The 72,089-nt window shown below is 43.9% G+C and overlaps 1 protein-coding gene and 2 non-coding genes across 3 annotated transcripts; 2 read left to right on the top strand and 1 right to left on the bottom strand.

Moving 5' to 3' along the window:
* Positions 1 to 1,668: 1,668 nt before the first annotated feature.
* USP22 (ubiquitin specific peptidase 22) lies at positions 1,669 to 55,138 on the bottom strand. The gene is made up of 13 exons (XM_049776876.1): positions 54,790 to 55,138; positions 37,424 to 37,559; positions 29,990 to 30,103; positions 26,765 to 26,866; positions 25,981 to 26,150; positions 19,778 to 19,925; positions 16,764 to 16,869; positions 13,526 to 13,684; positions 7,154 to 7,280; positions 6,740 to 6,831; positions 4,961 to 5,023; positions 4,144 to 4,293; positions 1,669 to 3,008 (listed from the first exon to the last, which is right to left on the bottom strand). The coding sequence occupies exons 1-13, from the start codon at positions 54,961 to 54,963 to the stop codon at positions 2,966 to 2,968; spliced, it is 1,584 nt and encodes a 527-aa protein (XP_049632833.1). The 5' UTR covers positions 54,964 to 55,138; the 3' UTR covers positions 1,669 to 2,965.
* On the top strand, positions 35,617 to 35,723 carry LOC126015228 (U6 spliceosomal RNA). Its single transcript, XR_007498115.1, has one exon. It is a non-coding gene; the product is annotated as a U6 spliceosomal RNA (small nuclear RNA).
* A 4,216-nt stretch (positions 55,139 to 59,354) lies between the features above and the next one.
* Positions 59,355 to 59,458, top strand: LOC126015244 (U6 spliceosomal RNA). The gene has a single exon (XR_007498131.1). It is a non-coding gene; the product is annotated as a U6 spliceosomal RNA (small nuclear RNA).
* Positions 59,459 to 72,089: the final 12,631 nt, after the last annotated feature.

Consider the following 72,089-nt stretch of genomic DNA (forward strand, 5'->3'; position numbering starts at 1 on the left):
CCTGAGAAAGACTGCTACCCTTGGGAGACCTCACAGACAGACTCAAAAGGGCCTGCAGGCAGGAGCTCCCAGAGGAGGGTTGCTCAGCTGCTGCATGCTTTGGCTGCAGTTAGTAAGGGAAGAGCAGGCCAACTCTCTGAATAAAATGTAGCTTTATTAGGAGATAGTAAACACTACCATTGAGAAAGAGAAGCAAACAGTTTTGCCAAAGACAGGTAAAGAGAGGTGTAAACATCTGAGTAATAAATCACCAGCACAATCATTGGCATCTTTATTCCTACATTTTTTTTTGTTTTCAAAGTTACAGTGAACAAAACAATCACTTGAATTGTCAAAAGAATGGCAATTTCACACAAAAGCAAATACACCAAGCCAGAGTACAACAGCACAGTTCCACAGTGCAGAGTGACTACTGGAGGGGGAGTCCATGTGCCAACAGGCAAGCCACAGGCCAATTCTAGACATGGAGGGTTGTTCTGGATGCAGCACCCAGCAGCTCTGGAGACCTTGCCCTGCACTGATTCTCCAGCTCTTTCCACTGCTCAGAGTTCACTTCATGTGTCCGAGAGGGCCACTCCACCGCATCACTAATAAATGCTGAAATGACAGCCAACATCTCAGGAATACAGATGGTGTGAATGAGGTGGGCTGGAGGGTGTTATCTGATTCCTTAAGGGTTTAGTCCAATTTTGTGATGATTTTAACACCTACATCTGCTCGGGATGGTCAACAGGAAACAAACTGTCTTCCTGAATTTAAGATCTGGATCCCGAGTTAAATCCCCAAGCCTACTTGTACCTTCTGCTTCTGTGCTCTTTCAGTAACAGGCGAATTGCTCCACAACACATCAGAAATGAAGTGCCAAAATACTAATACCAAAAGGAAATGGTCCTGATCTGAAGCCCAAAGTTCTACTAAAGCTTTGCTGTTTCTATTAGGACTCAAGACTGGATGCACTACAGAGGAGAAGAACATGGAAGTTCGGGGCTGGCCACACCTCCAGGCAATGTGCCAGGAAACCCAAGGCCAATAGCTCTGTTCTGTCTCCACTCTACCTTAGAGTTCCCAGGAATCGAGGTAGCCTCAAGTGGTCAATTTCATGACCCTGAACTCTGCAGGTGAGGGTCTTCCAGTTCCATTCCTGAGGTACTTTTATGAGCAAGCAACACCTCTCGCTGAAGTCCTCTGCTGTCACACAGGCAAACGAGGGGCCAGTTCAGAACATCTGCACCCATGCTGACTTCTCTGAAGATATTTACTATCTTACAGCTTTTCAAAACTTACCTTCCTTAAATGCAGAGATATACTTGGGAATGATCTCACCAGAGACTTACTGCAGTATTCTGCCAATGGTTTTTGTTTCATGTGCTCTAAAATTTTCCAGTGAGCAGTAGCTACTCAACTCATGCTGCTATTACCCTTTGCCCAACTTAGCTCAAGAATCAGATACTACCCACCAGCTGCTGTTTTTGTATAGCTCTATCAATTGAGAATCACTTACACAATTTACACAGTGGTAGTGGTGGTGGAGATGTCCTAAAAATTCAGCGACATGTGAAATTAAACTTTACCCAAAATTTTTCAGCAGGTTTTCTAGAGCAGAGACCATAATGGTTTTCAAAGGCTATTTGGTTTTCGGCTGTTTACCAAAAAAAAAAAAAAAAAAAAAAAAAAAACACAAAAATTAAAAAACATAAACCCCATTCAAATGCAGATGGGACTCCTAGGACAAATCAAGCTTAATAGTGGGAATTTCCCAACTACAACTAACACGACTTTCCCTTCTGTATGCTTGGGTTGCAGTTTTTCATAAACATACAATGTTTGAATTTGAACAGAGGCATGCAAAGCTATCTTACAAGGAATACTCTATACTGTTCCATCTTCCCTATGAGCAAAGCCACAAGCCCAAAATGAAATACTGATAAACACTTAGCAGGTATTCTCAGCACCGTCCCACAGGCTCATGTCCAGCAGACACACCAGATACCAAGCAGTGAAGTGGCCAGTGGTACATGGGGCCAGGAAGTAAATATGAAGGTGGAAAACAAAGAAACTTCCTAAAAATGCTTTCCTTTACTCAAAAGACTAATATTATAGACACTGCTAGCTGCAGCCACCAGCTGAATCAGACACTAACAGGAAGGGAAGTGGGAGGCAAGCACCCAGCACCAATTAGAAAGCAAGATTCATCCCCCCGAATTCTGGAAGAACCATCTAAATTTCCATATAAACACGATAATTCTTTCACATTACTGGCATTACATTTATAAAATTCACCACTGTGGGAGAGGAGAGGAAAGCTAGGAAAATACCAAGTTCTAAAACAGGGAGAGCACACGAGAGTAATGCTTTCACATGCAGTGAGTGAGGCTAAGGAATCTGCAGGACAAATGCTTGGAGACCCCAGTGTCAGCAGAGCCACAGGCTCTGGTGTGCTCTCTGTATCCGTTGATAGAACTAAGCTAAGAGTTCCAGATTATATATGCTGAAAATTTAACTCACAAAAAAAGAATTGCAGTATCGCTATCCTTGGACACTGACTCTGCCACCTGAGTCCCTGGTTTAATGTACCCTTAATGCTGAAATGAGCTGGCTCCTTTGGAAGCTACACTGTTGTGCAGCTGACCTGAAGCACCAGGTCATTAGCCAGACTGCTAATGCAAGACACCCCCGCTAATTTTCTAGAGGAGCACAGGAGAGGCTCCTTCATCCCCTTGCAGTCTCCATTCAATGTGCTCTTCTCTGCAGCTCTGGAGTCCTCCCTGGCACTATGCTTGTCCATCATGATCCTGGAAACCAAGTACGTCAACTTCTCAGGGGCTGCAGAGAGCCTTGATGCTTTCGGGGCACTTGTGTGGGGGTGGTGAACTCGGGATGCCGGAGAGGAGAGGGATCACTTTGATGCCAACATTTGTTTGCCAACTCATCACCTTCATTTGTGGGGTAAGAGCTGCAGATAAGGCTATTCATATTCCAGGAACTGTTTGTGATAGAACAATAAGTATCTGTGGAAACAAAAAGAAAACACATTTATGTCCCATTTTCTCTGAGAGTGAGTTCCACTCCTCCCTAACCACCAAAACTCGTACCACGGCCTTGCCTCAGCTGTGGTGTATGATTTCATGGTAGAATGGGTTTGGGGTTTTGTTCCCAAGGAGAAGACTTCCTGATTGGATGTTGGCACTAATCAAGCAAGCCCAGACCATCCTTCTCTGTTGGTCCTATCTCTTGCCCAGTCTAAGTCTGGCATCTCCTGTTTATGGATCTTGTGTGTGGGTGTGTCAGGAGAAGGGGCAAAGGGAGTTACAAGGGCTCACTTTGGTGATAAGACTCCTACAGTGGAGTAGTTGAATCTAGGCTCTTCACTGCCATGGTTGCTCTCTCAAACACAATTCCAAAGGGGGGACTAGGAGGAAAGTAATCCCCATTGCAGTGAATAAAAAGTCCAGAAGTCTGGATCCTTCACAGAAATAGGAGAAGTCACCCCTGAGGCTCAAGAATATACTTCTTGGGCCAGAATGATAGTATATTTGCCTTGCACAAGACCAACCCATATTCAATTCCTAGCACCCCATAAGGTCACCTCAGTATGCCAGAGCAATTCCTGAGTGCAGAGGCAGGAGTAACTACTGAGCACCACAGGGTATGGCCCCCAAAGATTACATGTATTAGGGCTATTAATACAGTAGGGGTAGGGTGCTTGCCTTGAATGCAGCAAATTTGGGTTTGATCCCAATATTCCATGTACTCCCAAACACCTCCAGGAGTAATTCCTGAGTGCAGAGCCAGGAGTAACTCCTGGGCACTGCTGGATGTTGCCTCAAAAGTGAAAAACACTTCTTTTTCCTCTCAACATGGTGATTGTTTAGGGGTGAGGAAAGGTCTTAGTACATCTAAAAGGTCGTGATGTGGTGCTAGGAAAGACTTAAAGCATCAACAGAAGGAAAAGAATGATGCCAGATGCAAAACATCTAACACCAGGCCTGCATGATCTCTGAATGAAGCATCTACCATGAGCACAGGCTGGCATGTTCTCCCCTCCAGACTATTCTGTTATTCTGAATAAACTTCAACACTCCAGCTAAGGGAAACATTTGAATGACAGTGAACCAGTGCAAAGCCAATAGCACCTGGACTTACCCCTCACTGTCCAGCACATCTTCAATGCTGGCCTTGGTGATGATCGCATCATCACACTTGAACCACTGGTCCTTGTGCTGCCGGATAAAGCTGGTGTAGTGGCCGCTCTCCAGGGTTCCCTGGTGGTTGACAACTGCAAACAAGGAGTACCTAGTTTGAGAGAATGAGGTGGGGGAGAGAATAATGAACTTGACCATACTGACATCAGGACAGGCAGGGGTGGCCAACTCACTCAAATGAGGAAGCCCAGGATTTGAAGCTGACCCTCAGAAGGAAAGAAGATACACCAACAGGAAGGAGGACAGAGAGAATGAGTAAGAGGCCAAAGGGCCCAGAATTCCAGTGCTGAGCTTTTGCTCCCCAAATGTACAGGCCAGAACAGAGTGTCCAGCTCCCTCTTAAGATCCATTCATGACATAGGTAGAAAAATCCCTTCCTAATCAATAGAGAGTTAAGAACTTTCAATATGGGGCCGGAAAGATAGCATGGAGGTAAGGTGTTTGCCTTGCATGCAGAAGGATGGTGTTTTGAATCCTGGCATCCCATATGGTTCCCCAAGCCTGCCAGGAGCGATTTCTGAGAGCAGAGCCAGAAGGAACCCCTGAGCGTTGCCATGTGTGACCCAAAAACCAAGGAAAAAAAAAAGAAGAAGAACTTTCAATATAGGCCAACAAATACAGGTCAACAACTTTCAATACAGGCCAATAAAGATACAAAAAAGTAAAACCTTGAGAAATCCAGACAGGTCTCCCCCAAAGTCCTGCTCTCCCTGTCCACATGTAAGCTACCCAGGATATGTCCCAAAGACACCACTTACTTGTTATCATTATTGAGACTATCCATAGGCTGCTGATATTGCCCATTCATCCTGCTCTCCTTGCTGTTTAAAAAAAAAAAAAAAAGAGCAGATTCAACATTCAAAATAGTTATTTATGACCCAGGACTCAAATGCTACCACCACTGTCATTGGGGACCTACATCAGATCTTTTATACTCGCCATATCTTAATTCTTTCTAGAAATCTTCCTGTTATGGCAGATTAACCCTGAGTTAAGGTGAGAAAACCAAGATTCAGGTTGGCTAAGTGAACCAGAAGAGCAAGCAGCCTGGCTAACCAGCCTTGAAATGAGATGAAGCCAAAGTGATAGTACAGCAGGCAGGCAGTGTTTGCCTTGCATGTAGCTGACATTGGTTCAATCCCTAGCATCCTATATGGCCCCCCAAGCAATGTCAGGAGTAACTTTACCGCACCCCACCCCACTTCACTCCTCCCATCCCATCCTTTCCCCTCTCCTCCCCTCCCCTCTTCTCTTTTCTATTTCTCTCCCCTCCTCCCTACTTCCCTCTTTCTCTTTCTCTCCCTCCCCACCCCAAGGAGTCCAAGGGCTTAATAGTATGAGATATCCCCTGGACATCCAGCAACAGCGAGAAGGTTCCAGACATGAACAGACCCAAGGAATCCTCTAACTTTGGAGCTTGAATGGCTCCTAAAGCTCTCTTCCTGAGGTTCCAAATGATAATGATTAGAATATGGACCCCTCAGCCTGCTGACCCAGCACATGTCTCAGTGATCTGACCCAATGGCTACCTCCCATAAATTGTTGATGCCCTGCCCTAAAGTCTCACAGAAAAGCTGCCTGGCTCTAGGCTGGTCACACAGCTGTGAACACTCCTGTGGCCCAGCCACGCCACCAAACACAAGTCCTCTCGGGTCCCTGGTCCACCCAGCATGTCATCCAGGCCTGTTCCCATACTGGGGATACCACAGTTGTGGCCATGCACACTTCTGGTATTATAACCAGAATTCCTTGTCTATGAAAGCCCCCTTCCCCACCAAGAAAAGGAGAAGTTTGCTGGCACAAGAGATAGTACAAGGCTAAGGTGCTTCTATACATGTGGCCAATCCAGGGTAATGCCAAGCAACGCATACAGTCCCTGGAGCATCATCATGAGTGATCCCTGCACAGACGTAGGAGCAAGCTTTAAAAACCCACTGCTGATGTGACCCAAAACCAGACAAAGAAGCTTTGCTAGACCCCTCCAAGGAAGCTAGACTCTAACAGTACCCTGACTTCAAGTCTTAATCTATATAGGTCAACAAGTTTATGTATGTTATAGCAGCCCAAGTAAGAATTAGCTCTAATATATGAGTGTCACCATTTTGGGAGAGTATATGACAAGTGGTCTATAATCCAAAAATTTAAAAACAAGATAAAATCTACAGCTACAAAGTAAATTAAGTTTATATGTGTTCTCCACCCAGCTCCCCATGTTGGGAGGCTGGAGTGTGACCTTTTGTAATGTTGATTAAATGCTATATAATGATTACATGCTATACAATTCTAAAAAAAAAAAAGTTTACCTGTGTTCTAAAACTGGTTTCATCAGCCAAAGTGTTGATTTCTCAGTGGGATCCCATTTCAACAACTTTTAAGTTTGATGGAAAACAATTCCCTAAACGTGAGTGAGCCTCATTCTGAAGATAAGAACCCAGCTTCATAGCAAGTACTCCTCTCTCTTCACTACCATCACCACAGTCAGGCCCGAAGAGTCCAGAAACCTGGCCCAAGAGCCAGCTGAAAGAACCAGATCTTACCTGGACGCCATAAATGGGGTCATGTCCAGCTCCAGGGGAAAGGAAACGTATGTGGTGATCTTCCGCCTCAGTTTGGCCGAGTGTTCAAAACGCTACAGAAATGGAAGAGGCAACGGAGAGAAGTTGCAAGGGGTTTCCCATTCCTGCTGTGCTCCTTTCTAAGCTAAGAGTTATTACACAACTTGATTTTAAAGACTTTGGGTTGTTTTTTTTTTTTTTAAGTTAAACAGAAAATTTGGGGTTGAGGAAATGGGGGGGGCGGCGGGGGATAGTCAACAAGACCCTTGCTTCATAGTCCTGTTCTATAGTACTTTTTGTTTACCACAAAAAACTCTCACAGCAACCGGCAGTCTAGGCTCCAAGTTGTATCAGACAGTGAAAGCAGAGCCTGGGGTTTGTTTCTGGAAAACTTACTTTGAGATGGAAACAGGCTACGATGGGCAGCTTCTTCATGGTGAGCTGTTTGGTGGACTCCTGATAGCTATGGCAGCCACTACATTTGATCTTAGCACTACTTCCTAAGTGCTCTGGTCTGGTAAATCTATAAGACATTAAAAAAATATTTTAGCCGGAGTAAAAGCACAACTGAAAGGGCATTTGTCTTGCTCCTAGCAAACCCTGGTTCGATCCCCAGCATCCAGGAGAGGAAAAAAAAAATGTTCTTTTATTTATTTCTTTTTTTTGCATGTGTGGCTTTTTTAAAAATAACTTTCAATGGGTTAATTTACCAGTAATATAGTTAAAGAAGTTTATAATTCAAAATGGAAAAAGTCTATTTTTCATCTCTGTCCCTATCATTTTAAATCACATCTAATTTTTTTTGGGGGGGGTCACATCCAGTGCCGCTCAGGGGTTACATAACTCCTGGCTTGAGAAACCATATGGGACACTAGGGGATTGAACTGTGGTCTGTCCTAGGTCAGCCGCGTGCAAGGCAAAGGCCCTACGTGGTGCCACCACTCTGGCCCCTCATCTGATTTTTTTTTTGGGGGTGGTCACACTCGGTGACATTTAGGGGTTACTCCTGGCTCTGCATTCAAAAATCGCTCCTGGCTTGGGAGACCATATGGGAAGCCAGGGGGTCAAACCGTGGTCCATCCTAGGTCAGCATATGCAAGGCAAATAAATGCCTTACCACTGCGCCACCGTTTCAGCCCCTCATCTAATATTTTTAATAGAAATTTAATATACTTTAGTTTATTAGTCCTTTCCCTTGCTCCTAGTTGCTATGATGGTCAGAAGCCCCCACACTCGGCTATGGTGCTTGAACATGTTTGGGTTGCACTGGTCATACTACTGGTTTTGTGCATACTTTGCACATATGTTGCCTGGGTCACAAACTTAAATTGTAGCTCCCTCTGACTCCTTTTGGGGAATCCCAAATGGCACTGATGCTAGAGTTATGTTCAGGGAATGTAGGCTGGTGCCTTGTTTCAAACTCACAACCTCACACTTCAAGACAGGCTCTTTGCCATAGAGCTAATATGCCACTGTGAATTACTTGGTGCCTCAAAAACAATGACTTTTTTGAGTGGAAAATCTGAAAAAATATTAACGATCTCCAAATTATCCTCTGACCCATCAATTGTATCTGTCCTAGAAAAATGAAAAAGAATGTTCACATACAGAGTATACAAAAATGTTTATAGTAACTTTACCTGGAATAGTCAAAAGTTGTAAACAACATGGATGGCCTTCAATAGGTAAATGGTTAAAGAAACTGTGGGTACATGGGACACCGTGAAATACTGTTCAGTATTAAGAAGGGAGAAATTACTGATATGCACAACCTGATTAAGTCTCAATAGAAAGTATGAGTAAAGGGGCCGGCAAGGTGGTGCTAGAGGTAAGCTGTCTGCCTTGCAAGTGCTAGCCAAGGAAGGACCACAGTTCGATCCCCCGGCGTCCCATATGGTTCCCCCAAGCCAGGGGTAATTTCTGAGTGCTTAGCCAGGAGTAACCCCTGAGCATCTAACGGGTGTAGCCTGAAAAAACAAAACAAAACAAAACAAAAAAAACAGAAAAGAAAGTATGAGTAAAAAAATAATAAGCCCAAAGCTACATTTCGTATGATTCCAGATCAATAACATTTTAAAATGTGCCACTTGCAGAGATATCACCAGACTTTGGGTTAGGAAAGCAGAGGAAGAGAGAAAAAAATGAAAATGGTATAAGGGACCCTATGGAAACAGTCCCTGAATCTTTCCTGCATGGATCATAACATCCTTGTGATGAAATGATTCTGAACTAAGATTTTTTTTTGGGGGGTGGGGGGTCCCATCCGGCAGTGCTCAGGGGTTACTTCTGCCTCTATGCTCAGAAATTGCTCCTGGCAGGCTCAGGGGACCATATGGGATGCCAGGATTCGAACCACCGACCTTCTGCATGTAAGGCAAACTCCTTTCCTCCGTGCTATCTCTCCGGCCCCCAGAACTAAGATTTTACTTTACAGAAATGACAACTGAGTATACTCAGCCAATAGTACATTGGTGTCATTTTTTACAACTGCAGGAGAAACCACAATTGTCTCAAAATTAAAAGCTTAGTTTTAAAAAACATTTTTTGCCTTTTTTTTTTTTTTTTTTTGGTTTTTGGTTTTTGGGCCACACCCAGCCGTCCTCAGGGGTTACTCCTGGCTGTCTGCTCAGAAGTAGCTCCTGGCAGGCACAAGGGACCATATGGGACACCGGGATTCGAACCAACCACCTTTGGTCCTGGATTGGTTGCTTGCAAGGCAAACGCCACTGTGCTATCTCTCCGGGCCCATTTCTTGCTTTCTTAAGGCTCCATAATTTACAAAGTTACTCATAGTTGAGTTCCAGAATATAACATTCCAACACCAATCCCACCAACAATGTCAATTTCCTTCCACCAGTGTTCCCACATTTCTCTCATTCCCCCAACTCTACCTCTTTGACAGGCACATTTTAAAGTCTGGTTGTTGTGGGTTGATCTCATGCTTATAGTAGTACTGTCCAGAAGCTTAATTTAAAAAGGGAGAAATGCTAATTTTTGTAATGGTGAAGCTAAATCACAAATTTAAGTTAAGGGGGCCGGAGAGTGGCATGGAGGTAAGGCATTTGCTTTTCATGCAAAAGAACGGTGGTTCGAATCCCAGCATCCCATATGGTCCCCTGTGCCTGCTGGGGTGATTTCTGAGCATGGAACCAGGAGTGGCCCGAGTGCTGCCAGGTGTGACCCAAAAAGAAAACAACAACAAAAATTTAAGTTAAGCCAGTAAGCATTTCTGGCACAAGGGTTAACAATTAAACATAAAAACTCATAAAACAGCTGGAAAGATAGAATGGAGGTAAGGCATTTGCCTTTCATGCAGAAGGACAGTGGCTGGAATCCCAGAATCCCATATGGTGCCCGAGCCTGCCAGGAGCAATTTCTGAGCGTAAAGTCAAGAGTAATTAATCCTTGAGCGCTGCTGGGTGTGACCCAAAAACCAAAAAAAAAAAAAAAAAAAAAAAAACTCATAAAACAGGGGCTGGGAAAAAAAAAACAGGAGCTGGAGAGATAGCACAGCGGTACTGAGTTTATAGAAATGACAACTGAGTATATTCAGCCAATAGTACATTGGTGCCACACAGCTGGCCCAGGACAGATGGTGGCTCATCCCCCAAGCCTGCCAGGAGCGACTTCTGAGTGCAAAGCCAGGAATAACCCTGAGCACCACCAGGTGTGACCCAAAAACAAAAAACAAACAAAAAATCCCATAAAATAAATAAATCACTTTACTATAAGTCAAAGTCTAAAGTTAACAACTGAAAAATATTCAATCTATTCGAAAGCAGGTCTTGGGAAATCTGCAAGATTTCATTTGATCAAAGTGGACCATGTGGACCATTTCTGATTGTGAGATGCCAGAATGGAAATGCAGTACTAACATGGTAAAGAATATTTCCCCCCACAATTCTTCATTTCTGCCAAACTGACAAATTCCTGCCATTCAATCCATCCATCAAACCTGATTCAACATCAGAAATAAATGTTCTAAGCAAGGCCCAGATGGCTTCAATATGATTTATAAAAAATTTGGGGAGAAACAAGGAAGTCAAGTGACTATCTTTCTTCTTTTCCATGCTCAGTAAGTTTTTAAGTGGGGCAGTACAATGTAGAAATATCCAATAAAAGCTACTGTTAACACTTATGAGTAATGAGGGAATCTATGTCAGCAAGCAAGAAGCTCACTGATAGGGGCCGGAGCATGGTAGGGTGTTTGCCTTGCACACACTAACCTAGGATGGACAGAGGTTTGATCCCCCTAGCATCCCATATGGTCCCCCAAGCCAGGAGCAATTTCTGACTGCATAGCCAGGAGTAACCCCTGAGCGTTACCAGGTGTGGCCCAAAAAAAAAAGCTCACTGTAAGAGTGACTGTATTCATTCACATGGATTAATCATTCTTTTCTTTTCTCTTCTCCTTGGGCCACGCTACGCTGAAGTGCATGGGGAACCATGCATGGTGTCCAAGAACCAAAACAGGAACAGCCACATGCAAGGCAAATAATGTCTTAACCTCTACACTCTCTCTCCAGCCCTGCAGTTATGAATCTAAAGAAAACTAAGCTTGAAGCTGTGGTCTGACTGCACAGGAGAGGATGGTCGGTCAGGTGCTGTTTTCAGGTTTGACCTGGTCTCTCAGTCTCTTTCAGTTGTTGGTAAGTTTTCTGACCAAATTAAAGTTAATTTGGTTACAAAGTTCTGATCTAGTGAATACAGATGAATCCCAACTCACTACATCCATCAGCAGTCAATCACTGTAAGAACCGTGAGGGATTATTACAAAGGTGAACTGAAGAAATCTCTGCCCCTAAAGAGACTACAAAAAGAGGTAAAACAGAAAAATACGGAACAAAGAGCTAGGGCATCGGCTGAGACTGACAGGAAATGAAGGAGCTCTGCCCAGAAAACAGCCCATTACGAGGACTTGGTCCCCCTCAGTGGCAACCAGCCTCCCTATGGAGGCCTCCAGGGGGAGTGTATATGAGTAACAGTGCCACGGAGCAACAGCACCCGGCAGTATTCTGAACTTAGACTCAGGAGACTCTCAAACCTGGCTGCTACAGAATACACAAAAATGGCAAAATCTTAAGTGCTTTCTGCCAGTTTTGTAACCAATTTTCAATATAACTTGGAAAAGCATCCTTCATGACCATCAAAAGTCACAAGGAACATAGCCCACCTTTCCTCATAGCTACCTTGGCAGGTACTGCCACAACTCGACCTCACTCCTTGGCACTCCAGTTTGAAAAGACTGTTGCCGCTTTTGACAATTAAATTGCAATTTACAACTAAGTTTAATTTAGTTGAAAAGACTGCTGAAACCTATTTTTGGCTTTGTTCACTTACAAATATGGTTCTGTCACAAATTTGGTGCACTTAAAATTTGTTCATGGACCACACAAGGGTGTGGCAATACAGAACCAAACTTGGGTCAGCCACAGGCCTAGCAAGCACATTAACTATTATAGTATATTTTTCTGGCCCTGTTCAGACATTTAATATGAGCAGAAGAAAATTAAGAGTGTAAAACATGTTAGTTGTTAGTGTAGTTATTTCCCTAATAGAGTTCACTACTCTTTGTGGTGAGCTTCAAATTGTGAGCCGATCCTTCCAGCCCTTCCAGTCCTTAACTCTGTCGTCTCTGGGCCGTATTACAGTAATGTCTTTAATTTTTCTTTTTTTTTTTTTAACATAATTTTTATTTTGATCATAGTGGCTTACATATTGTTGACAATAATATTTTAGGTACATATTTACATAAAATCAGGGGGGATTCCTATCACCGGTTTGTCTTCCCTACTCCTCCGTTTTTGTCCTACCTTCTATATCCTCTTCCCTCACCCCTAACTACACTAACAACTAACATGACAATGCTAAAGAATGAGAGCAGTAGAATGCCTATTGAGAATACAGAGAGGGGTGGGGAAGAAAGGGGGGCATTGGTGGTGGGAATGTTGCACTGGTGATGGGGGGGGGGTGTTCTGTTTATAACTGAAACCCAACTATAAGCATGCTTGTAATCATGGTGCTTAAATAAATATTTGTATTAAAAAATTAAAAAAAAAAAAGTGTAAAACATGGGGCCGGGCGGTGGCGCTAAAGGTAAGGTGCCTGCCTTGCCTGCGCTAGCCTTGGACGGACCGAGGTTCGATCCCCCGGTGTCCCATATGGTCCCCCAAGCCAGGAGCAACTTCTGAGCACATAGCCAGGAGTAACCCCTGAGCGTTACCGGGTGTGGCCCAAAAACCAAAAAAAAAAAAGAGTGTAAAACACTAAACTTAATTAAAATAGAGTTAAGGAAGGGTCTCTGATCTTTCCGCAACAGGCTGTGACTCCTCACAACCACCATACCCAACTCTCTTCCGTGGTCTGACCTATACTGCAGCGAGTGCATGGCTAGATGCCGGCGCGCAAGCCCAGATACACCACAACCTGCAGAAAGTCCTCATGCTGCCAGTCAGGAGGAGGCAGCTATCTCAATAGTACTCTCATGCAGGTTATATTTACAAAGGCAGTGAGTTCAACTTTCACTCCTTCACATTCTGTTAACTTACATGGTCTCTGGATAGACTAAGAATTGTGATACAAATATTCTACCAAGCAAAGCTAAGAAGACAAAAACATCCATCTTGCAAAAATTACTTATAGGGGCCACAAGGCATCGACTATAGCTACCTGCATCTATGGGTCATTTTAGCATATTATGCTGCTCTGAGCCTCAAGGCAAGATGAACAGAGAGTCTGTAAAGAGACCATCCTTTGCCTCAGACTTACCTTCTCAAGCAGTCGGTGAGTGTGGTGGTTCCTGCTAGGTGGCTTTCCCCATTCACCACGCTGCCTTCACTCCCGGGGCTCAGGGGCCAGAATGGGGTGGAAGAGCCAGGCAGATCTAGACTAATGTCCCAGAAAGGGTCTATTGTGGTAGAGACGCCACTAGAAACAAAAAGAGATAAAAACATATGGCACACATTTTTTTAACCTTCTAAAATTATTGTTTTAAAATTTTTTGAAATTTTAAAATTGAGATTCTGTGGTTCACAATGCCATTGATTAATCATGGTTTCTCATGCACATAATTTTAACACCATACCTGTCACAAGTATACTACCTCCCTCTCCCAAGAACCTCATGACCTCTTCCTCCCAACCCCATGCATCCTCTCTAACTCAGTTGTGTGGATCAGTTCTCCTATTATGTTGCCTGTAAACCTTTGTACTACCTTAATGAAAAACCACACAGGACAATTAACAGCCACAGAGTCAGAGGCACCACCAGTGCTGCCAGCTATCCAACTACCCTTCCTCAAGAGTAGCAGCTAGCTTGCACCCTGAAAGGGCTCAGGGAGGACAGACGTGGGCCACAAGCCACTACTAAAGCAATGGTACCTAAACTGAAGGGTATCCCAACTACTTTGAGGTTACAGTCCAAGGTGATCACTGTGGTAACTATGGGTCTACTCCAGCATCACAGAGCTCCTTCCAGGGATGCAGGAACACATTGGAATACCCGAGTATTAAGTACACTACGTGTTGAGTCTGCACTGCCCAGGAAGAGTAGAGGAAGATGCACGGCGGACTTCTTGCCACTCACAAAAATCAACTCCTCCTAAGGATTTATTTTTAAATATACAGAGAAATATTTACTACAGATACTAACCTAGATAGAAAACCTACTACTGACAGATTCTAGTTCCTAATTAACTTCCAGAAGTATTCTTAAACATCACCCCAAAACAAAAATTTTATTTTGGGGTTGTTGGCTACTGTGACTTGGCGGTGGCCACTTTTGCTAACCTCTCTGCCATTTTCCAGCCCTATGTACTGTTTGCTACAAACCCTTGGACCAGCAGGAAACAAGTAATAAAATTTTTCTTAGCCCAGGGGAAAGAGAAACCCAGCCTGGAATGAAGTCAGAATTCCCCAGTCCACATTTTTGAGTTAATGAGGCACCTTTTATTGCCTTGTGCAAAATTGGGTTTTTACAAAATTATCCCTTAAGAACTTTGCCCCACCATACATCTGTTAAGAATCTAGGAATGTCCAAAAAAAAAAAAAAAAAAAAAAAGGCAAAGGGGCCGGGCGGTGGCGCTGGAGGTAAGGTGCCTGCCTTACCTGCGCTAGCCTAGGACGGACCGCGGTTCGATCCCCCGGCGTCCCATATGGTCCCCCAAGAAGCCAGGAGCAACTTCTGAGCACATAGCCAGGAGTAACCCCTGAGCGTCACAGGGTGTGGCCCAAAAACCAAAAAAAAAAAAAAAAAAAAAAAAAGAATCTAGGAATGTGGGGCCGGGAAGGTGGCGCTAGAGGTAAGGTGTCTGCCTTACAAGCGCTAGTGTAGGACGGACCGCGGTTCGATCCCCCGGCGTCCCATATGGTCTCCCCAAGCCAGGGGCGATTTCTGAGCTCATAGCCAGGAGTAACCCCTGAGCGTCAAACGGGTGTGGCCCAAAAACCAAAAAAAAAAAAAAAAAAGAATCTAGGAATGTGGCAAAACCAACTTCCCAGGATCTGGCATAACCGCCCCCTGCCCACATTTTTAGAGAATGGTGTTATGTTCCTGTTCCAACCTACCTGTCCTGTGTTTATACCTTATTTGGAATGAGATAAATCTGTGCACTGAAAAGAGTGATTGACACTGCCTTTTGCCTGCCCCCTGTACCTTCTCTATTTAAGGAGATGCTGAACCCCATTAAACGCCTTTGAACAAAGTTTCCTGTCTTGGGCCTTATTAATATTAACCTCTCAGATTTATTACAGGTGTGGTTGCGATTTGAGCCCCGCAAAATAAAGGTGCGGCCGTCCGTGAGCCTCTCGACTGATCCCCGCTGGCCGGGCCCCTCCGGGGGGCTTGCAGGACCCCGCATGGGGTCATACCCAGAGGTACTCAAAGGATAGTCCTGGCTCTGCACTCAGAAATTACTCCTACCAGACTCAGGGGACCATATGGATGCCAGGGTTTGAACCTGGTTTGACCACCATATGCAAGACAAAAGCCCTAGCTACTGTACTACTACTCCAGTCCCTCCCAATTTTTTTTATATATAAAAAAATAAAACTTGAGTCTCAACTTTACAGAATGATACTGTAAGATGGTCTCCGCTACTGAACAGAGCTGCTGTTCCAATACTCATAGGCAAAGTGACCCTTCTCCCATATCTTGCCAGTGTAATCCACCAAAGATGCTACACCAATTTTTTTTTTTTTTTTTTTTTTTTGCTAAACCAACTTTAGCGGTTTCTGACCAGGACTGAAAATCAATTTACAATGAGCCAGGAGATAGCACTGAGGCCACAGGGTGGCAACCTGGGCTTCATCCACACTGGGCACTAACGATTTTCATGGTATCACTGGCTACAGCCTTGGTGGCTCCAAGCAACTAAAAATAATTAAACAATAAAAGCCATCAGAGTGCCTCTGGCTGGACTGTTTCTTCTATCTTCAGCAGTCCGGGCCTCCTCCCTGGCTTAAGAGACTTTGAGCTTCATTTCAGAGAAATGAAAAAAAGGAAAGTAAGGCATAGGTAAAATAAAAGTACTTTGGGGACACATGTACCAAAAATCTGCCTCCTAAGGACCAGTCTTTTCCTAAAAGGGGTTCTTTAACTAGATGGCAGAGCATGCTGGGTGCAAGAGTGGGCAGTAACAGACACCCCCCACTCAAAGGCACATCTTGAAGGCCTCAGCCTATGGGGATCTGAGGTTCTCAGACCTTTTCTATTGCTGTGTTTCATCATGACCCTGAGTGGGGGTGGAGACTGCTAAAGCCACACTGTGCTCTCTTCACCAGGCTGCACAGAGGCTCCACTGCAGAACCAAACATCCTACTAACACATTATAAGGGCTCCACACTCCAAGAATCTAAAGCATTCAAGACTTCACAGAATACAATAGTTCTGTGGGTAGAAACAAATGTGCTGTTCCTAACCGACACACCAGGTGAGTGATGTCCTACTGATTCACAGTGGGGTCAGCATGAGCCCCAAATGCTCAGGGTCACGAGCACCTGATACATACTGGCAGACTTGGCATGTGACATCAGACTGCAGCCCACCGGTGAAGATCTGGTCTATAATGCAGTTGCAGTGGTTGGGGTTGTTGGCTTTCTTGCCGTTATCATCACCTGCAGAAAGAGCACAGGACTGTGACTCGAACCTGCTGCCCAACTTAGCAGGTTTCCAAAGCAGAGACAAAAGTGGGAGGCGAGATACAGCCAGTAGTGCTTGCACCTTCAGAAGGAAATGTGAAGAGGGCCAGAGAGATAGCATGGAGGTAAGGCATTTGCTTTGCATGCATAAGGATGGTGGTTCAAATCCCGGCATCCCATATAGTCCCCCGAGCCTGCCAAGAGCGACTTCTGAGCATAGAGCCAGGAGTAACCCCTGAGCGCTGCCAGGTGTGACCCAAAGACAAAAACAAAAACAAAAAAAAAATGGAAATGTGAAAAGATAATTATTCAAACAGGCTTGGGAAAAGGAGACAGTTCGGCTAAGATCTCCTTAGCTTCTTCCTTGGTATCAAAATATATCTGAAGTCCAGTTACTGAAGGAAAGTAACTGATTTCTTTTATCAGATACAGAAAAACTGAATGATTACAACTTTCCTGATAAGGTTTTATCTCCAGCAAAAGGAAGGTCCCCAATCTTCCTGGATTCACCTATAGGTCTCCACTCGAAGGAAAGGTGCCTCCTACAGAAATCATTGGCCCAGGGATCCCCTTCAAACCCTTGCTCTAAATCAGCATCTGAGGTTGGGCTCTAGACCAAATTTTCAAGCCAGCTGCAGCCAAAGTAATACTGCTGTACCCTTGTCTTGTTTAATACTGATTCCATGGCAGGGAAACATTAAGTCTGTGCAGGACAACTACTACCCTACAGACAGCCTCCAAAACTGTCCCTCAATTAGTTCATATTGTCACAAAGGAACAAAGGGTGGCCATGGTTCTTCTGAAGGCAATTGCCCAGAGACACAAAAGAGAAAATCCTTTAACTTACAGTCTGGTAAGGCCAAAAGAATTCTGAGGACCATGTGCCTGTTAAGACCTGTACATTTCTCCTCACCCATCTCAAGTAGATCATGTTTGAGAAGCAGATCACAATAGTTTCCTCATTTCTAGTAAGATAAACATGTTTAAGTTGTGCCAAATGGTTACAGAAGACTCTTGGTTAGAGCTAGGTGCTTGGATGAGCCTTCCAGTCATCCTCTACAGTCTTTCTTCCTCTATCTGTATGTCATACTTTAAACCAGGAAACCACACCTCACCTAAGTGACTAAGATGAAATATTCCAGTATAGGTCCGGGGGTGGGAAACACCTATGGTGGAGGAAAGTATTCAACCAGTAGGAGGTCGTAGTCCAAGGTGGCAAGATGCATGTATAAAACCCTACCAGCAACAGTAATGTAAACCATAGTGTAAAAACCTCTATGTATTAAATAAGTGCCTCATGTAAAAGCAGACTGGTGGGAGGCAAATGGGGGAGAGGTTGAGGGCATCAGTGGTGGGAAATGAGACACTGGTAAAGGCATCGGCATTGAAACACTGTATGTCTAAAACCCAATTGTGAGTAACTTTGTAATTTCACAGTAACTATATAAAAATTAAAATTAATATAAAGTATATATGGGAAAAAAGAAAAGGAATCCAGTATATGTATATCCTTGGCTTGAATGAGGAGGCCCTGGATCCACCACTGGCACATAAGGGGATAAAAGACCAGGACTACCAGTCATGAGAGCTGATGAGAAGCTGCTGAATTTCCAGCTTGGCTTGTCCCTTAAATAAACACAAATGTTGCAGAGGGAGCACTGTGAGAGTGGCGCAAGCACAGTGATAGAAACATAGTGGTATGACAGGAGCTGACAAAACAGAACTTTTTTTTTTTTTTTGGTTTGTGAGCCATATCCACTCAGAGATTACTCCTGGCTCTGTGCTCTGGGATTATTCCTGGGTGTGCTCAGGGACCATATGGGATGCCAGAGATGGAACCCAGATTGGCTGCATGCAAGGCAAACACCTTACCCATTGAGCTATTGCTCCAACTCCAATAGAACTGATTCTTTAGAGGACATCATGGGTAGGCTACCTCATACCTAACCAGATGCTGTAGCATAGTTGTCACACAGCCCAGTTACTTAGCACCTATCAACAATACCTGAGGGAGTGTTACCTCAGCCAGGAAAAGTAGCACTGCAGGACTCCACAGGAAAAATTCTCTCGCCTCAGCCCAGCCTCCTCACAGAAGATACATACCACAGGACACCCCAGGGGCCTGAGACACTCAAGTCTGAGGTAAATCTACACTGACTGGGTTACTTCAAACTGGGTACTCCACAGTAGGGTAGCATAGGAAGAAGCCATCAAAACCTGTCCTTTGGTCCCAATCCTCACCACCAGTCCTAACAGCTTCTGCCCACTGCCTCTCCAGCCCCTATATATCATATTCCATACAAACCTGAGAACCATAGAGGGACTATGGACTATACTATAGCTAAAGCCAAGTTTCAGGCAGATCCTTGGACTTTAAAAGGAAAGTGGCACCAGAAATGAACTGAGTGAGTGAAAGGGAAGCACTGGCCAGTGCATAAATTGAGTTCTGACTGCCCAGTTTTCTTGAGTTGTTTCAGAGCCTAGGTCTTTTGGGAATCCAACAGGGAAGGGAGATAGTTTGATGGTTGTTCGTTTGAAGATGTCAGAAAAGCCTGCACTACCTCAGACCCTGATGCAAAAACCACAGAGATAGTATCCCAATCATACCAGAGGGAAATGGAAATACAGATTCCAGTCTGTCTGCAGCCAAGAACTCACTATTATTGCTTGGGCTGGAATTGCTCTCTATTGCTCCCTTCCTGAGAAGTGAGCCACACATTGGCAGTTCTTAGTCTACATCCACACGTGCTTGGGCTACTAAAACCTGGAAAGAACCCCTCCAAAGTGACCACAGTGATTCTGGAATCAAGGGAGAAATGCAATACTACACAAACAAGACACAGGTTCAGCCCTGGCCCCCGAGGTACAAGACATGAGACCCGACCTTTGCAATGGCGGTGCAGCACATCCAGGGCGGCAATGAGGAACTCATGGGCATCCTGCTGCTCATACCCCGCCAGGTGTCGGGCATGTGTCCACACCAAGTGCAGCAGCTTGTAGGGAATGTGGGGAGAACGGTGGCCCGAGTAAAACTGCCAGAAAGGAGAAAAAGAAAATCAGCTATCCTCCGGACACAACTACACACACACTCAACAACTATCAAACATTGTATGGTGAGAGGGACCATAATGAATACATCTAACATTCTGAGGCCAAGCTGTATTTTCACTCTCACTGGACTTTGTAGGACTTCTATCATTTTCTTACTTTCAGTTTTGCAAAGTTGGAGGAAGTGGGCTGTCTAAATGAGAGAAGCAGCAACCTCCTCTGAAATGAGTCAGGTGGTAAATAATCCAGGCTTTGTGGTCCCTGTCACAGCTACACCAAAACAAGCTTTTCAGAAACAGCCTCGGCAGGATCTGCTGGTTCCTGCAGGCACATGAATAAGATGAAGTTCCTCTCAGTAACCTAAAAACAAACATGAATCCAACAGCTGGCAGTGTTCACGGGCTACTCCTGACAGGCTCAGGGGACCACATGAGATGCCGGGGATCAAACTTGGGTCCATCTCAGGTCAGCTGTGTGCAAAGCAAATACCCTACTGCTGAGCCATCACTTGGGACCCAGAGTCCAAGCTTTTTAATTGAGGTAGCCAAGTATGTTCAGCTGGAAGCTTTTTTTAAAATAATAACTTTATTTAAGCACCATGATTACAAACCTGATTGTAGTTGGTTTCAGTCATAAAAGAAACACCCCTTCACCAGTGCAACATTCCCACCACCAATGCAACATTTCTCCCCACCCCACCCCACCCCCGCTTGTATTCAAACAGGCATTCTACTTCTCACTCATTAATATTTTCATGTGGGGCCGGAACAGTGGTGCAGTGGTAGGGCATTTGCCTTGCACGCGGCTGACCTAGGACGGACAGCAGTTCAATACCCTGGCATTCCATATGGTCCCCCAAACAAGGAGCAATTTCTGAGAGCATAGCCAGGAGTAACCCCTGAGCCAGGAGTAACCCCTGAGCATCACGAGTCTGGCTCCCCCACCAAAAAAAAACACTGTGGGCCGGAGTGGTGGCACAGGGCATAAGGTGTCTGCCTTGTGCACGCTAGCCTAGGATGGACCACAGATCGATCCCCAGCATCCCATGTGGTCCCCCAAGCCAGGGGCAATCTCTGAGCACAAAGCCAGGAGTAACCCCTGAGCTGGGTCACCGAGTGTGGCCCAAAAAAAAAAAAAATTGTCATGATAGTTGTTAGTGTAGTTATTTCTCTAAATGCATTCACCACTCTTTGTGGAAGCTTCCTATCATGAGCCAGTCCTTGTGGTCCTCATCTCTATTGTCTCTGGTCATTATTACAATAATGTCTTTTATTTTTCTTAAAAACCCATTGAAGGGCCAGGCGGTGGCGCTAGAGGTAAGGTGCCTGCCTTGCCTGTACTAGCCTTGGACGGACCGCGGTTCGATCCCCCGGCGTCCATATGGTCCCCCAAGCCAGGAGCAACTTCTGAGCGCATAGCCAGGAGTAACCCCTGAGTGTTACCAGGTGTGGCCCAAAAACAAAAAAAAAAAACAAAAAACAAAAAAAAAAAAACAACCATTGACTTATTTCACTCAGCAAAATAGATTCCATGTATATACATGTATAGGAAAATTTCATGACTTTATCTCTTCTGATAGCTGCATAATATTCCATTGTGTATATGTACCAGTTTCTTTAGCCATTTATCTATTGAAGGGCATCTTGGTTGTTTCCAGAGTCTGATTATTGCAATGAACATAGATATGCAGAGGACATTTTTGTATTGTGTTTTTGTTTTCCTAGGGCAGTGATGGCTAACCTTTTAGAGCCCAAGTGCCCAAACTGTCATACAATGCCCGGTCCTCCCAATGGCCAGTCCAGCCCTGTTGCCAGGTGAGTTGCAAAGCAGACACGGGCACACTCGTCTCCCACTGCACCGCATATCTTAATTTTGGACCTTCCCGCGTTCAGCTGCAAAGCCTTTGTGTGCCACAGGTTTGCCATCAAGGTCCTAGGGTACATCCCTAGGAGTGGTATAACTGGACCATATGGGAGCTCTATTTCCAGTTTTTTGAGGAATCTCCATATTGTTTTTCATAAAGGCTGAACTAGAAGACATTCCCACCATCAGTGAGTGAGAGTTCCTTTCTCCCCACATCACCACCAGCACTGATTGTTCTTGTTCTTTGTGATGTGTGCCAGTCACTGTGGCGTGAGGTGGTACCTCATTACTGTTTTGATTTGCATCACCCTGATGACTAGTGATGTGGAGCATTTTTTCATGTGCTTTTTGGTCATTGGTATTTCTTCTTTGAGAAAGTGTTTATTCATTTCTTCTCCCCATTTTTTGATAGGATTAGATTTTTTTTTTTCTTGTTAAATTTTGTCAGTACCTTGTATACTTTTGATATTAGCCCCTTATCTGGTGAGTATTGGGTGAATAGTTTCTCCCATTCTGTGGGTGGCTTTTGTATCCTAGGCACTATTTCCTTTGTGGTGCAAAAGCTTAATATAGTCTCATCTGTTTTTCTCTGCTTCCACTAGTTTGTAGAGTGCAGTTCCTCCTTGAAGATGCCTTTAGTCTCAATGTCATGGAGTGTTTTACCTATGTGTTGTTCTATGTAGCTCATGGTTTTGGGTCTGATATCAAGGTCTTTAATCCACTTGGATTTGACCTTTGTGCATGGTATTAGATAAAAGTCTGAGTTCGTTTTTTTGCAAGTGGCTGACCAGTTGTCCCAACACCACTTGTGGAAGAGGCTTTCCTTGCTTCATTCTGCATTTTTGCCCCTTTATCCAAGATTGATTGTATATCTGGGGCACATTCTCTGAATACTCAAGTCTATTATACTGATCTGAGGGTCTGTCTTTATTCTAATACCATGCTGTTTTAATGACTATTGCTTTGTAATACAATTTTAAGTTGGGGAAAATGAAACCTTTTCCCAAGGGTTGCTCTAGCTATTCAGGGGTGTTTATTGTTCCAAATGAATTTCAGGAGTATTTGATCCACTTCTTTGAAGAATGTCATGGGTATCCTTAGAGGGATTGCATTAAATCTGTACAATGTTTTGAGGAGTATTGCCATTTTAATGATATTAATCCTGCCAATCCATGAGCAGGGTATGTGTCTCTATTTCCTTTGTCCTCTCTTATTTCTTGAAGCAGGGTTTTGTACTTTTCCTTTTATAGGTCCTTCACCTCTTTAGTTGACTCCAAGATATTTGAGTTTGTGTGACACTAATGTGAATGGGATTTTTTTAATGTCGATTTCTTCTCTATCATTATTGATGTATAAAAAGGCCATTGATTTTTGCGTATTAATTTTGTAGTCTGCCACTTTGCTATATGAATCTATTGTTTTTAGAAGCCTTTTGGTTGAGTCTTTAGGGTTTTCTAAATATACTATCATGCCATCTGCAATTTTTATTTATCGCCATTGAGAATATCTGCCACCAACTTGTGGTAGATGGTCTTGACTATATTGAGAAAAGTTCCTTCCATTCCCATTTTGCTGAGTTTTTATCAAGAATGGGTGTTGGCTGCTTTGGCATTGACTTACTCCAAAGAGTGCTCCCAACACCCAGACGACTCAGCAACAGTCTGTATGCAGGGCAGATCGCTCCGCATTTAATGGTATGCTGAAACTAGAGGATGCTCCCCATCAGCCTGACATCGATGAAAGAAATGCACAGAATCCAGAGTCTTTAAATATAAGAATCTGATACCAACAATAGCTTAAGTGTGAAAAAGTTTCACCGGGACCTTGAGAATGACTGGAGTTGGAAGGACTGGTATGCCTGGAACCCAGAGTCAGTCTTATGCCAATAAACTTCTGTGGTGAGGCCTTTTTGTAATCAGGTCAAGGATTTTTTCCATTTTCCCCATTTTTCTGGACCTATGCAAACAACAGCGATTGCCACTATCACACCTTTACTATATTTTTTTTACTCTTATCCTTTAAGGAAAAAAAATACAACTTACTGAACTTAAAAACAAATAACTGTAGTAGAATGCCTGTCTCGAATACAGGAAGGGGATGGGAAGGGGATAATGTTACACTGGTGAAGGTGGGGGGGTGTTCTGGTTATGACTGTAACCCAACTATGATCATGCTACTTAAATAAAAAATATATTTAAAAAAAAAAAAAAAAGAATGGGTGTTGGAAGAAAAAAAACAATGGGTGTTGGACCTTATCGAATGCTTTCTCTACATCTATTGATATGATCATATAGTTTTTATTTTTCTTTTTGTTGATATGGCATATTATGTTGATTGATTTGTGTATATTAAACCATCCTTGCATTACTGGGCTGAAACCTACTTGGTTGAGATGTATGACCTTCAAATAGACCTTGGATCCTATTTGCCAGGGTTTTGTTGAGGATCTTTGCATCTTTATTCATCAGGGATATTGGTCTGTAGTTTTCTTTTTTTGCGGAACCTCTTCTGAGTTCACTAAGCTGAGCACTGCAGGTCTAAGCCTGAGTTCTGGTGAAGGACAGACTCAGACAGGCCCAATTCAAGCGAAGCCTAAGACTTCAGCTGAAGTCAAAGAAGGCAAAGAGTCACAAAGACAATTTAAAGAACACTTGAGGGGCCGGGCGGTGGCGCTAGAGGTAAGATGCCTGCCTTGCCTGCGGACCGAGGTTCGATCCCCCGGCGTCCCATATGGTCCCCCAAACCAGGAGCGACTTCTGAGCGCATAGCCAGGAGTAACCCCTGAGCGTCACTGGGTGTGGCCCAAAAACCAAAAAAAAAAAAAAAAAAAAAAAAGAACACTTGAATCACACAGCACTCAGAAGAAACTAATCTCCTTAAGAACAGGACAGCACAGGAGAGATGAAGTCATGAAATTTTCCTATACATGGATGTACACGGAATCTATTATGCTGAGTGAAATAAGTCAGAGAGAGAGAAAAACGCAGAATGGTCTCACTCATTGATGGGCTTTAAGAAAAATGAAAGACATTCTTGCAATAATAATTTTCAGACACAAAAGAGAAAAGAGCTGGGAGTTCCAGCTCACCTCAGGAAGCTCACCACAAAGAGTGATGAGTTCAGTTAGAGAAATAACTACATTTTGAACTGTCCTAATAATGAGAATGTATGAGGGAAATGGAGAGCCTGTCTAGAGTACAGGCGGGGGTCAGGTGGGGAGGAGGGTGACTTGGGACATTGGTGATAAGAATGTTGCACTGGTGATGGGTGGTGTTCTTTACATGACCGAAACCCAAACACAATCATGTATGTAATCAAGGTGTTTAAATAAAATTAAAAAAAAAAAAAAAAAAAAAGAACAGGACAGCAGAGACCAAGAGGTAGTACAGTAGGAAAGGTAATTGCAATGCACTTGGCCAACCCAAGTTTGATCCCTGGCACCACAGATGGTGCCCCCACCCCAACCCTCACCAGGAGTGATACCCAAGCACAAGCCAGGAGTGACCCAAATCCAAAAATAGAACATGACAGTGGCAAGTGGAAACCCATAACCCTAGGAATCCAGATGCAGAGAAGGAAGGTGATCCAACCACAGTATGTTCAAAAAATGAATGCCATCCACCCTTACTCCCTTCCAAAGTATTCATTCTCATCCTCTAAAAATGGGGCCAGACCAATGGCACAGCAGAAAGGATGCTTTCCTTGCATGTGGCTGACCCAGGTTTGATTCCCCATATCCCACATCCCCTAAGTCCACGAGGAGTGATTCCTGAATGCAGAGCCAGGAGTTACCCCCTAAGCACCACTGGGTGTCCCCCCCCCCCCGAAAATGATGCCAGCACCCTGTGTATTTAGTTTGGGGGCCATACCTGGCGGTGCTCAAGGAATACATGTGACCTGGTACTCAGGGAACATGGGGTACCAGGATGGGACCCAGGTCTCCTCACACATGGGTTCCAGCTCTGGCTGCACTGCCTGCTCTAAAGATGGTCTCTGGGGAGAAGGGGGTAAAGGGATCTTCCATGCAACATACACATACTAAAAACTGAGTCACACAGGGTTTCAAAAACGTACCTCCCTTTATAACAGTTGACTGTATATCTTTCTTAAAGCAGGGAGCAGGGAGGAAGGAGAATCATTACAGGAAGGTTCCAGTATGAAAGTTGACTGCCCTACCTCCTGGAACAACGAGGACATCTCACAGACCAGGCAAGAGCTGGGGCTCTGCATTTCACACCTGTGCCTGTCGGACAGGAAGAAGTCCCGCAGCAAGGGTGTGTGGGTGAGAGCCTGCACAATGCAATTCATAAAGCACGTGTTTCCCAGGTTGATCAGCCCACGCAGACCTAGGCAGGAAGCAGACAAGAGCTCTTAGCGGGAACAGCCATGACACAGACACATGACACATACCAAAGCCTGAAGGCATGGCAGCAGCTACATCTGTGCGTGCATTTTCTTTCATTCATTCCTCCAGAAAGCAAGAGATGTGTGAGAAGATATGTAATCACCATATCACTTCTTTACAAACTTTATTGATCTTTATGCCACTTGGATACTGAAAACTGTTCATCATCACACATTATGTCATAAGCTTTGATGAACCACCCAAAGGAACTTTATGATGTTCAGTAACAATCTCTCAAATGAGAATGCGGCTTCCCAAACAAACAAAAAAAGGTTTTTAAAAATAGTTCTGAATAGATTTGTTCTCTCCTTCAAACTCATTTTTCTCCCCTGAACTTGACTACACAGCCTCAACCTGATACGGGCCGAGGGCCATCTATCATCACTATCCTCACACCTGCCCAGAGAACAAGTGTTCAAACAGTGGCTGGTGAGTGAACTCTTAGAGGGAGTCCTTGCTTACCAACTATTTTTACATTTTCACATCTTTTATACCCTGAGAAGCAACTTCAGTCGAAGGCAAATAGACCTCACTTGGATCATTGTCCCCACTTACCAATGGTGCAGTTAGAAGTGATCTTTCGCCTTTTTGGGTTGTGCTTCAGCAGCTCAAGTTCCCTTTTGGTTGGTTCCCAAGTTGAAAACTTTTCTCCAACACCTAAGTAGATGAAAGCCAGTAACAGAAGTGATTATCTAAATTTTTATCAGGTGGTGTATAAATAAATAAACTGGTGACACATGTTTGATCAGTTTGAATTTCAAAGAGAAACATCTGTAACATGTCTTCCTACAAGTCCCATTACACTGTGGTGGGTACACATCGAACAGGACAAGGAGTTTAGTTTCTTTTAAAGACTGTGCAGTGTGTAAGCTGAGTTTCCAGCTAGAAGGTAAGCAATACTGCTCACTAATCTCTCTTGAGTAGAAAGAGATTAGTCTCAGCTCCAGAAAATTCTCGGATGAAAGATTTCCCTATAAACAAATGACAGAAAATAAAAAATGTCCACATATTTTGAGGATCTGAGATAACAAGTAATTATGGGGAATGCCCTAACTGGGTTTGATTCCCAAAACCACAAGATACCTTGAGCATCACCTGGTTCAGCCCTGGAGACCCCCAGCATGGCCAGGGTGGCCCAGGAATCCTACCAGCACAGGGCCTGAAGATCATGGCAATCTTGGGCCCTTGCACTGAACCACTACCCTGGTTGAGAATTGCCAATGGGGCTCCAGGGCTTCCTGGGTACTGCTCTGGGACCCCATCTCCCAAAATAAGGTTAAAAAAAAGATAATATACTCTTTTGTTTTGGTTTTGATTTTTGGGCCACACCTGGCAGCATTAAGCGGTTACTTCTGGCTCTTCTGGCAGGCTTGGGGGAACCCTATGGGATGGCAGAGAGTAAACCCAGGTCATCTGCATGTAAGGCAAACACCCTACCCATTATCACTCCAGTCCCTAATATGTATTTTAAAATACATCTTGTATAACAGATAAATCCAAAATTGGGGGGAAAGTGTTGTTTGAAAGCTACAGTTGGCAATGCTGAGGGCTTACTCCTGGCCTGGCCTATCTGAGCACTATATGTAGTACTGTCAGCATGCAAGGGAAGAGCCTCAGTACAATCTCTTTGCCCCCCACTCTCAAAATCTTCCCATTTTATCCCAGCACACACTTTATTCACCCAGAAACACTTGGCTCCACATCACCTAAAATTTCTGCATAATTCATATCACAAGAAGGCATTCTTGTGAAAAGAAGGCATTTCATCAGTAGAACTGTAGAGTAATTTTAGAATTCTATTCCATGACATGTATATCTTAGCACTGTGATATGAATCAGTAACATTTAAATTCACTATAAGCTTTTCTTCTTTCTTCCTAGATGTCTGTTTTAAATTTTTTATTTATTTATTTATTTTTTTGGTTTTTGGGCCACACCCGGTAACGCTCAGGGGTTACTCCTGGCTATGCGCTCAGAAGTCGCTCCTGGCTTGGGGGACCATATGGGACACCGGGGGATCGAACCGCGGTCCGTCCTAGGCTAACGCTGGCAAGGCAGACACCTTACCTTTAGCGCCACCGCCCGGCCCCTGTTTTAAATTTTTATTGTCTAAATATTTAAAATTTATATCATGTTATATATTATAGCCTTTGAGGGTGGAAATAATAGGAAGTTGAGGTTCAAAACTTCTCTTTTTTTTTTTTTTTTGGTTTTTGGACCACACCCAGTGACGCTCAGGGGTTACTCCTGGCTATGCGCTCAGAAGTCACTTCTGGCTTGGGGGACCATATGGGAAGCCGGGGGATCGAACCTCGGTCCGTCCAAGGCTATTGCAGGCAAGATAGGCACCTTACCTCTAGCGGCACCGCCCGGCCCCGAGGTTCAAAACTTCTATCAAGTTCTGGTCATTCTGATCAGAGAGCACTTATTTATTTCACCTTTTCTCAAACAGTAGCGTGATTTAAAAAAAAAAAAAAATGTTTAGGTCATACCCAGTGGCGCTCAGAGGTTACTCCTGGCTCTGTGCTCAGTAATCGCTTGTGGCAGGCTCTGGGAACCATATAAGCTACTGGGGATTGAACCTAGGACAGCACATACAAGTGAAATGACCTACCCACTGTGCTACTGCTCCAGCTCCTAGGGTGTTGTGTTATTTTTTAAAGCACAATAATTAGGATAAGACTTTCTAGATCAGAGCCTAGGGATCATAAGTTTTCTTTGTAAGTAGTTCTGTTAAGAGATGCTCCCTGTCAACTTGTAGAAAGTCTACCTGTCACTGCTACTATTAGGTGGAAACTAAATTACAATAAAAGGGAAACTTAGGGAAACAACAGAGGAGAGCAGTTACATACTATTCATGCATATCACTGACTTTTTGATAAAGAGCATATTTGCAGACAGAAGAATTATAACAGGTGAGACTCCCTTATTGGTGACACAGTACAAACACACACAGGACCATCAAATCCTCAACAAGGATACGTACATGGTACAGTAAGACATTTTCCATCAGGCAGTCTTGATTCCTGCTTGATACAGATTTAACAATCCAGAAAAACAAGAGTTTTCATGGGACTGCACTTCCCATCCATCTACCCCAAAAAAGAACTTGCACTGTAATTTAATCAGAAATACTGTACCCTTAGGAAAGATACCAGAAGTATCCATTCTAGCATGATCAAGAGGTGACTTTCTGGAGCCAATGGAGCTGAACAAAAAGTCCTCCTCAGGGAAATCTCGACATGGAATCATTTCTCCACTAGATGGAGCTGTGGTCCTGCCAATCTACATAGGAAACTTTACGCTTAGAAAAAGAAAACATGGGCCCGGAGAGATAGCACAGCGGTGTTTGCCTTGCAAGCAACCGATCCAGGACCTAAGGTGGTTGGTTCGAATCCCGGTGTCCCATATGGTCCCCCGTGAGTGCCTGCCAGGAGCTATTTCTGAGCAGACAGCCAGGAGGAACCCCTGAGCACCGCCGGGTGTGACCCAAAAACCAGAAAAGAAAAAAAAAAACATAAGAGGCAAGCTTTCTTATGCCCTAGAATCCTTCCAAAAGACCAGTCTTTGACCTCCCAGGGCTCCACTCCAGCTACAGGTAGAAAGGAGGAAGGGAGGGAATGGTGGGAAGGGCCCCACACAAGAGAATTCATCCCACCAAGTGAAAACAAAATACAGTCTCCCAACATTTACTTTCTTCCTCTACCCCCACCCTTCTTTCCATAGCTCAGCATTTGTCAGATAGAAACAAATAAGACAGAGAAACCTAGAAAACCACACCTTGCAATTTCCAAGCTTTCCGTTGTTCCTCTTTGGCAATTATTTCTATGTCTTTATCATATATGTAGTCCTGACACAAAAAGCAGTAGATTCCTCCATACATAAGCTCTATGGCTGAAAACAGAAAGGAAAGCACATTAAAAACTGTTAACATGATATACAGGACACACTAAATATAGTTTTTGAGAAAATGAGTAGACTGTTTACTTTCAAATCACAGAACCATGTTGTTAAACAAATCTTCCTCCCATGCCAACCAGTTTATCTTAAATAGAAGAAGGGCATTATTTTCTTTGAAAGCTCTTCCCAAGGACCAAAGAATCTGAGAGCTGTCACATAGTTTTATAAGGGACCTAAAGTTATTAATTGGGACCTTCTCTTAAAGAGTGGTATTTAAAACAAGAGGAAAAGTTTACTGATTCCTAGATTCATAAGGTTTCTTGGCTTTCTAACACAGAGTAACTGTGCCTTACTAAACTAAAATTCTCAATATTGTTACAAAAAAAAAGTGCAACAGCTACTGGCCTCTTTTTCAGGAAAGCGGTAAAATATGCTCAGCAGATACCCTTGGCTTCCTGACACAGAGTTGCCCATATCCACCCGTGAATGAGTGGAACTTGAGCATTCTCTCCAGTGCATAAAGAAAACTTAGCAGTCAGTAATGTCTTGATAAATCAGATTCCATTATATTTCACAATAAAGTTACCAGGACACAGCTCACTAATACTGTGGTATAGCTTTACAGTCTTCTAAAGCAGATTCTACTGAAACATGAAATAGCAATATCAATCTCCCATGTCTACTCCTTAAGCCTCCCCCCAAAAGAGATTTCTCTAAGAGCCTACATCAAAGTTGCTGCCTGTTGGCACTAAAGATTTCTTTATGGCAGTGTTCTTGGAATGGGAGTAATAAAGAGGCATCTGCACAGAGACACGTTTACAAAGAGTTTGATGGAAATTTTCAGGAAAGCAGAGGCATTCAATCAAAGATATGCCAATCAGGGCCCGGAGAGATAGCACAGCGGCGTTTGCCTTGCAAGCAGCCGATCCAGGACCAAAGGTGGTTGGTTCGAATCCCGGTGGCCCATATGGTCCCCCGTGCCTGCCAGGAGCTATTTCTGAGCAGCAGACAGCCAGGAGTAACTTCTGAGCACCGCTGGGTGTGGCCCAAAAACCAAAAAAAAAAAAAAAAAAAATGCCAATCATAGAGTTGACAGAAAAAACTTTTTTTTTTTTTTTTTGGTTTTTGGGCCACACCCGTTTGACGCTCAGGGGTTACTCCTGGCTATGCACTCAGAAATTGCCCCTGGCTTGGGGGGACCATATGGGACGCCGGGGGATCAAACCGCGGTCCGTCCTACGCTAGCGCTTGCAAGGTAGACACCTTACCTCTAGCGCCACCTTCCCGGCCCCAGAAAAAACTTTTATCCTGAGGAAGGCATATACATATACTTCTTTCTTTTTTAAGGGGGAGGGTTATTTTGGGGACACACCCAGAGATGCTCAGGGTTTACTCTTGCTCGTACTCAGCACTATACTTGCTATACTATCACTCCAACCCCACTATTTCAAAGCAATGAAAAAAGGCCACCTTTTCATGGGGCCAGAACAGGGGTAGGGGTAGGGCGTTTGCCTTGCACGTGCTAACCTAGGATGAACAAGGTTCGATCCCCCAGAATCCCATATGGTCCCCCAAGCCAGGAGAGATTTCTGAGCACATAGCCAGGAGTAACCCCTGAGCATCATTGGATGTGACCCAAAAACCAAAAAAGAAAAAGAAAGGAAAAAAAAGGTCATCTTTTCAACAAATAATGCTAGGAGAACTACATATCAAGATACAAAGAAATAAAAATCAACTCTTATCACCCACCCCACCATGCACAAAAATTAAAAAGAAATGGAACAAAAAAAAGAAAGAAAAGAAAAGAAAAGAAAAGAAAGAAAGAAAGAAAGAAAGAAAGAAAGAAAGAAAGAAAGAAAGAAAGAAAGAAAGAAAGAAAGAAAGAAAGAAAGAAAGAAAGAAAGAAAGAAAGAAAGAAAGAAAGAAAGAAATGAACAAATGGGGCTGGAGAGATAGCACATTGGTAGGGCATTTATTTGCCTTACATGCAGTCAAGCCAGGATGGACCCAGTTCGATTCCTGGCATCCCATATGGTTAGTCCCCTGTGCCTGCCAGGAGCAATTTCTGAGCACAGAGCCAGGAATAATAAAACCAATCAATCAATAAATAAAATTAAAAAAAGAAATGGAACAAATTAAGAGCAAAATGTGTATGGGGGTGGAGGATGGAGAGACAGCACTGCAACTAGAGTGTTTACCCTGCACATAGCCAACCCAGGTTTGATTCCTAGCATCCCATATGGTCACCAAAGCAACAGCAGGAGTAATTCCTGAGTGCACAGCCAGGAGTAACCTCCGAGCTTGTTTAGTGTGGCCCCCAAACAAAAAATACAACAAAAAAGTATAATGAGGGGGAAGGGAGATAACACAGAGGTAGGGCATTTGCCTTACATGTGGCTGACCCAGGAGGGACCAGGTTCAATTCCAGGCATTCTATACAAGGGCGATTTCTGAGTACAGAGCCAGGAGTAACCCCTGAGCGCCACTAGGTGTGGTCCAGAAACTAATCAGGCGCTCAATCAATAAATAAAGTTTAAAAAATATATATATACTGGGGCAGAAAGAAAGAACAAGGACTAAGATCCTTGTCTTGCAAGCAACCAGTATGGGTTTGATCCCTGGCATCATATATGGCCCTCAGAAATGATCAGAAATGATCTCCAGCGACCGAAGAGATAGCATGGAGGTAAGGTGTTTGCCTTTCATGCAGGAGGTCATCGGTTCAAATCCCGGCGTCCCATATGGTCCCCCGTGCCTGCCAGGAGAGATTTCTGAGCCTGGAGCCAGGAATAACCCCTGAGCATTCTGGGTGTTACCCAAAAACCACACCAAAAAAAAAAAAAAAAAGAAAAAGAAAAAGAAATGATCTCTGAGCGCAAAGCCATAAGTAAACCCTTAGCAGAGTCAGATATTGTTCCTCCCACCAATAAAGAACTAATAATATAAAACTCTTAAAAGAAAAAATATGGATAAGTCAGTCTTCATGATCTTAAAATTACTCATATTTGATGCCAGAGACCAAAATAGACATTTCTCAAAGAAAATACACAAATAGCCAATAAAAATATCAAAAACCTCAATATAATCAACTATTAAGGAAACATAAATCAAAGCCATAGCTAAGATACAACCACATCCCCATTATAATGATTAAGGTTGTAAAACAACAAGGAAGCATTGATGAGACTAGAGAAATTGGAAACCTCATCCAATGTTGATGGAACCAAAAGTACTGTGGAAAAGTTTGGCAGTTCCACAAAATAATTAACCTAAATTATAATGCAGGCTCTTTCACTTCTAAGCATGTATCACAAAGAAATGACAACATATATACACAGAAATGTAACTATAAATGTTTATAGATCATTACTCCTAAATGTAAAGTGTGAAAGCCACTCAAATGTCCACTAACAAAGGAATTAAAAAAATGCAATAAACCACACAATAAAACATTCTTCAACTATACAAGGAAACAAATTACTACCTAGAAATGCTATGACAAGATGAACCTTAGCAAAAAGCAGATTAGTGTCTGCCAGGATCTGGGGGAGGAAAGAATGTAGTGATGTAGTTAATGGGATGAGCATTCTGAGATAATGAAAAAGTTAAGACTGAGATCAAATATCATAAATGACTAAATGTGGAGGTCAGAGTGATAGCAGCAGGTTGAGCCATTTGCCTTCTACACAGCTCACTTGGGGTCAATTTCTGGTATCCCTGAGCCAGCCAGGAGTAGTTTCTGAGCACAGAGTAACCTCTGAGAGCTGCTGGGTATGGTTCAAAAACCAAACCAAACTAAACAAATAACTGAATGCTACTAAATTGTATGCTTTAAAATAAGAAACTGTATACTCTGTAAACTTCACCTCAATATAAAAGCCCAAAGCAATTTTTCTTTTTTTTTTTTTGGTTTTTGGGCCACATCTGGCGGTGTTCAGGTTACTTCCAACTCTGTGCTCAGAAATCACTCCTGGCAGGCTCAGGGGACCATATGGGATGCCAGGGATCAAACCCAGGTCCGTCCCAGGTCAGCCACATGCAAGGCAAATGTCCTACCTCAGTGCTATCACTCTGACCCCCTACAAGCAATTTTAAAGCCCAAAGCAACTACCATTAAGGTAGTTATACTACCATAAGGTAGTTATACTAGAAAATTATTCATGATCAAAATAACTGTTTTAAGGGGTTAAAGTAATACTATACTAGGTAAGGTGTTTGTCTTGCATGAAGCCTGGCCTCCCACAGGGTTCAACAAGCCTGCAAAAGTAATTCATGGAGAGTAAAGCAAGGAATAAAACCTGAGCACTGGGCCCGGAGAGAGAGCACAGCGGTGCTTGCCTTGCAAGCAGCCGATCCAGGACCAAAGGTGGTTGGTTCGAATCCCGGTGTCTCATATGGTCCCCCGTGCCTGCCAGGAGTTATTTCTGAGCAGACAGCCAGGAGTAACCCCTGATCACCGCAGGGTGTGGCCCAAAAAAAAAAAAAAAAAAAAAAAAAAAACCTGAGTACTGTCTAACATGGCCCCAAAAACAACAGAAAAAACAACTGTTTTGTGATTGAATTCTGATTGCAGCAGGCCAAAATGTTGGGAGCACAAAGAAAGCAACTGTATGTGAATTATGAGTGAATTAATGTAGAGATAGGCCCTTGTGCTATGAAAGCTGCCAGTTCAAGGAGTTTGTGAAGTGCACTGAAGACTAGGTTTGTTTTCACAGAATGCCTTCCTTGGAAATTCTCAAGGAATCTAATGACACAGATATCATATATAAATAATAATAATAATAATAACCATAGCCCCTCTGGTTACTGGATGGCCTTGAGAATGGAGGATAACTATCAAGAGCCCAGATAACATACAACTTTTGGGTAACCACTAGTACCTAGTAATGCAAAGACATTACTTTTACAGCTTTTCTATCTAATTCAGGCAACATCCAAGCATTTTTTTTTGATTCGGGATTCATAAAATCCTGTATGAAAAGCTCCAACTTTACTGCACATGCCTCACACATTTATCTGAGATTACAACATTCAGTTTAGCACACCTATTGGGAAACAGGGATTTATACTAGCAAACTGTACCAGCTACATCAAATTAGAGCAGTGCTTCTCAATTATTTTCTCTCATGCCCCCTAGAAAGAAAACATTTTTCACGCCCCCCCCCTCGCGCAACTGTAAATAGTATCTTTATTTTAAAAAAAACTTTAACCTGCAAAACAAAAATATATAAAATAATTTAAGCTGATTTTTCATCAGAGGTGATATCTGGATTAACAGCTACAATGAGCATGTTTTGTAATGCATAGCTTTTTGAAGTGGGGTTTGAAGCAGGACACAGCAACTTTGAGCTCCAGAGACATACAAAGACATAAGCACGGGCTTAGCTTGTTATGACAGTGTTTGCCGAGGTCAAACAAGCCCCCCTTTAAGGAGCCTCGCGCCCCCCCCCTGGGGGGTATGCCCCACTATCTGAGAAGCACTAAGTTAGAGTAAGATCTTTTTACGAGTGCTCACTTTGGCAGCACATGTACTAAAATTGGAATCATAAAGAGAGGATTAGCATGGCCCCTGCATAAGGATGACAAACAAATTCATGTAGCTTTCCATATTTTTAAAAAGATAAGAAAAAAATCTTTTCTGAACTATACATTTCATCATATATAATTAGACAAATTATATATGGAACAAATCACCAAACACCCTCCATACAATGCTAACGAAAGTCACAAGTCTTTTAAATTGCTCTGGATTAGAGGGGAGAAGCAGCAGAGTCAGTCACACAGGGAGAAAATGAATGTGGTTTCAGCAAGCTGGGAAAAGACAAAACAAAAAACCATTCCATACACTGGGCTACCACCACCCCCATTTCTAACTTTGATTTTTTTGCTTTTCTTCCTGCCCTCCTATCTCCCTAGACACTATTTAAGCAGAAGCAGAAAATAAGATGGAGAAAAAAACTTCATCTAATTTCTCAAATGTCCATGAACAAGTTTGATTTTGTTTGTTTGTTTTGTTATTGTTGTTTTGGAACCACAAAAGGCAGTACTCCTGGCTTTGCACTCAGAGATCAGAAATCATGCCCGCTTTAGGGGAATCATACGTAGTGCCAATCTACAAACCTGGGTCAGCATATGCAAAGCAAGTACCCTCCCTGCTGTACTATCTCTCTAGGACCAGCTTTGAATTCTGATATATAAAAGAACATTTTATCTTAGTGCAATTATTGTTAACTTTCTTCTTTTGTTTAGTTTTGTTTTGGTTTTGTTTTGAACAATACCCAGCGCTGCTCAGGGGTTACTCCTGGCTCTGCACTCAGAAATCACTCCTGGCAGGCTCAGTGGACCATATGGCATGTTAGAAATCAAACCCAGGTCCGATCTGGATTGACTGCATGCAAGGCAAATGTCTTACTGCTATGCTATCTTTCTGGCCCCAATATTGTTAACTTTTCTTTTCTTTTTCTTTTCTTTTTTTTTTTTTTTTTTTTTTTTGTTTTTGATTTTTGATCCATACCCAGTGACACTCAGGGGTTATTCCTGGCTCTGTGCTCAGATAGTGCTCCTGGCTTGGGGGACCATATGGGACACTGGGGGTCGAACCCAGGCCCCGTCATGGGTCAGCTGCGTGCAAGGCAAGCACTCTACCGCTGTGCTATTGCTCCAGCCCCTTGTTAACTTTCTTTTATTTTTTTTCCTTGTGAACTTTCTTATAAAACTGACTTATCTCTAAGAAATCTATTACTGAAAACATTATAAAATAAAAAAGCAAAAACGACTGGGGGCTGGAAAAATAGCATGGTTATAGGGTGTTTGCCTTTCATGCAGAAGGACAATGGTTCGAATCCCAGCATCCCATATGGTCCCCCAAACCTGCTAGGAGCAATTTCTGAATGTAAAGCTAGGAGTGACCCCTGAGCGTCACCGGGTGTGGCCCAAAAAGAAGAAAAAGAAAAAAAGCAAGCAAGTTGATTATAACAAATAGTAATCCACCTTAACTTATTAAGGTTCCATATAATATTAACACCACACCAGGGATGGAGTTCAGTGGTAAAATGCATGCCTCACACACGAGAATCTGAGTCTGATCCCCAGGATCCCTTCCCTGCACAAAATAACTTATCAGCAACCTAATATTTAAGGGCTAGCTGGGTACAAGGTACATTTGATCTTAGTATTACTCTGTTGTATTTTCCCTGTGGAATTCCACAAAGAAGGCCATAAATTAAGCTACAAGCAGACTTCTGGAAGAAGGAAATTGCACAGCAAAATTACTAAGGAAATATCCGAGTGCCAACAGTTCAGAGGGGCGCTTACCTAGGTTGTGCCGCTTTGACTTCGCGTGTTCATGAATGTGCTTCTTTGTGAAGCAGCCAAAGAAGACACAGTGAAGGCAAGAGTGAAGCCTGTTGAGGTGGACACCACCACAAACATGGCAGACACATGACTTGGCCTAAAAGATAAAGAGAAGTAAAGATCATTAAAGTATGTGAAAAAAATAGGGCCCGGAGAGATAGCACAGCGGCGTTTGCCTTGCAAGCAGCCGATCCAGGACCAAAGGTGGTTGGTTCAAATCCCGGTGTCCCATATGGTCCCCCGTGCCTGCCAGGAGCTATTTCTGAGGAGACAGCCAGGAGTAACCCCTGAGCATTGCTGGGTGTGACCCAAAAACCAAAAAAAAAAAAAAAAAGTATGTGAAAAAAATAAAAGAATACATTAAAGTACATGGTATGCCCATCCTCAGACAGACATCACGGTTCCAGAAGTGCTCCACAACAGGTACTGCTATGGGAAAAGAGGAAAAGCCAAGTATTTCGATTTTATATACAAGCATACATACACACACGCATATATTTTTTTTCTAAAGTCTTTATATATTAAGATGATCGCTTTTGTTATTTGTCAATCTTTTCAGTAGTCCCAAGAGGTAAATTCTAACGATTAGCTCAAAACTAGTTTCACATAAGAAACCCCCCACCTATTATCTCAAGTATCAATATCCATAAGTCTTGGGATATTTTGGGGGGAGAAGGAATGAAGCCACGTCCAGCAGTGCTCACCCCTAGCTCTGTGCTCAGCAGAAACACCTGTTGATTCTATGGGGACCACGTGTGGTGCCCAGGTTGTCCAAGCCAGCAACTCACAACTTAGTGACCCTTAATCTGGATATCATTTTAAACTTGACACCTTAGGTTTTAAGCCCACACAAATTTAAAAGCAATATGTTAGTTACATTAGTGAACATTAATCAAAGATGCAAGAAAAAAACATATTATTGCCAAGAACAAGATCACAAACATGGGGCCGAAGAGATAACATGGAGGGGGAGCATTTGTCTTGCATGAAGAAGGACGGTGGTTGGAATTCCGACATCCCATATGGTCCCCCGAGCCTGCCAGGAGTGATTTCTGAATGTAGGGCCAGGAGTAACCCCTGAGCGCTGCTGGTTTTGACCCAAAAAAAAAAAGATTAACAAACATAGGGGCCGGAGAGATAGCATGGAGGTAAGGCATTTGCCTTGAATGCAGAAGGACAGTGGTTTGAATCCCGGCATCCCAGGACAGTGGTTTGAATCCCGTGCCTTCCAGGAGCTATTTCTGACCAGATAGCCAGGAGTAGCCCCTGAGCACTGCCGGGTGTTGCCCCCCCCCAAAAAAAAATGGCAATACTCCCCAAAGCATTATACAGATTTAATGCGATCCCTCTAAAGATACCCATGATATTCTTCAAAGAAGTGGATCAAACACTTATGAAGTTCATCTGGAACAATAAACACCCTCGAATAGCTAAAGCTCTCCTAGGGAAAAGGAAAATGGGAAGCATTACTTTCCCCAACTTTAAACTGTACTACAAAACAATAGTTATCAAAACAGCATGGTATTGGAATAAAGACAGACCCTCATATCAGTGCAATAGGCTTGAGTTCTCAGACAATGTTCCCCAGACTTACAATCACCTAATTTTTGACAAAGGAGCAAGAAATCTTAAGTGGAGCAGGGAAAACCTCTTCAACAAGTGGTGCTGGCAAAACTGATTAGCCACTTGCAAAAAAGCGAACATAGACCCCCAGTTAACATCATGTACAAAGGTCAAATCCAAATGGATTAAAGACCTTGATATCACAGCTGATACCATAAGGTATATAGAACAACACGTAGGTAAAACACTCTATGACATTGAGACTAAAAGCATCTTCAAGGAGGAAACTGCACTTTCCAAACAAGTGAAAGCAGAGATCAACAGATGGGACTATATTAAGCTGAGAAGCTTCTGCACCTCAAAAGAAATAGTGCCCAGGATACAAGAGCCACCTACCGTGTGGGAGAAACTATTCACCCAATACCTGTCAGATAAGGGGCTAATATCCAAAATATACAGGGCACTGACAGAACTTTACAAGAAAAAAAAAATCTAATCCCATCAAAAAATGTGGAAAAGAGGGCCCGGAGAGATAGCACAGCAGTGTTTGCCTTGCAAGCAGCCCATCCAGGACCTAAGGTGGTTGGTTCGAATCCCGGTGTCCCATATGGTCCCCCGTGCCTGCCAGGAGCTATTTCTGAGCAGACAGCCAGGAGTAACCCCTGAGCACCGCTGGGTGTGGCCCAAAAACCAAAAAAATGGGGAGAAGAAATGAACAGACACTTTGATAAAAATGAAATACAAATGGCCAAAAGGCACATGAAAAAATGTTCCCTCATCAGGGAGATGCAAATAAAAACAACGATAAGATACCATCTCACACCACAAAGATTGGCACACATCACAAAGAATGAGAACAATCAGTGCTGGCGGGGATGTGGAGAGAAAGGAACTCTTATCCACTGCTGGTGGGAATGCCGTCTAGTACAGCCTCTATGGAAAGCGATATGGAGGTTCCTTCAAAATCTGGAAATTGAGCTCCCATTCGACCCAGCTATTCCACTCCTAGGGATATACCCTAAGAACACAAGAATACAGTACAAAAACCCCTTCCTCACACCTATATTTATTGCAGCACTATTCACAATAGCCAGGCTCTGGAAACAACCAAGATGCCCTTCAACAGACGAATGGCTAAAGAAACTGTGGTACATATACACAATGGAATATTATGCAGCCGTCAGGAGAGATGAAGTCATGAAATTTTCCTATACATGGATGTATATGGAATCTATCATGCTGAGTGAAATAAGTCAGAGGGAGAGAGAGACACACAGAATAGTCTCACTCATCTATGGATTTTAAGAAAAATAAAAGTCATTTTTGCAACAATCCTCAGAGACCATAAGAGGAGGGCTGGAACTTCCAGCTCACTTCATGAAGCTCACCACAAAGAGTAGTGAGTGCAGTTATAGAAATAACTACACTGAGAACTACCATAATCATGTGAATGAATGAGAGAACTGGAAAGCCTGTCTAGAGTACAGGTAGGGGTGGGGTTGGATGGAGGGAGATTTGGGACATTGGTGGTGGGAATGTTGCACTGGTGAAGGGGGGGAGTGTTCTTTACATGACTGAAACATAATCACAATCATATTTGTAATCAAGATGTTTAAATAAAGAAAAAATATTAAAAAAAATGTATAGGCTTGAGACTATATAAGCAGGAAGAACACAGTCAGATTGTGTTCTAGGGCTGCCTGGTCCCCAATGCCCACAACTCCTTCACATAGAAGTAGCCTCTTCTTGGGCCCGGAGAGATAGCACAGCGGTGTTTTCCTTGCAAGCAGCCGATCCCGGACCTAAGGTGGTTGGTTCGAATCCCGGTGTCCCATATGGTTCCCCGTGCCTGCCAGGAACTATTTCTGAGCAGACAGCCAGGAATAACCCCTGAGCACTGCCGGGTGTGGCCCAAAAACCAAAAAAAAAAAAAAAAAAAAGAAGAAGAAGAAGTAGCCTCTTCTAAGCTTCACTCTGTATGGCAGTTTCTTTTTTTTTTTTTTTTTTTTTTTTTTTTTGGTTTTTTGGGCCACACCCAGTGGTGCTCAGGGGTTACTCCTGGCTGTCTGCTCAGAAATAGGTCCTGGCAGGCACGGGGGACCATATGGGACACCGGGATTCGAACCAACCACCTTAGGTCCTGGATCGGCTGCTTGCAAGGCAAACGCCGCTGTGCTATCTCTCCGGGCCCTGTATGGCAGTTTCAAGCATGAAGTGGATGATGGTGGAAAGACTGGTTAGGAACTAGTGCATAAATCAACAGTCAGGCTTTTCTGCCTAAATATTTGGGGTGGCTTAATTGGGTGGGCAGGAAGTCTAGAGGTATTCTCCACAGATGAGGAAACCTGTCACTGATGTATTCATTTACAAGATAAATTACATAAACTTTAATTGTTTGCACACATTACCATCAGATTACAGATGTTCTGTCACCCCAAACAGGAGTCTATGGAAAATGTGAATACTCCAGAGCAGCCAAGGATTAAAGCAGTCCTGCAGATCCCAGCACTCCAGTCCCAGCTAGAATAAAAACAGCCTTTCAAGAATTGGCACATCAGCTCAGACTGGTCTTGACTCAACTCCAGATACAGCTGCTTCTAGACCCAAATCCAAATCTAACCTTTTAAATTGTATCCCCTGGTCTGGGGAAATAGCTCAAAGGGCAAGTAAATTCATGTGTTCTGCATGCTGGAGACCTAGATTCAATTCCTAGCCCCCAGCAATGCATGGTAATTTGAGGAAGCCCCAGAGATAAAAACTAGGAGCAACCAGAGTGCTAAAACCAAACAACTGTTATCTCTTCCTGAGCAAAGTTGCTTTCAGTGGCTAAATAAGTTTGTTTTTGTTCCCCCCCCCCTGGTTTTTTGGGCCACACCCGTTTGATGCTCAGGGGTTACTCCTGGCTAAGTGCTCAGAAATTGCCCCTGGCTTGGGGGGACCATATAGGGGATCGAAATGCAGTCCTTCTTTGGCTAGCGCTTGCAAGGTAGACACCTTACCTCTAGTGCCACCTCACCGGGCAGCTAAATAAATTTTTGAGAAACAATCTGAAGAGATTATCTCCACTGATTCTCTGAAGCTCCTTAAAGCAGTGTTTTTCAAACTTTTTGTGCACAGGCACACTTATTTTTTTTTAAGGCACACTGTTTTCATGGAAAAAAAAATCACTAGGCACACCACCATTAGAAAATGTTAAAAAGAGGCTGGAGAGATAGCATGGAGGTAAGGCATTTGCCTTGCATGCAGAAGGATGGCGGTTCGAATCGCAGCATCCCATATGGTCCCCCGAGCCTGCCAGGGGCAATTTCTGAGTGTAGAGCCAGGAGTAACCCCTGAGTGCTGCTGGGTGTGACCCAAAAACCAAAAAAAAAAAAAAAAAAAAAAAAGTTAAAATAACAACTCTGTGCCTATACTGACTATATATAAAGTAATTCTCTTGAATAGGAATCAAATAAACACAAAGATTATTTTATAATTACTTCATTATGAAATAATCTAATGATTGGTCTATTTGTGAGCCGAAGCCACATGTTACAGATAAATTTTTCCCATGGCACACCAGACAATATCTCACAGCATACTAGTGTGCCACAGCACAGTGGTTGAAAAAACACTTCCTTAAAGGTCCAGCCCCACTAAAGAAATTCTCAACAAAGGCTCTACTCCTCTTACACAATATAAAGAAACTGGAGCTTGTTCTATCTTATTTATTGTTTTGTTTTGTTTGAGAGAGAGGCACACTAGCAGTACTCAGGACTAATCCCAGCTCTCTGACATGGGCCCATGTGGTACTGGGATCAAGTCCCTGCTGTTCTAAGCCACCCGGTATGTGGTGACTGTTAACAGCCACAGACAGTTAATTCAGGCTCTGCTAACCACCTTTTACAGACAATTAGCGTTCCGACTTCCACAGGTCACAGGATATGGCTCTGCCTCCTGAGTCAGTAGCTTCTCCAGAAGTGGCAGCTTTCTTCCATCAGTTGTCCAAAGAGCTTCTGTTGAGAGAAAATACTACAACTTTCCAAGCTAACAAATAATTCTAGAGGATGCTATGCATTCCTGAAAATACAACCTAGAAACTACTGGCCCAACAGCCCTGCAATGACTTTTGTAAATACTTAAACACTAGGATTTGCATGTGATAGAAGAAAAGGGGGAATTGATCTTTGTAAATGCTGGTAGAGTCTACCCATGCTCTCATGCCCTCAGCCACGCCAAGAATGTTCCTTGAGTAGAGCCAGTAATAGTCCTGAGCACTGCAGAGTGTACACACCCTCAATAAACAAACCTGAAAGTTCATTGATTAACTGCCAGTATTAAGAATACTTCATTGGAGGGGGGAGAATACTTCAATGATGCAGGGCAGAAGCAAAAGGAAAACTCAGGACAGTGGTGACAGAAAATGTGCAGTGGGGAAAGGACAGGTATAGAACATTGCCTGACTATAGGGCCCGCAGAGATAGCACAGCGGCGTTTGCCTTGCAAACGGCCAATCCAGGACCAAAGGTGGTTGGTTCGAATCCCGGTGTCCCATATGGTCCCCCGTGCCTGCCAGGAGCTATTTCTGAGCAGACAGCCAGGAGTAACCCCTGAGCAATGCCGGGTGTGGCCCAAAAACCAAAAAAAAAAAAAAAAAAAAACAAGAACATTGCCTGACTATAAACAACAAACCCAGAGGCAGGATAAATAACTCAAAGGGCTGAAGGGCCCAAGTTTAGTCCCTAGTACCTCATGGTCTCCCAGTACTTCTGGGAGTGAGCAGAGCTCCAGGAGTAATAGGCCTTGGAAACTGCCAGATGCGTCCCCAAAACCATTAACAGAATAACACACAGAGGAAACTTAAAGACTACACAAAATATTATTAAAGACTATTGAATTTAGTCAAGTGGCAGGATGCAAAATGTTAGATATATGAAATATCACTGTTGCATTTCTTTTTTTTCTTTTTTTTTTTTTTTTTTTTTGGTTTTTGGGCCACACCCAGTGGTGCTCAGGGGTTACTCCTGGCTGTCTGCTCAGAAATAGCTCCTGGCAGGCATGGGGGACCATATGGGACACCTGGATTCGAACCAACCACCTTAGGTCCTGGATGGGCTGCTTGCAAGGCAAACACCGCTGTGCTATCTCTCCGGGCCCACTGTTGCATTTCTATACATAGTAAGTTAAGGAAAGAGAAAGTTAAAGAAATAATCTCATTAAGCAACTGTATCCAGGGGCCAGAGCAATAGCGCAGCAGTAGGGCATTTGCCTTGCACTCAGCTGATCCAGGACGGACCTCGATTCAATCCTTGATGTCCCATATGGATATGGTCACCCAAGCCAAGAGCAATTTCTGAGCGCATAGCCAGGAGTAACCCCAGAGTGTCACTGAGTGTGGCAAAAAAAAAAAAAAAAAAGGCAATTATATCCAAAAAAAAAAAAAAGAAGAGTAAGTATCCAGGAGTAAACCTAATAAAGAAAAGGAAACGTATCCCAAATTCATAGACTGGGAAAAAAATAAAAAACAACATTAAAAAGGTGGTTATGGGCAGAAGAGATAGGGTGCTTGCCTTGCACGTGAGTAACTTGGATTCAATTCCCGTCACTCCTGGATGGCGAACCTATGGCAGGCATGCCAGCGGTGGCACTTGAAGGCCTTGCAGCTGGCACGCAGAAAGGTCCGCAATTAAGATATGTGTCTCGGAGGGAGGTGAGTGTGCCAGTGTCTGCTTTGCAACTCACCTGGCAACAGTGCCAGCCTGGCCACTGGGAGGACTAGGCATTGTGCGGCAGTTTGAGCACTCGGGCTCAAAAAGGTTAGCCGTCACTGCATGGTTCCCCAGCTCACCTCCAGAAATGATCCCTAAGCATAAAGCCAGGAGTAAGCCCTTAGCAATACTGGGTGCAACACAACATCATCAAAACACAATAAAACAGTACAGCTAGAACTTGGTAGTAGGTGTGGTGACTCATACACATAATAGAAGTGTTCACTACACTCCAGAAACTCTGTAATACTGTAAACAAATGTTAAATAGGTAAAAGGTAAAAATTAAATGTTGGAAAACATTTTGAGAGGCTAAAACATGAAACAAAGTAAAATTAAAAATCTGTATTTTCTAAGCCAGAAAAAAAAAAAGTTGATTTAGACTGTTAGTACCATGGGATAGACTTTTGTCCTTTCAAAGACACTTTGGGTCAACAAACAGCATATACATACAAGGCTTATCATACAGGTTATCCCATCTTATTTTGTAAAATTATACTGATTATTTGAATATCAATGAAATGATCTTTCAATAGTACTTCTCAGAATACATGCCCGTCATTAAGCTGCATATAACTATATATATTTTTCAGTGATAAGGAGTAAAGTACCAGTTCATACAACATGAATTACACATTATTCAATGAAAGGAATCTGAGAAAGCAATGTAACTATGTGCTATTGAAAGGACATCTAGGGGGGCCGGGAAGGTGGCGCTAGAGGTAAGGTGTCTGCCTTGCAAGCGCTAGCGTAGGACGGACTGCGGTTCCATCCCCCGGCGTCCCATATGGTCCCCCCAAGCCAGGAGCGACTTCTGAGCGCATAGCCAGGAGTAACCCCTGAGCGTTACCGGGTGTGGCCCAAAAACCAAAAAAAAAAAAAAGAAAGGACACCTAGGGGGCTGGCTCAGTGTTGCAAGCGGTAGGGCATCTGTCTTGCACACACTAACCTAGGAAGGATCATGGTTTGATCCCCTGGCATCCCATATGGTCCCCCAAGCCACAAGTGATTTCTGAGCGCATAGCCCTGAGCGTCACCGGGTGTGTCCCCCACCAAAAAAATGGACATCTGGGTTTGTTCTTCAAGCCAGTATTATCTTGAACATGTATCATGTTATTTTGAACACTGTTATCTTGAACATGTATTTGCTTGCTTGCCTCTATTTTTCTTTTGTTTGTTTGCTTTTTGGTTTTTGCATCACACTCAGCATTGCTCAGGGGTTATGCCTGTATCTCCACTCAGAAATCACTCCTGACAGGGTTGGGGGACCATATGGGATGCCGGGGTTCAAACCACCGTCCTTCTGCATGCAAAGCAAAAGCCCTACCTCCATGCTATCTCTCCACCCGCCTCTATATTTCTTTACTTGTCTATTTCCACTCTGGAGAAGCCAGGGATCTCTCTTAAACACATCAAGGTTTTGGACACATTGAGTAGGTAGGTGGGGTTATAAGGGTTGTCCTATTACGGGGATGGAAGATAGCACAGCGGGTTTGCCTTGCAAGCAGCCGATTCAGGACCTAAGGTGGTTGGTTGGAATCCTGTCGTCCCATATGCTCCCCCCTCCCCGTGCCTGGAGCTGTTTCTGAGCAGATAGCCAGGAGTAACCCCTGATCCCTGGAACACTGCAATGGTAACTCTGTAACAGTGCACCTGTCAAAATATTGCACTTTACAGCATAGAAAGCAGACCTTATTACATGCAAATTTTATCATTGTTATTATTTTGCAATGCTGCAGGTGCAGCATACACGCTTACAAGTGAAACACACACTCTACTACTTAGTCACATTTCCAGCCCCATATTAGCAAAATTTAAAACTGGTTAAGGATGACAGAGACCACAGTGATTAAGAAGCTTGTTTTGCACGTAGCTGACCCTGCATCTGCTGACATGCAGATGAAGAGCAAATCTAATGATATGACAAGTATGTGCCAATGTCTTCCTAGAAGGAAGAAACCTGGAAATGAAAAAAAAAAAAAAAAAAAGTACATAAAAAGGCTGCTAGAGGGGCGGAAAAGATAGCACAGCAGCGTTTGCCTTGCAAGCAGCCGATCCAGGATCTAAGGTGGTTGGTTTGAATCCCGGTTCCCTGTGCCTGCCAGGAGCTATTTCTGAGCAGATAGCCAGGAGTAATCCCTGAGCACCGCTGGGTGTGGCCCAAAAAAACAAAAAAAAAAAAAAAAAAAAAAAAAAAAAACTGCTAGAAATAGAAGAGAGGCAGGGCAGTTGCCTTGCACCAGGGAGACCTGAGTTCACATATGTTCCCCTGAGCAGTGCCAGAAATGATCCCTAAGCAAAGAGCTAGAATTGGTCCCAATCCCTCCTCCCCGCACCAAAGTACAAAACTACTGGGCAAAGTAACCCCTCCCATGCATTTTATTCCACATGGGAACATGGAACGGCAATGTTTCTTCAGAGAGTACAGATTGGGCCCAGAACAATAGCTGCTATGCAAGCAGCCGAACTGGTTCAATGCCCAGCACCACATACGGTGTTCCCAAACCCTGTCAGAAGTGATCCCTGAGCACAGAGCCAGAGTAAACCTTAAGCACTGTCAGTTGTGGCCCCAAAAAAACAAATGAACTCTAGGGGCATATAGGTTGATAGAAAACCATCATATAATGATACTGTGAGAGTAAATCAATAAATATATAGATTGACGTGAGCAACCATAAAAAGGGGGGGCAGAGAGATAGCATGGAGGTAAAGCATTTGCCTTGCATGCAGAAGGTCGGTGGTTCGAATCCGGCATCCCATATGGTCCCCTGAGCCTGCCAGGAGCGACTTCTGAGCATAGAGCCAGGAGTAACCTCTGAGCACAGCCGGGTGTGACCCAAAAACCATTAAAAAAAAAAAAAGGAAAAGAAAAGAAAAGAAAGGATTGACGTGAGCAAAAATTTTTCTCCACTAGACATGCGTTCTAAGAATTTGAAAGTAAATTTCTATAAATTTCCCATAAAGGGGTCAGAAAGGGGTTAACGCTCCAGCCATGTTCAAAGTCAACCCTCCTTTGTTCCCTTGCATCACAAATGGTTCTTTTTTTTTTTTTTTTGTGGTTTTTGGGTCACACCCGGCAGTGCTGAGGGCTGAGGGGTTTTTCCTGGCTCCGGGCTCAGAAATCGCTCCTGGCAGGCACGGGGGACCATATGGGACGCCGGGATTCGAACCAATAACCTTCTGCATGAAAGCAAATGCCTTACCTCCATGCCATCTCTCCGGCCCACAAATGGTTCTTGAGCATCCCCAGGAATCATTTGTGTCATGAATATCCCCTGAGCACCACTATGTGAGGCCCAAAAGAAAAAATAACAAGAGCTAAAAAAAAAAAAATAAAAACTAACAAGAGCTCCTAAAGCTGATCTTCTATTTCTTTTTATATTCCTAAAGCTGGCTTATATTCAAAATTTTAGCCAAAAGGTTAACTTCAGAATGAAATCACTAAGTAGGTTTTGTTGTTCTTGTTGTTTCATTGTTTCTGGTACATGTGTAGTTAGGAATCAAAATGAACTTCAAAGCAAAGAAACAGTTAAAATAAACAGTTTTTAGGTCTTAAAAATGTTAGGGATCAGAGGCAGGAGCAATGGCACAGCCAATAGGGCATTTGCCTTACATGTGGCCAACCCAGGTTCAATCCCCAGACATCCCATATGGTTCCCTGAGCCTGCCATATGTGTTCCCTGAGCACACAGCCAGAAGTAACCCCTGAGCGCTGCCCAGTGTGACTCAAAAAACAACAACCACCAAACAACAAAATAGGGATCAGAAAGATAGTAGAGCAGGTAGGGAGGGCTAATTCCTGATCAGTCAGGAGTAGTAAGTAAACTCTAAGTACCATCAGGTGCCGGTGGTCCAAAACAAACAAGGAAGTAAACAATTAATCATTTATTAATAGTATCATTATATAAGACCAAAAACCCCTGCAGTAATGTGATATTAACATTAGGAAGGGAGGGGGACATAGAACACTACATTGTCTTTTTGTGACTTCTGTAAATATAAAAGTATTATACCTTTGCATAGAGCTAAATAGACACAAATGAATACAAATAAAAAGAAAATCTGAGTGATGGGCAGATAACATCAATGATGAACTATGTATCAATGCTGACATCCAGGATATGGTACTATATGACAACTTTTAACAATGGTGCCACTGACTGAAACTTAGTAAAGAAAACGCAGTACCTTTCTCCACTAATTCCCAACTCCAAGTGAATCTATAGTTAGTACCACAAAAACCTTGCACAAGCTAACGTAGGACAGAGGTGTCCCATATGGTCCCCCAAGCCAGGAGCGATTTCTGAGCACATAGTCAAGAGTAACCCCAGAGCATCACCGAGTGTGGCCCAAAACAAAAACAAAAACAAAAATCCTGGGGGCTGGTGCAGCAGCACAGAGGTAGGGCATTGGCCTTGCATGCAGCCAACCCAGAAGCCTGGTTCGAATCCCAGCATCCCATATGATCCCCTGAGCCTTCCAGGAGCGATTTGTGAGCATAGAGCCAGGAGTAACCTCTGAGCGCTGCCAGGTGTGCCCCAAAAACCAAATAAATAAATAAAAGAAAAAAAGAGGGGCCAGAGAGATAGCAGAGCGGTAGGACATTTGCCTTACACACAGCCGATCCAGGACAGATGGTGGTTTGAATCCCAGCATCCCATATATATGGTCGACCTAGCCTGCCAGGAGCGATTTCTCAGCACAAAGCCAGAGCCAAGAGTGACCCCTGAGTACAGCCGGGTGTGACCCCCCCCAATAAAAAAAGATACAAACATTACTTTCTACCACCCCCCCCAATGCCTACATATTCAAAATTACTTGGCTAGTACAGCAAGATCACCCAATATGGTCCCCTGTGCACCGCCAGAATTTCTGAGCACAGAACCAGCAGTAAACCCAGAGAACAACTGGGCTTACTCATTTCTACTTTGCATACACAACCCCTAAAAGTGATGTTTGACACATGCCAGAAAGGCGAGAAACAGTCTACCCACCATATGGCAACATTTAGTTCTGGAAACACTTTCACATTCAAGAGAACTGAAACGTGGGTCAGGAGATAGATAACACAGTGGGTAGGTCATTTGCCATGCAAGTGGCCTAGTTGGGTTTGATCCCAGCATCCCATTTGGTCCCCTGAGCCCACCAGAAGTGATTCCAGAGTGAAGAGTCAGGAGTAACCCCTGAGAACATACAGTGTGTGGCACCAAAACTAAAAAGAATACAGACATTTTACATTTTACAGTAATTTAAAAATAGATTGGGCAGAAAGCTATCCGATCTGATCATATTCTTCTCACTCTCTACTATCAATGGAAGAAAGATAAAAAGACTCAAAAATTAGATTGAGGGGCCGGGCGGTGGCGCTAAAGGTAAGGTGCCTGCCTTGCCTGCGCTAGCCTTGGACGGACCGTGGTTCGATCCCCCGGCATCCCATATGGTCCCCCAAGCCAGGAGCGACTTCTGAGCTCATAGCCAGGAGTAATCCCTGAGCGTCACTGGGTGTGGCCCAAAAACCAAAAAAAAAAAAAAAAATTAGATTGAAAAACCAAATATACGGTGCCAGAGCAGTGGCACAGCAGTAGGACGCTTTGCATGCAGCTGACCTAGGATGGACCTTAGTTTGATCCCCCGGCATCCCATATGGTCCCCCAAGCCAGGAGAGATTTCTGAGCGCATAGCCAGAAGTAACCCCTGAGCATCATCAGGTATGGTACACACACACACACCCAAAAAAAAAAAAAAAAACCAACCAAATATACCTCTTTAAATCCTTTAGACAGTCATTTCTTTTTTTTGTTTTGTTTTGTTTTGTTTTTGGGTCACACCCAGCAGAGCTCAGAAGTCGCTCCTGGCAGGCTGGGGGACCATATAGGATGCCGGGATTCGAACCACTATCCTTCTGCATGCAAGGCAAACGCCTTACTTCCATGCTATCTCTCCGGCCCCTAGACAGTCATTTCAATAGTGAATTTGTAACTAAGTGTCACCTTCACAAGATACCCTTTGTTCACAAAGATAACTTAAATGGACCTACTGTTATAAGAAACTTACTTTAAAACTAAAAAACTGGGGCCCTGAGAGATAGCACAGCGGTGTTTGCCTTGCAAGCAGCCGATCCAGGACCTAAGGTGGTTGGTTCAAATCCCGGTGTCCCATATGGTACCCCCATGCCTGCCAGGAGCTATTTCTGAGCAGACAGCCAGGAGTAACCCCTGAGCACCGCCGGGTGTGGCCCAAAAACAAAAAAACAAAAAACAAAAAAAAAAACTGAAAAACTAAGCCTATAAAATGTGCTGAAATCCCTCCCATACAAACTGTCAAGTGATGATTACTCACTGTTAACCATTTTTCAAACCTTATTTTCCTTAGCAAGGCCACTAGGGAGTGCTAGAAATACAGTTATACGGAACCTACACTGATACAGAAAAATTTGTATCAGATGAAAAAAATTAGGATTTACCATTTGTATATTAGGATATACCATTCGTACACCACCAAAAGGTACAGCAATACACACAGGGCTGAACTTTTGAAAAGTATATTTATCACCATGTTATGCTATCCAGCTCATTAAAGATATGGTTCTTTCAAATGGATAACTAATGTTATAGGATTGATCCATCAGAGGTCTGGAAGATTGATTAATCTAAGTGATATACAGCGTAAAAATTTCTAAAAGGGCCCGGAGAGATAGCACAGCGGTGTTTGCCTTGCAAGCAGCCGATCCAGGACCTAAGGTGGTTGGTTCAAATCCTGGTGTCCCATATGGTCCCCCGTGCCTGCCAGGAGCTATTTCTGAGCAGACAGCCAGGAGTAACCCCTGAGCACAGCCGGGTGTGACCCAAAAACTAAAAAAAAAAAAAAAAACCTTTTGGGCCAGGAAGGTGGCGATAGAGTTAAGGTGTCTGCCTTACAAGCGCTAGCCAAGGAATGGACCGCGGTTCGATCCCCCGGCGTCCCATATGGTCCCCCCAAGCCAGGGGCGATTTCTGAGCACATAGCCAGGAGTAACCCCTGAGCGTCAAACGGGTGTGGCCCAAAAACCAAAAAAAAAAAAAATTTCTTAAAGATTTCTTCCTTTCGGAAATTGAACAAAATTGTTAAAATTAGGGGCTGGAGAGATAGCATGGAGGTAAGGCGTTTGCCTTTCATGCAAGAGGTCATCGGTTCGAATCCCAGCGTCCCATATGGTCCCCCGTGCCTGCTAGGAGCAATTTCTGAGCATGGAGCCAGGAGTAACCCCTGAGCACTGCCGGGTGTGACCCAAAAACCACAAAAAAAAAAAAAATTGTTAAAATTAACAGTTCTGCTTAAAATTGGAGCAATGGGGAAGAGGAAGGAGAGGGGTAAATGATGGGCCTTCCAGTTATCTTTATCATATAGATATGAACCAAGCAACTAACAATAGATAGCCAAATTAAATAATCGCCTGAAGCACAGCTCTTCAAAGCAGATTCTTTTTTAAAGGGCATATAATTCCACTAGTGATAATCTAACTGACCCTAATAGAAAACTGTCTCTTTTTTTTATTATTATTCCAGATCACACTAATGGGTATTGTTCCTTCACACCATGACTGGTTTTAAAAAGTGAGGAGGGAATCTTAATATCCCTTCCAATCACAGTGAATGTAGGTTTTCCCATTTAAAAATAAATTTCTATGGGCTAGAGTGACAGCCTGAGGGGTAGGTAGGGGCTACGCTTTTGTTTGCCAAGCAGGCTGCCAATCCGATCCGATCCAATACGATCAATCCAGTCGATCCTTGGAGTCCCATATGGTCCCCAGAGCCTGCTGGGAGTGATTTCTGAACGCAGAGCACACCTTGAACACTGCCAGGTGTGCACCCACGGGGAAAAAAAATTAAAAATAAATTGCTACTCGAGGTCTCATTGCCCAAACTCATGCTGTAAATTGTGAAATCACGTTAAATTGTTAAAACACGGTTAATTCGGAAAGAATATCAGCATTTCTGATTCCTACATCGTTACTAATAAACCTAATCGTTCAGACAGTGAGGAGAGTATTTTTAAAATTCTAACATCCAGGATGTTTACTTAACGTCTCCAAGAAGGGGTCAGTTTCTTGCTAGAATCCCTTAATCACAGAATTAATACATAATTGTGCAGAAATAAGGCTCGCATCATTCTGGCTTTAAAAGGGCGGTGTGAGTGGCTACGTTCCTAGCAGGCCACCACATGTGCACACACAAACACGGCACTTCCATAGCTAATTTTATCTAAAAATGGGGAGAGAATATGCCGCTGGAATGCAGGTGTGGGTCACCCAAGCAGTGTAACTGCATCCTAGTAACCCCTAGTCAAAGGGGGGGGGGGGGGCGTTTCCAAGGTTCAGACACCTCAAGACAACTTACTCAATTAAAGACGAAGCCAAGAGGGGCCGGAGAGATAAGCATGGAGGTAGGGCGTTTGCCTTGCATGCAGGACGATGGTTCGAATCCCAGCACCCCATATGGTCCCCCGAGCCAGCCAGAAACGATTTCTGAGCCTAGAGCCAGGGGTAGCCCCTGAACGCTGCCGGGTGTGACCCAAAAACAAAACAAACAAAAAATTTAAAGATGAAGGCAAGAGCCGGACGCCCCCTCTGACCACCGCAGGCCCCGGATTCGTCTCTCCTTTATTCTCACACCACTGTATTTCTTCCGAGCACCCAAGACCGCCACCGAACCCTCCCACTTCTGGAGGGTTCAGTGGCAAGACATTGCGCTGGAAAGTCGGGGACCTTCATCCAGGACACAACACAGGCTTCCAAGCAATAGGGCAAGACCCAACCGGATCACAACCTCCTGCCCCAGAGCCAGCGCCCAGCTCAGCTGCGCCCCAGCAGGGCCCCCAAACCACGGAGCCCCCAGGCGAGAGGTAGAGGAAGAGCTGGAGAGAAGGGGGCTGGGACTGAGGGTGGAAGGTGGAGCGAGGGAGAAAAGAAAGGGACACCCCATAGGTCCGAGCTCTAGTGTCCTCATGCCAGCCCCCCAAAAGTGCAGAAGTGGGGCCCAAGAGCTAGCACAGCAGTAAGGCATTTATTTGCCTTGCATGCCCCCCCCCCCCGAGCTTGCCAGGAGCGATTTTCTGAGCACAGGGCCAGGAGTAAATAAACCCCTTGAGGATCCTCAGGTGTGACTCCCCAAAATATCCGATCAATTAATAAACAAATAAACTGAGGCCAGAGAGATAGCACAGTGTTGTAGGGCGTTTGCCTTGCATGCAGAAGGATGGTGGTTCGAATCCCGACATCCCATAGAGTCCCCCCCCCACGCCTGCAAGAGCGATTCCTGAGCACAAGAGCCAGGAGTAACCCCTGAGCGCCGCCCCCACACACACACACACACAAAGAAAGGGCTGGAGAGATAGCACGGAGGTAGGGCGTTTGTTTGCCTTGCATGCATAAGGACGGTGGTTCGAATCCCGGCATCCCATATAGGGTCCCCCCCATGCCTGCCAGGAGCGATTTCTGAGTGCAGAGCCAAGAGTAACCCCTGAGCGCCGCCGGTGTGACCCAGAAAACAAACAAACAACAAAATAAAATAAAAAAGGAATAAGCTATAGTTATATGCATATGGATGAATCACAATTTTGCTGGGCAGGAGCTGGAAAGATATAGCATGGAGGGAGGGCGTTTGTTTGCTTTGCATGCAAAAAGAAACGGTGGTTCGAATCCCGACATCCCAAATAGGGTCCCCCTCCCCATGCCTGCCAGGAGCGATTTTTGAGTGCAGAGCCAGGAGGAACCCGAGAGCCGCCGGGTGTGACCCCCCACCAAAAAAGGGGGTGAAGATATGTTTGGAGCCGGAGAGACAGCATGAAGGGAGAGCGCTTGTTTGCTTTGCATGCAAAAGGACGGTGGTTCGAATCCCGGCATCCCAGATCCCTTGCCTGCCAGTAGCAATATCTGAGTGCAGAGCCAGGAGGAACCCCTTGAGCACTGCCGGGTGTGACCCCCCCCCAAAAATCAATCAATCAATCAATGCAAGTGCAGAAGCCGAGGGGAGGGCGGCACCTTGCGCTTGCGGGCCTCCGCCGTCCCGCTCCACACGAAGCACTGGTAGATGGCGCGCAGGTTCTGCTTCCAGTTGTCCACCTTGAAGCCGCTCAGGTGCGAGCAGCCCGGGGGCGTCACCACCACCAGCTCGGCGTCCATGCTCTCGCCCTCGGGCTCGGCCCGGGACACCATGGGGTTGGCCAAGGCCCGGCCGCCGCGCGCGGGGGGCGGCGACGGGGACGAGGACGACGCCAGGGTGGCGCGGGGCCGCGGCTCGGGGCTGGCGGACAAAGGACGCCGGAGGAGAAAGAAGGGCCCCGGCCCAAGGCAGCCAGCCAGGCGCCGCCCTCGCGGTGCTGCGCCCGCTCGCTCGGCGTCTCGACGGGCCGGCCGGCAGCGCACGCCGCACTGAGCATGCTCCGCGCGCCCCAGGCCCCGCCCACACGCTCCCGCCCTTCCTGCCTTCCGTCGGCGGCGGAAGAGCTGGCCCCGCCCCGGAGGACAGCGAAGGGGTGGGTCCAGTTATAACCACGCCCTACGCGCCTGAGCATTGGCCGCCTGTCAAAGCCGTGAGTCTTTAGCTGTACTAAACCCGGCCTCCCCCCCTCCCACCCGCGATGGGGAAGGCAATTGTACCGGTTCCTACCGGCCTAAAAAAAAAAAAAAAACAAATCTGCCGCAAAGAGGCGGGGCGGTGGGCGTGGCGGTGGGCGGGTTATGCAAATCCCTAAGGCTCGTTCAGTCTAGTACAGTCTCCAGATTGGAGCTCTCTCTTTTTTTATTTTTTTTTCTGTGGGCCGGAGCGGTGGCACTAGCCTAGGACAGACCGCGGTTCGATCCCCGGCGTCCCATATGGTTTTCCCAAGCCAGGAGCGATTTCTGAGCGCGTAGCCCTGCGTGTCATCGTACCTGAGTATTGTAAACCATCGTGTCTAAAATTGTTAAGTAAATGCATAGAAATCAAAATATCTACGTGAATAAAAAAAATCTCAGAAAAATATAGATGTGCTGAATGTAAAATAGAAATAAACACATTAAAATATCACTTGCTAGCAGTTAAGGCGTTTTGCCTTGCACTCAGCCAACCCAGTTCAATCCATGGATGCCAGTCAATCCATCCCGTAGGGTCCCCAGAACCAGGAATTAAAAAAAAAAAAGCTGTCAGGAATACAATTGATTTAATCTAGAGTATTTTAACATTTTAAAATGAGAATCAACCAGATATTGTTTTAGACTTCAAAATTACCAAAACTGGGAGTTTCAGAGATATAGTACAAAGGCTAAGCTACTTGCCTTATATGCAGGCAACGCCACCCAATTTTATCCCCTGAAGCCACATATAGTTACTCCAAGCATCATCAGGAGTGATCATGAGCACCAAGTTAGGAGTAAGTGCATGGGCCAGAGAGATAGCATGGAGGTAAGGCATTTGCCTTGCATGCAGAAGGACAGTGGTTTGAATCCCAGCATCTCATATGTGCCCCTGAGCCTGCCAGGAGCGATTTCTGAGCGTAGAGCCAGGAGTAACCTCTGAGTGCTGCCGGGTGTGACCCAAACACCAAAAAAAATTTTTTTTGTTTGTTTTTTGGGGGCCACACTTAGTGGTGCTCAGGTATTACTCCTGACTCTGCTCAGAAATCACTCCTGGCAGGCTGAGTGCCATATTGAAAGGTAAAAGAAATAAAATAATTTTTCTCTGCAGCTTCCCAAGGACTTGCCCTTAATGCCCTAGACCACACCCCTTCCTAAATCCCAAGAACTCGCCCTGAACCAAAATACATTTTAACTGTTGCAAACCTTGTGACTTGTGGGTATCTAAATCTTGCAAAAATGTAACTGAGCAAATGTCAAATGGACCACCCTACCTGAAATGAAACACCCTACTGTAATTTTCCACTGTAAAAGCTACATAAAGACTTGTTAAATCTGGTTCGAGGCTCTCATCCTCTGGGAGAGCCCCTGCCTGCTTGCATAGTAAAACCCCTTGCTTTTGCATGGTCTCTGCCTCTTGGAGTCATTAGAGGGATGCTTGTGGAATTCCCAACCTTATCAATATGAGATGTTGAGGATCAAACCCAGGTCCATCCCAGGTCAGCTGCTATCGCTGTGGCCCTGAGACTTAAAAATTTTTTGATTGTTTTCTGGCTTGCAATATTATGATTAATAGTTTCTCACGGACATAATTTTAATACTACATCCATCACCAGTGTACCTGTCTTCCACCTCTAATAATCACAAACCCTTTTATCAGCCCCAAACTCAATTTGTAGGTCAGTTTACCCATTATGTTGCCTTTGGATCATTGTTACCTGCTTTGAGTAGTTATGTACGTGAGCAGAACCAAGAGCTTCTCAGATTCCCTTTCTAAATAGGAGTGATGTTGAATTGATTAAATTAATAAAAGCACTGAATGGTTATGGATGATGGTGGATGGATGTGAGGCCTTTCTTGGCCAGACCAGGCGCCTGTAGCTTCTTTGGCCTGGCGTGTCTAAGGTTCAGGATAACAGCGAGGAAATGACAAGCAGTCAATAGAAGTCAGTAGACATGAAGCTTTATTATAAGGCCCTAGCCACCATGTGTGGCTTCTAAGCTAAGTAACCTTTCTGGATCCAACCATCTCTCATCTCCCCATCCTGCTGCCTCCTCCTCAGGCTTCTCTTGCTGAATATCTCTCTGAATCTCTCTTACACCCCTGAGGCAACCCCTTTATTAGCAACCACATACCCCTTCCATCCAGTAAGATAGGTGGATGTTGGGGGAGTGTTGAGTGGGGAACAGATAACATTCATCAAGGTTCACCTATAGGACACGTAAGACTTGAACTGGACAACCCTTGTCATTGTCATCTTCCTAGTTTACATTTCACATTGTTGTACACCCTTGGTGTGTTCCTAGTTCTTCTCCTCTATTGAGCAGAAACAGCAGAGCTTGGTAAAGAACACAATTTTGAGATCAGAACATTTCACTTCATCCCACGTTGGTACTGATAAGTATGGCACTGCTAGCATTTAATTGTTCAGTACCCCTCATTTCTACCTCATTTGTTTTATTTGGGGGGCACACTGGCGGTGCTGCTGTGCTCAGGAGTCATTCTTGGCTTTGCAATCAGGAATTGCTCCTGGCAAGCACCCTACCCACTAAACTATCTCTTCGGGACCGGATGCCTTTTTTTTCCACTGACCATTTCTAAGGTTTCCACCTCTCTCTTGAGACTCGTGGTTCAATCTTCTCCTCCTTCCTGAGATGTCAAGTCTTTGTATGTGACTGAAGCAGTACTACATCATGTAATGTGCTTACTTTGTTTGCAGCTGATCTGGATTGAATTCCTGGCACCTCATATATTGTTCCCCCAGGGGCTGCCAGGATTGATCCCTGAGCACAGAGCCATGAGTAAACCCTAAGAACAGTTGGGTGTGGGGTCGGAGAGATAGCATGGAGGTAGAGTGTTTGCCTGACATGCAGAAGGATGGTGGTTAGAATCCCGGCATCCCATATGGTCCCCCTCCTGTCAGGAGCAATTTCTGAGCACAGAGCCAGAAGTAACCCTTGAGCGCTGCCAGGTATGACCACCCCCCACCAAAAAAAAGAACAGTTGGGTGTGGGCCAAAGACGAAAACAAACCAAAAAAATAGAGTTACCAAGAATAAAGACTTTTGAAATTATTACTAGCACATGGGAAACTGAGTCGTGTTTTCCATGTACTATGCACTGGAGAAGTATGGGGACAAATAAAATGAATGGGACCTTACAGAAATGAACATCCTTACTGCTAGCACTTAAATGACTGAGTAGTTTACTGTGAGCTGGGGATCATTATATCAGAGGAGCACCAAACTCCTGTAGAGAAGTGCTATTAAACTCCCTTTAAAAAAGGGGGGTGGGGAGTAGGACAAACAATAGGTCCAGTGTCATGCTATATCCAATCTCAAACCCAGGTTCTTCCCATTGAGCACTGTTACTATAGGGAGTGGACCATCTCCCTCTGACCTTCATAGTTTCATTATTGTTTCACAATAAACAGATAAATAGCCAACCATATGCAAGCTTACTCGTAGGTCTCTGGCAAGACATGGAGAAATGGGACTGAGAAATAGCACTATGGTAAGGCATTTGCCTTGCATGCTTCCGACCACGGAGGGACCCAATTTGATTCCTGGCATCAAATATGGTCCCCCAAGCTTGCCAGGATTGATTCCTAAGCACAAGGCCAGGAGTATCATGTGACCCCAAAACAAATCAATTATTAAATAAGTTTAGGGACTGGAGAGGTGGCACAAGCTATAGGGCATTTGCCTTGCATGTGGCTAACCTAGGATGGAATGCAGTTTGATCCCCCAGTGTCCCATATGGTCCCCCAACCCAGGGGTGATTTCTATTTTTTTTTTTTTAGTTCTGTTTTTTTTTTTTTTTACCAGGGGTGATTCTGAGCGCATAGCCAGGAGTAAACCCTGAGTATCACTGGGTGCGGCCCAAAAACCAAAAAATAAATAAGTTAAAAAAAAATAAAGACATGGAGAAATGATGAAACACTGCTTCCCCTGCCCAGGAGTAGGGAAATGTTGATTTAAAAAATAATATATAGTGCTCGCTTCAGCAGCACATATACTAAAATTGGAATGATACAGAGATTAGCATGGCCCCTGCGCAAGGATGACATGCAAATTCGTGAAGCATTCCAAATTTAAATAATAATAATAATATAGAAGGGGCTGGAGAGATAGCATGGAGGTAGGGCATTTGCTTTGAAGGATGGTGGTTTGAATCCCAACATCCCATATGGTCCCCCAAGCCTGCCAGGAGCAATTTCTGAGTGTAGAGCCAGGAGTAATCCCTGAGTGCTGCTGGGTGTGACCCAAAAACCAAATAATAATAATAATAATAATAATAATAATAATAAAATCTTGAGGGACTGGAGCAATAGTACAGTGGGTAGGGAGCTTGCCTTAATGTGATATCCTATATAGTCCCATGAGCCCAAATCCTTGAGCACTTCTGGGTGTAGCCAACAAAAAGAAATAAAGTAAAAAAATAAATAAATAAAAATAAAGTAACCATTTTGAAAGTAAGACTACAAGCTAAAAAGAAAGATCACACACACATGTGGTCACTGGAGAATCCAAGTGGTCAACTCCTACCTTGCATCTCCAGAAGGAAGTGAAAGTGCTTAGCTGCTTAGAAAGAGGAAGCGGAGGGTCTTTCTTGCCCCAAAACAGCTCCGCCTATGAGAGATGCCATAAACCAGCCGATAAGAATCAGCCAAGTCACTTCTTCCAACTAGTCTGCATTTACAACAGCTCCTCTACAATTAAGAAGTTTTTGTCGGGCTGGAGAGATAGCATGGAGGTAAAGCGTTTGCCTTTCATGCAAGAGGTCATCGGTTCGAATCCCAGCATCCCATATGGTCCCCTGTGCCTGCCAGGAGCAATTTCTGAGCATGGAGCCAGGAGTAACCCCTGAGCACTGCCGGGTGTGACCCAAAAACCACAAAAAAAAAAAAAAAAAAAAGAAGTTTTTGTCTTTTGTTCTGGGGAAATGCTCACAAATTTCATCAAGGGCTCCACTTTCCAAACTGCTTCTTGTTCTTTTTGAGTAAACCCATTTAGTGGTGAAATAATCAGCTGCTTATTTTCTTGAGATCCATGTTCTCAAGGTCAACAATAGCCAACATGACACTTTCCCTGGCCTTAGCACTGAAGCTGTGTACCTGAGGGGCTTTGAACTGGACATGAGATGACTTTCCAGAAACCTCCAACATCATCCTGCAGTTATTCTCAGTGGGTCTTTAATTCTAGCAAATCATACTGAAAAATCTTGCTCAGGGACCAAAGCAATAGCACAGTGGATAGGGCATTTGCCTTACATGCAGCCAACTAAGTTCAATCCTCGGCATTCCATATGATCTCCCTAGTATGCCAGAAATAATTTCTGAGCATAAAGTAACCCCTGAGAGCCATCAGGTGTAGCTTTCCCTTCCCCCCATAAAAAGTAAAACAAACAAAAAATGTTGCTCAGCATGGAGAAGAAACCAGCCATTGTGTGCTGTGTGGTACCCTTAGCTTTTCAAAGGGAACAGGGACCTATCATATATCATCACCAGGCTGAAAAGACAGCTCTAACTCATTTCTACCAAGAGCCATAACAGAAGAGACTTATGTGGGGTGCCAGATTTTCTGGCCTGAGGATTTCCCAGGCCCCAGGGAAGAGTGCTGAGCAGAGAACTTTATGTAGCTAGCCATTGGCGGCCCAAGAATTTCCAACCTGAGCTCAGCGAAGGAAACAGCCAGGAGCTACTAAATCTTTGCAGTAAATGGGATAAAAGAAGAGTACCCCCATCTGTCATCCTTTATCTCTTGAGCCAAAAAACCCAAATAATCCCCCAGATGGAGGGGGCTAAAGTATATGGCTCTGTTTCTGCTTATGTTTTTTGTTATTTATTTGTTTGGGGCCTGACTCACTTGTATTTAGGGCTTAATCCTGATGGGATTCAAAGAACCACACAGGGTACTAGGGATTGAACTCCAGTCAGCCTGATGCAAGGCAAGTGACTTAACTTCTATACTATCAGTCCTACCCTCAGAGCATATGCCATATTTCTACATCCATTTCAGCTTATGTGATTAAGGGCTCTGTTTCTACCTGCCCTTTATCATCCTTTGTGTACAAGGAAGCCCGATCATCTGAAGAGCACACAGCACAGTGAAGAAGTGACAGGACTGGGAGAGAAATCAGCCACAGAAGAGAGCAAAGAGGCAGGACATTTGCCTTGCACACGGCTGACCCAGGATGCATCTGGGTTCGATCCCAGGCATCCCACAAGGTCCCCCGAGTCAGGTTTGATTTCAGAGTGCATAGCCAGGAGTAACCCCTAAGCATCACCAGGTGTGGCCCAAACCAAAAACAAAACAAAACAAAAAAAAGAGCAAAGAGGTTCAGAGAGAGTGTGCAAAAGCCTTATCTGAAAGCTGCTGCTCATTTCCACTCTGTCACTTCTCTTTTTCTGTTGGTCACACCCAGTGGTACTTAAAGGTCACTTCTGGCTCTGTGTTCAGGGATTCCCCACTAGTGGAGCTTGGGGGAACTATATGTGATGCTGAGGATTGAACTTGGGTCTAATGCACAGAAAGTAAGTGCCCACCCCACCTGCTATACTCTTGCTCTGGCCCCATCTCCTCTTTTCACATCTTTGGTTTTCAATGCCTCCACTGACAGAACTCTTGGTCAAGCTGCCACTATCACTTATAAGATGACTGCTCTAATTAGTCTCCCTCTATGTCTGTTTTGTGCATCTCAAAAAATAAAGCCTGTAAAAACACAAGCCTGCTCTTGTTTTTTGTTCAGAGTCTTGTAATGTCCCCATCTCACTAAGATTCCAAATAAAGTTCTCGAGACAATTCCAAAGCCAACCAACAGATAAGTGACCTGGTCAGCACATATAGGGACAGCCTCAGTTTTCCATATACAAAAAGGTAGGAAGTATAGAACACACTAAAGCATGGAGGAAACTATGCTTAGTGGAAAAAAACAGGCATGAAAGACCACATATTATATAGTACAACTACAAAATATCTAGAATTGACAACACCACAGTGATGAAAAGTATGTGGTTGCCAAGGTTGGAGGGAAACATAAAGTGACTGCTTAACAGAAAGGGTTTTCATTTATAGTCATGAAAATGTGAGGACAGAATGACAGTACAGTGCTTAAGGTGTTTGACTTGCATATGGCTTATCCAAGTTTAATCCCTGGTACCCCATATGATTTCTCTCAAAACCTTCTAGGAACACAGTTTATAAGTACTTACTGTTGAGAAACAAAAGGCTCTTATCCAGGTGCAGCCACTGCCTTCCTTTTCTGTCCTATAAGTCACTCTTGCCTGTTCTCTCCCTGCTTCTTGTCACCCAGATCAGCACCCAGTAACCAGATTTGGGGGCATTTATTCTAGGCCATGCTGCTTGTATTAGAAACCTCTGTGCATGGCAACCCTACTTCTCCACCTTCAGGGCTCCAGACCCTTTCAAAGTTCCTTTCCATGGGAAGTCAGTTACCCGAGGCCAGAGACCCCGAAAATGTGTCTTGGTATACAGCACTATCTCCAAGATCACTGGAAACTTTTTCTAATAGAGCATCTAATCCTTGGATACCCGCAAGCACTTTTTAGTTGTCTGCGGCAAGAAGTTTATTGCTGTTGATGCATCTTATCAGTAGCATGTGTCATCAGGGCTTTTCATTATGTTCAAATCATATTTTTGTTGTTGTATATAAACTTAGTTTTGTGGCCAAATCCAGTAGTGCTCAGTGCACTCTTGTCTCTGTGCTCAGCAATAACTCCTAGTAAACTCAGATGATCATATGTGGTGTTGGGGGTCAAAGTTGGCTGCATGCAAAACAAGCATCCTACCCTCTGTACTTTTGCTCCAGACCCCAAATCATACATGTTGGATGAAGTCATGAACTATGTGTTGGTTTGTTATTTGGTTGGTTGGTTTGATGTAAATAAAGCTGGTAAAGTCAGACCCCAAGATGTAGAATTCACTGGTGAGGTTAGATCTCAGGCAAGTAGAGCACTCACGAAAAAGCATCCATCAGTCACTTTGGGAGAGTAACTCTGTTTACTGTAGGTAGGAAATAGATATTTAGATTATGGGGGATTAAGGTGTGGACTCTGTATCAGCCAATTGGGTAGGGTGTGAGAGAGGATTACAACAAGGTGTGTGCTTCTGTGTTTAGGGAAGACACGGAAAGAGGATTAGGGAAAGCAGGGTGTAAACTCTGGATGTTAAAACAGGGTGTGTGCTTAAGGTGATTAGCTACAGTGTGGTGTTTGTGTGTGTGTGTGTGTTGTTGTTGTTGTTGTTGTTGTTGTTGTTTGGTAGTCCATGTCCAATGGTCCTCAGGACTTTCTCCTGCCTCTACACTCAGAAGTCATTCCTGGAGCTGTTTTAGGGTCCATATGGGATGCCAGAAATTGAAACCAGGTCAACCTAGTGCAAGGCAACTGCCCTACCCATTGTACTAGCTCCTTGGCTCATGAAGTCATGATTTTTGACTCAGCAAACACTGTCAGTGTTTATCTGTGTGCTGAGCCCTGAAGAGGTGCCAGGTTCCCCCCAATCCAATGTGTGAGACCGTGCCCAATATGCTTTTGTTCCAGAGAAAAGTGCTTTTCTTCTGATTCATGATTGCCATGTGCCTGTCAATGAGGTCACTGAGTTGTTTTTCTCTTTAGAAATAAGCAATTCGTGGGGCCGGGAAGGTGGCGCTAGAGGTAAGGTGTCTGTCTTGCAAGCACTAGTATAGGACAGACCGAGGTTCGATCCCCCCAAGCCAGAGGCGATTTCTGAGTGTCAAACGGGTGTGGCCCAAAAACCAAAAAAGAAAAAAAAAAAAGAAAGAAGCAATTCGTGACTATATTCTATAATATATAACACATTTATATTATATAAACTATCTTACCTACTTTTATGAATAAGACCCTGAGTTGGTTATCAGGTTGACTTCTCAACTTTATCCAAACTGAAATGATTGCTGCTGTGAAAAGTACTGGGATGATAGTTAGCCCCACCCAGCTGAGTGAAGCTGAGTGGAGACCTGTTTTTAAAACATAGTCCTGGCAAGGCACAGTAGGGACAGAGCCCCTTATGTCTAGAATGCTTGAAAATATGGCCACTATCAGATAGGCAGCACTGCTATGAGACCCATAGCAGCCATTTATGTTTCTTCCCCACAAATCTCACTTATCAGAGTGAGGGTCAAAAATGTATCCTCTGGGCCCGGAGAGATAGCACAGCAGTGTTTGCCTTGCAAGCAGCCGATCCAGGACCAAAGGTGGTTGGTTCAAATCCCGGTGTCCCATATGGTCCCCCGTGCCTGCCAGGAGCTATTTCTGAGCAGACAGCCAGGAGTAACCCCTGAGCACTGCCGGGTGTGGCCCAAAAACCAAAAAAAAAAAAAAAAAAATGTATCTTCTTTGGAAAAATCAAGCATCAAGGATGGTAGGATAGGGTGCCCAAAAGGGTTAATTAAGCAGGCTCTGGTAACTCATGTACTGCACATTCCAAAGCAAGGAAAAGACTGCAGAGAGCCTTTGTATACCGGAGATCTTGGCCATCCCCAGGGCTTATGCCAACAATGTGGTTTGTGATGAGATGTCTCTTTTATTTGGCTTGGAACTTCAGTCCACTGTCTCCCATTCGATCTCTGGAGTGAGGTTAAAGGAGAAGCCACGGAGAATTATGTAAACAGTCCATGTCTAAATGATCAACAAGACAAAACTCCTGCACACCAAGATGCACACCCAGATGCACACCCCCTGAATAGGAAAATAGGGTGCCATGGGTATATGCCACTGGGAGAAAACAGCCAAACACTTGCCTGGCTCCTTAAAGCCCTGGCAGGAAGTTGGTTCAATGACAGTTTACCACCATCTGACTACTCTAGTGAGGGCACAATGGGAGGAGGAGGAGGAAGAGGGGGAGAAAGAGAGGGAGGAGGAAGGGAAAGAAGAGGGGAGGAAGGGGAAGGAGGAGAAATAATTGTTTTGGCAAAGGGAATAAGAGATGAAACTTAGGGGCCAAAGAGATAGCATGGATGTAGGGCATTGACCTTGCACGCAGAAGAATGGTGGTTCGAATCCCGGCGTCCCATATGGTCCCCCCCCCCCCCCCCGAGCCTTCCAGGAGCAATTTCTGAGCGTAGAGCCAGGAGTAACCCTGAGCACTGCTGGCTGTGACCCAAAAACCAAAAAAAAAAAAAAAAAAAAAAGAAGAAGAAGAAAAGAAAAAGAAAAGAAAAGAAAAGAAAAAAAAGAAAAGAGCTGAAACTTAGACTAAGAAATTCTCACTGTGTCCTTCAGAGCTAGTGTGCCATGAAGAGACTCATCAGTGGAACATATGTGACAAACCTCTGTAGGAGAGATGAGGTGTGTGGCCTGGATATGCAGTCAACTATCTCCTCAGAAACATTGACAACTGAAACTTGAGAAGCAACAAACACAGAGATGTAAAGACAGACATGGGAGAGAGGCCCTGGAGGGGTCATGAAGTTCTAAGCCCCAGAATGCCCAGGCCTGAGACCACTGCCTAAACAGGGAGGCAGGAAACTTTCTTTTCAGCATCTTCATAGCAACCAACCCCGCTGATGTACTGATTTCATTTCCAGCTTCCAGAACACTGAAAGGAGAGATATCTATTGTTAAACATCACCCAATTTGTGGTTATGCTGCCTTGGTAAACAAACAAGCAAAAAAAAAAAAAAGAATTTTAAAAGCACTAACTTTTGAAGAAAGCAGGTAGCAGGAAAGAGTAAACAAGAATTTTGACAATATTTGGGAAAAAACAAACCAGATAATGGAGTACAGTGAGTAATTTTCTGGCATCTTAAATGAACCCCAGGGTCCCTCCCCAGGCATGATCCTTGAGCACAAGCCAAGAGTAAGCCCTATGCACCTATGCATGGGTGTGGCCCAAAAGTCGAAATACCATTTTAAATACAACTCTTAATTCATATTGCTTATATTCAATAGGATTGGGATAGGGTACATTATAGAATATAATTTCAAAGTAATATCACACAGGAGAACACACCTGTGTGGGTAACATTTTATTTCTTATAAAAGAGAAAAGCTGGGGCTGGAGAGATAGCATGGAGATAAGGCATTTGCCTGACATGCAGAAGGACAGTGGTTCAAATCCCAGCATCCCATTTGGTCCCCCGAGCCTGCCAGGAACAATTTCTGAGCTTAGAGCCAGGAGTAACCCCTGAGCGCTGCTGTGTGTGACCCCCTCCCCCCCCCCAAAAAAAGAGATAAGCCAAACAAATATGCTAATAAGTTATTTTAGAATTAAAGAGCACAGGCCGGGCGGTGGCGCTAAAGGTAAGGTGCCTGCCTTGCCTGCGCTAGCCTTGGATGGACCGCGGTTCGATCCCCCGGTGTCCCATATGGTCCCCCAAGCCAGGAGCAACTTCTGAGCACATAGCTAGGAGTAACCCCTGAGCGTTACCGGGTGTGGCCCAAAAACCAAAAAAAAAAAAAAGAATTAAAGAGCACAATGTATGTTTGGGGTGCAAAAACAGAAGACACAGTAAAACAAATCATCATTTTTGTTGTTTTTATTTTTGTTTTTGGGACACACCTGGCCATGCTCAGGAACTACTTCTCGCTCTGTGCTAAGAAATCACTCCTGGAAAGCTAGAAGAACATATGGTCAGTCTCATACAATGCAAATGCCCTACCTGCTGTGCTTTTGGTCAAGCTCCTAAGCATGCTTTTTTTTTTTTTTTTTTTTTTTTTTTTTTAGTTTTTGGGTCACACTGGGCAGCGCTCAGGGGTTACCCCTGGCTTTATGCTCAGAAATCGCTCCTGGCAGGTTTGGGGGACCATATGGGATGCCGGGATTCGAACCACTGTCCTGCATGCAAGGCAAATGCCCTGCCTCCGTGCTATCTCTCTGGCCTCTAAACCATCCTTTTTTTATGTGTTCAATTTGTACGTAAGGCAAATGCCATACCACTGTACTATTGTTCCAGCCCTCCAGGCCATTTTTAATAAGGAAATCATAAGGAAGAAAGAAATCGAGACAAAATACTATAGCTTCAAAGAGATGGAGCTCCATTTCTCTGGTGTAAAGGAATCTGCCAGATCTGGTATGTTTGTAGGAAACCACCAAAACCTCTGAACTAAGCATAATGAAACAAAACAAAAGCAATGAATGGCACAAGAATAGTGAAAGTGACCAGGGGCAGATGCTGGAAGTCAGAGAACACTTTGGAAAGGGTTGACTTGATAAATTTCCCACTTCCAAAACTTTAGCCAAAAAGTAAGCAATATCCTATCAGTATGAAGGTGACTGAAGCACCCACAACAGACCAACAGGCCTGACCTAAAACCCAGAGAACAGAATTCATACAAATACAGCTGCTAGAAAGTGAGGGAGGAGTTCTGGAAGAAGAGGAACGTGAGACTAGGAGCCCCAAATTCTGGTATAAACTTGAGGTTTTACCCTAAGTGCACAGACCCAAGAAAACTACTCAAAGTAGTTCAGTAAAGAATAAAGAACTAGGGGCCGGGCGGTGGCGCTAAAGGTAAGGTGCCTGCCTTGCCTGCGCTAGCCTTGGACGGACCGCGGTTCAATCCCCCGGTGTCCCATATGGTCCCCCGAGCCAGGAGCAACTTCTGAGCACATAGCCAGGAGTAACCCCTGAGCGTTACCGGGTGTGGCCCAAAAACCAAAAAAAAAAAGAAAAAAAAAAAAAGAATAAAGAACTAGGGCCCGGAGAGATAGCACAGCAGTGTTTGCCTTGCAAGCAGCCGATCCAGGACCAAAGGTGGTTGGTTCGAATCCCGGTGTCCCATATGGTCCCCCGTGCCTGCCAGGAGCTATTTCTGAGCAGACAGCCAGGAGTAACCCCTGAGCACTGCCGGGTGTGGCCCAAAAACCAAAAAAAAAAAAAAAAAAAAAAAAAAAAGAATAAAGAACTAAATTCAAACTTAATTTTCTATCCAAAAGAACATGATCTAAAATTTGAGTCCACCCCCCAAAAAAAAAAAAAGATGGATAAAATTTGAGTCCAACTGAGTGGGTTGACTGAGCAGATTAACTGCCTGCTAAAATAAGAAGGGTTTTGGGGGGCTTGGGGTGGAGAGTCAGGGGCACTCCAAAGTACAGAGGTCTTCCTCCTGGGTCTAAACTTATGAACCACTCCTGGAGGTTCTCATATGCAGTGCCAGAAATACATAATGGTCTGTATATACAATGCAAATTGCCTTAACACTGTTACTTTATCTCTGGTTCCTTTGATGATTTTCTCTTTTCTTTTACAGTACTCTCACTACCCCCCTGAAACTGAAACCACTTTTAACTGTATACATTCTACTACAGAGTCTTAAAAATTCTTTACTTTGAACATTATAATTTAACTTGTTTATTTTTGGTATTCTTCTAAAAGAACACTTGTTATTAATACCCTAATTTGGATGAAATAACTCACTGCTGTTTTAGCTTTTGAAATGTTTTCCAAACAGGACTTTGCTCAATGATATATGCTTAAGCTGTTAACATCTTGTAGCAGCTGGTAACTATATTTTGTTTAGAGGTAATCCTAATTATAATGAAAATAAAATTAAGGTTGGTTCGAATCCCGGTGTCCCATATGGTCCCCCGTGCCTGCCAGGAGCTATTTCTGAGCAGACAGCCAGGAGTAACCCCTGAGCAACGCCGGGTGTGGCCCAAACACCATAAATAAATAAATAAATAAATAAATAAATAAATAAATAAATAAATAAAAAGAAAATAAAATTAAGGACATTTACTATGTTATGTGCTGAAAGTATCTGAAAATTACTACCCAGGAATTGCTGATGATTCCAGAATATCATTCCATTCATAGAGTGAAGCAAACAGAATCAAAAACCTATCTTGGTGAGAGGATAAAAAACTTGTCAATTTTGACTTGATCTAGTTCTTCAGCTGATATAAAGTATGCATATAATGCAACTCCAGAAAGAGAAAATACTGTTGAACCATTTTCCATTGAATTTGAATACCCGATTTTGTGACCTTGATTTTCTAAGCTGGTTGTGGCTTTATACTTTTTTAGACATGAGCTCATAATAGTAGTGGTTGTCAGTTTTGCTTTTTCCCCATCACTTTCAGTCCTTAGATTAGTTTCTAATGGTGCCACGATCTAACCTACAGACCCTTGGCACATGTCAGAAAGCTCTCAAGCTTTCAAAAGATTTCACCAGCTAGAAAGCTTCTTCTCATGCTGAGAAGTCCAGACTTCAGCACTGATTTCAGAAGAGTATAACAGAGTTTAGAACCTCCACAACAATCATAACACCTGTTACAATACCAAATGACTCCACCACGATGATCCAGGAAGAAGCAACAGTTTTCAAAGAGAGGAAATAAGGGGCCAGAGAGATAGCGTGGAGGTAGGGTTTTTGCCTTGCATGCAGAAGGACGGTGGTTCGAATCCCAGCATCCCACATAGTCCCCCAAGCCTGCCAGGAGCGATTTCTGCACGTAAAGCAATGAGTAACCTGTAACCGGTGGCGAATGTGACCCAAAAACCAATGAGGGGGGGGAGGAGAGGAGGGGAGAGGGAGAGAGAGAGAGGAAATAATCTTTCCAAACTACTCCAAAACTCAGATACTGTCTAGGCAAGAATTTTAAAACAGTACAGATCAGTCAAGATAGGTTCACAGCCTGGTCTGCCCTATCCCTGGCCTCCATTTCAAATGCCCCTTGAGGCCACAGACTTTCAGTGTCCTAAAGTCATTCAATGTTTAACACAAATTTGCATCCAAGAGGCCTGTGTTGTTTGTACATGCTGAAATGGCTATTGGGACACATGTCTGAAGAGCTTGAAGTTCGTTGGACTGGAGCAAATGTCTGTGCTAGCTCCAGCTGCAGGTGGAACCAGAGCTGTCATGCTGCAGGGCATCCTCTGTGACAAACACTTTGCTTTTCTCTCTCCTTTCTTTTTCTTTTTGGGAACTGTAGTTTATAATACTGTTACGCAAAGCACCCAACTCTTGTCCAGTGATCATTTCCAACTATCATTGTTGTAGTGGTTCCTTCTCTTTCTGACTTTTCTCCTCTATGTCCTCACCTTTCTGGCAGAGTTTTCTAACATGGACCAGTCCTCCTGGACCTCGTTTTGTCTTTGGGTATTATTTTCTTTTGGGGGGGGATATTATTTTCATAATTTTTAAAATATTTTCATATTTTTTAATATCCTGCAAATGAGTGAGTTCATTTTATGCCTTATGCCTGTACCGCTCTCTCTGATTCATAATACTTACCATCTTTGTGTTCAGCACTGCTAGAGTAACCAATTTTCACTACTATTCAAGATAATTTTTCTTTGCTTGTGCTTGTCATTCATGGACTGGAAATACCTATGAATTGGTCCCTTATCCCTACCTGTTCTCCACCCAAGGGGTTGATCTTCCTTTTCCCAATAAAGACCCTGGGTCTCAGAGAGAAACTACTTGGGGTTTTGGTTTCCACGACTAGTCTATCTGCCTACTGGTATCTATTGCTGGTGAGTGAAAGCTTGTGGCATAATTTTTATGAACTGGTTTTGTTCTCTTCAACCCTGTGTGGATTTTTTGAGAGGCATTTCTGGTTTTTGGGTCACACTCAGCAGCCTTCAGGGGTTACTCCTGGCTCTGTACTCAGAAATCGCTCCTGGCAGGCATGGGGGACGTTATGGAATGCCAGGATTCCACTGTCCATCCTGAATTGGCTGCTAGCTCTACCACTGTGCTATCTCTCTGGCCCTCCATGTGGATTATTTACTGTGTCAGTGTTTGCTTCCAGATCTGCATTCTCAAATCCCTCAGGATTGGGGCATGAGCCTTCTGCTTCAAGCACTCTCTCTTGGCCCAACAGTTTTGCCTTTGAGGGTATATATAAGATCTTTGTTGCTGTGACCCAACTCTGCAGTGGTAAAAAGCTTTTAAACACTAAGTAAACAGGGAGTAGAGAGATATTCCAGGAGGAAGATGAAGCCTTGCTTTGAGCTAACCATGATTTGCTCTCTTGGCACTGCATATGGTCCCCTGGTGAGTTCAGAGCCAGGAATAGCCCCTGAGTACCAAAACAAAAGATATAATACCAAAAATAAATAAATTAAATAAATAAATAAATAAATAAAACCCCTACTGTAAAGAAATGGATTTGAGTGGTTTGCAACTAAACTTTACTTATAGGGATGAGGCTCCATTTCTTGAGCTGTACAGACACCAAGATCTCTAGATACAGAGGTCCGATTTTACCATCCATGACGAAGCAGAAGTCTTCTATACACCAAAAAAGCACCGAGGGTAGAGTAAATAATCATGCAAGGAATCCATAGTTAATCCCATGACAGTATACTTCAGGGGTGGATTATCTCCTAGGCCAAGGGAATTCCTTCTATAATATCCCCAATAGTTACTGTGCCTATGCAGGGAGAAAAAGGAAAAAAAAGGCACAAAATAATCATTTTCCACATATAAATTTATTGATTGATCGATTTATATTAACATCTTTATTTTGGTGTAGATATTGAAGTGTATGTCTCCCATTTTATTTTATTTTATTTTATCTTTCTCTTTTTTTTGGTACTCCAGCATGGTTTGATTTCAGAACCGAGACAATTGTGTGGTGCTTGTCTTTATTGCTGTAGTGCTCACTGGATATTTAATTTGATATTTCTTTCTGTATTGATGTGGTGTTTCAATTACCTTTTTCATGTCCTCTCTCAAACTGAGGTTGAAAGCCTCTAGGACTCTGCCCATTTCCAGCTTATTTGATTTATTTTTTTTTA

Source organism: Suncus etruscus, chromosome 7, assembly GCF_024139225.1.
Source record: "Suncus etruscus isolate mSunEtr1 chromosome 7, mSunEtr1.pri.cur, whole genome shotgun sequence".
NCBI lineage: Eukaryota > Metazoa > Chordata > Mammalia > Eulipotyphla > Soricidae > Suncus > Suncus etruscus.

Excerpts from the sequence above, each read along its gene's own strand:
- USP22 (XM_049776876.1), bottom strand. The coding sequence starts at position 54,963 with ATGGTGTCCCGGGCCGAGCCCGAGGGCGAGAGCATGGACGCCGAGCTG. Across the intron at positions 37,560-54,789 it reads CGGAGGCCCGCAAGCGCAAG|GCCAAGTCATGTGTCTGCCA; the intron begins GTGCCGCCCTCC and ends TTTATCTTTTAG. Across the intron at positions 5,024-6,739 it reads ACCCCATTTATGGCGTCCAG|CAAGGAGAGCAGGATGAATG; the intron begins GTAAGATCTGGT and ends TTTTTTAAACAG.